Source organism: Bidens hawaiensis, unplaced genomic scaffold, assembly GCF_021521415.1.
Source record: "Bidens hawaiensis isolate Kalapana, Puna unplaced genomic scaffold, B.hawaiensis_p1.1 tig00007515_1, whole genome shotgun sequence".
NCBI classification, from domain to species: Eukaryota; Viridiplantae; Streptophyta; class Magnoliopsida; order Asterales; family Asteraceae; genus Bidens; species Bidens hawaiensis.
In genome coordinates, this window is record NW_027491526.1 from 15,409 (window position 1) to 83,018 (window position 67,610).

At 39.8% G+C, this 67,610-nt stretch overlaps 2 protein-coding genes and 1 long non-coding RNA gene across 3 annotated transcripts; 2 read left to right on the plus strand and 1 right to left on the minus strand.

The window, feature by feature from the left end:
• The first annotated feature begins 19,604 nt into the window (after positions 1-19,604).
• LOC143635422 (polyubiquitin-like) lies at positions 19,605-21,580 on the plus strand. The gene is made up of 2 exons (XM_077103264.1): positions 19,605-19,826; positions 20,470-21,580. Exons 1-2 carry the CDS (start codon positions 19,668-19,670, stop codon positions 21,367-21,369), a joined length of 1,059 nt encoding a protein of 352 aa, XP_076959379.1. The 5' UTR covers positions 19,605-19,667; the 3' UTR covers positions 21,370-21,580.
• Positions 21,581-21,645: 65 nt separating this feature from the next.
• Positions 21,646-22,387, minus strand: LOC143635423 (uncharacterized). The gene is made up of 3 exons (XR_013154054.1): positions 22,347-22,387; positions 22,076-22,207; positions 21,646-21,970 (listed from the first exon to the last, which is right to left on the minus strand). It is a non-coding gene; the product is annotated as an uncharacterized LOC143635423 (long non-coding RNA).
• A 34,925-nt stretch (positions 22,388-57,312) lies between these two features.
• On the plus strand, positions 57,313-58,699 carry LOC143635461 (transcription factor MYB102-like). The gene is made up of 3 exons (XM_077103290.1): positions 57,313-57,505; positions 57,625-57,754; positions 57,889-58,699. Exons 1-3 carry the CDS (start codon positions 57,373-57,375, stop codon positions 58,688-58,690), a joined length of 1,065 nt encoding a protein of 354 aa, XP_076959405.1. The 5' UTR covers positions 57,313-57,372; the 3' UTR covers positions 58,691-58,699.
• Positions 58,700-67,610: the final 8,911 nt, after the last annotated feature.

Here is a 67,610-nt window from a genome sequence, read left to right on the forward strand (position 1 = left end):
AAGCCAATGTTGAATCAAGTTCAAATTTCAACTTTTCATAAAACAACTCAAAATCGAAACACAAATAAAAACATAAAACATATGCCCATTGAAGAGGTAGGTCCCCGCAAAGCCCAGTTGGACCTGCAAGACTCACCTTGAAAAGGTACGTGTGCGCAAAGACCAACTGGATCCGCAGGACCCACCATGCTCAGAGAGATGAAGACCTTACACGCAATAAGCCAGCTGTCCCCGCAGGAAAGCCTCCCTTGGTACAGTACTCTGCCTGTTCCCGCAGCTGTGGGTACAAGCCAAGAAGGAAGGCTACCCGCACTAACAGTAAGGCTACACGCATAAGACACTAACTCTTATACTTCAGCAATGTCATCTGAAGAAGGAATGAGCAGGGCGGCAATATTCCCGCCCAAAAGAGCCAGTCCGTACGCTTCTAGAAGATCTTTTGTACTATACCTACCAAGGTATGGACAAATAGACAAGATCTGACAAAAGCAACCCATGAACCAATCACAGGATGACAGCTCACTGACAATTGTACGAGGAGGAGCACGCTCCAGTACAAAATGTCACTATCAGCCGCTGCCTACCCACCAACTCCCATCGTGGCACGAACGTAGCCCATAGTTGGTGGAAAAGGAATATTATATACAGCTGGCCGTACCTGCTTGGAAACCTACCTTCGGCTATAAATACTCCAACACCTTGGAACGGTATCATCTTCTCTCTAGCTATTTCTCTCTATATACATTTATATTCAGAGCAACCTAGTCTGATTCTCACGCCAGAGGGTGGTCACAAGGAGGAACCCCCCCTTCTCAGTGACGAGCTTACGGTGTCTGTTTTGCAGGTTGAGAAGAATAACCATCTTTGCCGGACCTAACCCTCGTAGGAAACATCTACTTAACCCTAAGATTATCCTTAATCTGTCGGGGTCACTTAGTGTTTCTTCACCCATAATCACTATATTCATATTATAGGACAATTTAAAATCCGTTAAAACCATTAATTCAATAAACCTTTGAATAAGCATTGAAACACAATACACACTTGAGAAAGTAAATTTTCACATCTTCATAAACACATACAAATCGTGGGAGGTTCTTGCATAAACAAACAGGGAGATGGAACCTAAGAAAAGAAGGATCTGAATGATGCAACATACATGTCAGACTCGATTTTACTAACTTATGCATAACCACATAAATAGGTTACATAAATTTCTATAAGAATGATACTTGCCCAACTGCTTGCCATCTAAACATTCAATAAAAACATGTGGTGAATTACATCTTACTAAATAATTATAACAAAAACAAACATAACTAATATACCCCCATTTGTATTAGTAATCATATAATATGTGTTCCTCTGAATTTTGAGGTTCACTCAACTCACTTTCAGCTTCAAGGTCGGGATTCTGAAGACAATATATAAACACAATAAAGCAGTGTGTTATAAGCTACTATATAAAAGCTACAAAGCTTAAGAAAATTAAGTGCAATCAAATTAGTTAAGTTTTGATAAAAACTTAATTTGTTTTTAAAAAGTTACCTCCTCGCTGTCTTTTAAACTCTTGGACCTTGTATCCACATTTGCAAGTAGTAATATTATTAGTTCTCGTTGATTTGCATGCTTCCTTTGCTCATTTGAAAACATAATTTCATGATTGGAAACATAATTATATGAAATAAAAAGGAATTATAAAGTTTACTTTTTTTTTTTTGAAAGTAAAAACTTTACCTTTTTGAGAAGATATCATTTAGCCCATCAACTCGTGCTCCTCCTATATTGTATTTTAATGAAAGCAATTAAAAATAAACCAAACTACATCTGGATAATGGGTAAGCGAGTAACAAGCTACGCCGCTATTCCCTTTTGGATCGCAAAGCCTATTCTACTAAATATAAATCCTTGGTTCCTCGGGCTCTGCAAGTCACTGTGGACCACCTTCTGCACACGTTCCAAGAAGCGAACCGCCTCGGGAGCTAGAGATCCAAATGTGTCGAAGGCAAATGGAATGAATACGTGCTGATTCTCCAAACACGCTGCCTCATGCTTAGCAACCTTCCTAGATTCCGCCCTCAAAACCGCCTGTCTCGGAACGAAACCACTGTCTCTCAGTCCCACCAATGATGACACCCCAGTGAGGTCGACACATGCATGCTTACCCCCTGCCCATCCAAACACAAGAACGTCCGCAGGACACGGTGTAGAACTTCCCTTTCTCGGATCAGTCAGAAAGTTAACAGGTGCTTCTTTTTTGGCTGAGATCCCGGCACGCCTAAGCACATCCCATATGACATCTCTAACCCAGTCGTGACGATACTTGAACCCTGGAAATTCCTTACAGTAGAGGGCATGCTCACCAAATTTATCCAAACAGACTTTTTTACAAATGGGGCATGATTCGTCTGGAGGGAAAATAGGAATCATGAGCCGGTATTTAAGGATGTCTCTGTATTCAACTGCCGACATCTGTTGCCCAAGACCTTCAATGGGCACAACAGTCAAAAAATCTTGGGCATGAGCCCCATTGAGACAAGCAAAAACTGCCTTTTGTCTCGGAGTCATATCGAATCGCTCCTCCAAATCATGTACGTGTTTACCATAAAGAGCACTCGCCAAGGTCCGGAAAGGTTGTTTCAATATTACCAAGTGCAAGGGAGTAGTCAGTATCTACCCCCATAACCCCAGCGCTTCGCAAGATGTGGTCCTGCAATTTTGTCACACCCCGACTAGGTAATTGCGGAAGTGTAATACAGGAATGTAACATATAATTCTGGTATCAACCACACTGCTTATAAATAAATTTAACAAACTAATTTACATCATATTACATGGGTTGGTACTATGTTTACAAACTAGATGAAAATCACATAACCGGTTCACGGGCTTCTTATTCATTACTATGTATTTACGTCTATTCACAGCTATTCAACTTCACTTCTAACTCCAAGCACGTAAGCAATTCATTCCAACTTCGGTTTACCTGAAAAGCATGTTAAAACGGGTCAACTACGTCTAGTTGGTGAGTTTCAAGTTTCACAAGTACGAACGAAAACCAGTATACGTAATCATAGTATTCATGTTTTGTAAATATGCGATGTAATTATACTAAGCCACAAGTGAAACCAAGACAGCTCGCACGCATGGCCACCCTTGCCCATGTACTCCTGTTGGCATTTAATAGCCACTTTACTCCAAGCATGTACCATGTCTAACACCACATAGCATAATGTAATAAATTTATATGACAATGTGCAACTGTGCTAACAAGTATATCCGGCATACCCCTCCGGCGCCTTCAGAGGGGTTTGTCAAACCGATAGTACTATCAACACGTCACTGGCACGAAGTTAATCACTTGTGTTTGTGGGGACTTTCAAGTGTTAGTACTTATATAATTCACATCATCACAAGTTTTCAAGTATACAAGTACACTAGCTTTAGAAACTCGTGTATTACACGGGATAAGTTAATGTATAAATTACAATGTATGTCTTACTACAAATAAAAAAAAGATAATTAAGTCTCTTTATATTATTTAATTTTTAAGACTTATTAAACATTAAATATTTGTAAAAAAAATAAAAAAATAATAATTATTATAGTTTTCTTAGATGTCTCAAAAATTAAATGTTAGTGTACATTTCAAACATAAACTCTTTTATATACATTTTCAAATATCTTTTATGACATGTAATTATTATATTAATATTTTTTTATATTTTGTTTACAATATAATTTATTATATTAATATTTTTTATATATTAAGTATGTTGACTTTATAATCAATCAATACTATATATTGAAAAATATTTTTTTTAATTTTTCATCAATAGAAGAGAAGTGATTTTAGAGAGAATTTGATAGTGAAACTTAATCTTAGAATGTCATGTGTCCAGAATTATTTTCTTTTATTAGAATAGGTAGATGATTTCCACCCCAAAAGTTCGTAAAACAGTTTAGAAAGTGGGGTCGTGAAACTCACCTTATCGTAGTTCAAGCTGGTAATACGTGTCAGTAAGTAATGTGTCTCGATTATAGCTTGAATCCTATAACCGGTATCGTACTGTTAATACTAGTACATTGTCTAAACTAATTCGGGCTGTATAACTAGTCTGGGTATAGCTGATAGGCCCAGAATATGACCGTAGTCTTAGATTGTGACGTTGTACACTATGAAATGTTCAAAATCAGATTTAGCTCAGTTTCACCATTTTCCGAGCCTAGCCAAGTTGCTCGTTTATGCATTTCGGGATTAGCTAAGATCACACAAACTTAAGTAAACATATTGATTGATAAAATGATTCGATTTATGAAAGCATTTTGAAGTTTCGGTATCTGGATTGATCGCAGGGTTCGTTTACGTTTTCATACGAGTTTGATTGTACAAAACGCGGAAATACACCCGAATTGGCCGGAAATCTCGTAAAAAGTTCGTTTTATCAAGTTCATCCAAAACTATGATATTTGACCACTTTTGATATTTTGACATACCAGTCAGTTCGTTAAACACAAAACTACCGGTTTTGTTAAAACAAATATAATTTAAAACTTTGATTAATCATAACTAATTATGCACTTATTGTAACAACCTCAAAAATGGGGTTAATTTTTTTTTCTATTATTTTAGAAGAGAAAACTTATTGTTAAATACGGAGTGAGATGTCGGTTGAATAGTCGAAGCGAATTGTACGTCAATAGGCTTTGCCCGAACCATTGAGATAACAAACAGGATCGGCCCAATGATTACATAGAACTTGATGAAGATACGGATAAGCTCGATAATAATAACCTAATTTATAACATGGGCTTGGCCCAAACCAATCAAACGAAACCGAGGCCTATTTAACCAAAATGAACCAAGACCTGATAACTTCAAAATTATATGAACCATTCAAGAATTATCCAACAGTTCTTTAACTATACCGAGTATCCAAAATACATAAACCGTTATCTATAAAACTACCCCGCCACCGAACCGAATTAAACGACAACCGATTAACAAGACGAATAACATGTTATATATATTATTTAAAATACATATACTTATGATCTATCTCTAAGCCGATCCCCATATTTATATGCATGACCTGATTGTTTAAATTTTATATATAAATAAATAAAATCTCCTAATATTTTTGCAAGATCTCAAATCCTTTTTGCCCAATCTCTTCTCATGTTCCTTGCGTATTTTGTTTTCCTTCAACCCCAATCACCTTCATGCAGAGCACTTAACCAATCTCATGGCATGCAAAGGAATCATATCAGAGCTTCCTATGTAAACTCAACTATAGAAACCAATGCTTGTACACCTTTGATTTCCCATTCAATCTCTTGAATTCTCTGCTTTGTTTCTTGAATAAAATCACCCCCCCTAACATTCGGTTTTGCTGCTTACGGATCAGCCCAAGAACAACAAGAGATTCGGGTAATCATATTGCTTCAATCTATACTCACCTTATTCTTTTGTTGTTCTGATAAACCGTTAACCACATCACAGTACCGAAGCTCTGTTATGCTCGCGAAATCAGTTTAAGAACCGTCGTTCAATCCAACTTGTGAAACCATAAAGAATTCGAGGTATGACGACCTGTATTTGCTGTGCTTTTGTGTTGATTCTGAGCTTTATAACCGCGTTAACCCGTGTCTAAACAGCCCAAACCTGTAATCTAACAACTACCTAACTAAATGAAGCTTAAACACCTAATATAATCATACTAAATCAGTTGGTAATCGAGTACAACCAAACAAATAACTTGTTAAACCTCACGGACCGACTCTTATAAGCTTGTTTTCTCCATGTAGCGATTCTTGAACCGTTTCTTTTCTCGCGATCGGTTTCTTGGCCTCTTATGTCTTTGATTGGAAATAACTACTGCAATCAAGACTTACCACCGATCGAAAACATGAGCCCGAATCGTTAGGCTCTGATACCACTTGTTAAACCTTAGACAAGTGAATCATGAACACCAAACACGATATTGCATAAAACGTTTATGCGACTCTTTTCATTAATAGAAAACAAAAACAAAATACTTTTTACTCTTCTCTACTCTTTCTAGTATTCTCTACTTTTCTCTATATAACAGTTATGATTTTTACCAAACCGATGGTTCTCCTTTCTTCCGACATACAAGGCTTCGCTCTCGGTTTTAATCGACACCCCGGCTAACTGTTTTGCTAATGCTTCTTGTCCGGCAAGAATATTCACGAACTCAGTTATACTCGGTTGGGTCTCCCACCCTTGAATAGCGGTAACGAAACTACGATACTCCAGCCTTAAACCATGGATGAGTATCCGCTTCATACGAGCATCGCTAACCCGAGATTGTGGATCGAGTTCTCCAATTTCGCGACATAAGTTCTTCACATCACGAAAATATTGTGCGATTGGAAGATCCCCTTGGGAAACCGTCATCAACTCACCTTCGACTAATTGCAATCGAGCATCGTTCTTCTTCGTAAGTAAGGTCTCTAGCGTATCCCACGCTTGCTTTGGGTATTCGAGATCTTGAATGTGATCAAGAACATCATCATCAATGTCTTGATGATAAACATCGCACGGCCAGCTTTCACCTGCCACTTTCCGATACTACCGTTAATATCGTTTGCAGGTTGTCTCGTCTCGGTACCGTTCGTTACCTGCCAAAGATCTTGACCTTGAAGATACGATTTGATGCATGTCGACCATTGTTTGTAGTTGCTCTGGTTCAACTTCTTGATTCCTCCTACAACTTGGAATTCTGCCATGGTTTCAGTTTCTTGACTAATCGAGAACGACACACCGATATTCCTTTGCGGTGGCGGAATTACTAGCGGCAACAGAAGGAGAATTACAATGATCAGCAGCTGCGTTTACTTCCTGTTCGAACAAATATCTATCGTGGCTAAACAATAATTGATGTTGACTTTTTGGTTGTTATCTCCAATTAAAAATAGATGATGGTGATCAATTTAACTTTTCTGAATATGCAAATAAATGTCGGCTGTCCAACTTTTGTTCACAATTGGAAAAACTTTTATTTGTTTAATTGATAAACAATATTATCAATAGTGGCAGTAGCTTTTCTCACAAACAAACCTATGCCTGATCGAACAAACAAATAACTATGGCGTTTGATTTCGCGCTAAAAACTAAAACCGGTTACATACTTGTAACCTAAACAGAACCATAAACTAACCGAGATGTATACAACCTATACACAGACATAGTCCGGAGTATTAACGTGTCCAGCTTGTATTATAGGCATCCTATTTTGTTTGTATAAAAGTATTTTGATGAACCTATAATAGTAATATAAAAACCGCGCCTTAAAACACCCGGAAGCGACATTTAAGTGACCCGTTTGATCAGTAAAAGAACCTTAAAGTAAGTGCTGTCATAATACCATCTTAACATCCCCACATATATTATTATAAAGACATAAACTAACCTGAACTTGTTTGATGTGAAAACATACATTTAAAACCAAATTATGTCCCTAACGGGCCAAAACCGGTATGTACGAGCAACAACAACCCAAAAGTAAAACAAGTTATTTATTTATTTTTTTTAAATAGAAGGTGTTAACATACTTGTTAACCACAAATGAGCTTCGTTAGAAATATATCATGACGGTGCTAACGGCCCAAACCGAATCAAAACCATATTTGGGTTCCGGGCATCCTAATATCATTATTAAATTTTTTAAAGTTATTACCATGTATTATAACAGGCCCCACCCTAGACATGTTTCGCAAGTTCTAAGCAAATATGAAAAGGGAAAGGGCATATTCGGTAAAGTGAGCTGCGTATAAATTTATAGATTTGAAACGAAAAAGTATGAATTTACAACAGAAAACTTTTACAATGAAACCCTAAAAGTTACACAAAGTTCAGCCATTAAAACCCTAGCCAATTTATAGTCATTCGGTAACTCGTTATAGTGAAAACTAACTTGAAACCAACCCGACGTGTGACCTTATTAACTTCTGGATATTTAAGAAATTTCCACAAGTTAAGTTTACATATCTGAGGCATTAAACTTGGTAAAGACCAGCCCAAAAATTAATAATAAACCGAGTACTAGAAATCAACCGAACCGGCATTTTGGTGACACGTTCAATAAGAAATAAGCCGTGCAGCCAAAGTAATAATGCGATATATTTTTGCAGCCCTAAATATAATATTTTAATTTTATATAATCTGACCCGGAACCATTTTGTATGAATCTTCGTTTTTAGAACCGAACTAAAACCCGAACGGGCCAAAACCTGGCCTGTTAGCGAAACTGCAGCTATGAACAATCTTTCAAAACCCATGAAAGATTAAAACAACTTATTTTTATGTATTGTAACAGGTCTTGAAAATTTTGATAACCAAAAGTGAGTTTTTGTTAAATATATAGCGGGAGGGCATTTTTGGAAACAAATTAATTCTCAAAAACTGAAAATATAAAAGTATGGTTTTGAAACGAGTTCTTATAAGCTAAAATGACTTAATATTATTTATAAAATACTAAAGGATAAGTGGATTTAGAAAAATGGCCCGTTTACAAGTTTAAAAGTGTTGTTTCGTTTAAAGCCGAACAGACCGGCTTTTAAAGATTAAAATGCTTCAAAAGTATAAAATAGACATCTTCCAGGAAAATATATTTATACACTTTATCTTAATAGTATAAAACATTTTTGGTAGATATAACACCTCTTTTGTCAAGAATGGTCGTTTAAACGCGAGTTACGGTTGAACCGACATAAACCAAACAAGCATTTTGAAAATTTCAAAAGTATGAAGTTTCTGTTTTTCAACAGCAAGTATAACTGAATAAAACCTTAATATGAGTATTTACTTCATTTACAAACACTAACCAAGTCTTTTAACTTGATTTTTGCTAAAATGAACGGTAAACGAACATACGGAGACTAAGACCGTACAGCCCCAAAAGTTCTGAAATATCAGACCTGCAAATAACTCATTTTTGTAACATATATGTTCCCGGAAAATGGGAGATTTTGATTAACAAAGTATTCGTTTATTTACAATTTTCTCTAAAGACATATTGTTGAAAATGGACAACACGGTGATAATCGGCATCATTATCTTTTGTAATCTCATGACATGTTTCAACCAATAATCAACAAACCTTTTATATGAATAAATTATATAACTTCTCTAGTCATATGGTAACCCGAAACCTAACCGAAAACTTCCGAAAATGGAAACTTTATCGAAACCCGACAAATGAACCAAGGTAACTAAAACTCCCGGAAGTTGAATTATATAGCTAAACACAAAACATCAATCTTATTAAGTTATTTAAGTACAAACTTCCCATAAAAGGAAACTTTACTCATCGAGAACCAAATGCGTTGGAAAACACTTAGAATTAACTAGTATGCAATACCAATAGTGAATTTGAATTTTACATTGTTCTTCGAAAACTTATTGTTGATTAATATATATTGTCACATCCCCAAATTTCCACTAACGGAGTTTTACCGTAAGGCGGGTGACAAACCAGGATCCGAACACATTAATCACACCAAACGACATCTACATGGTCTTAAAAGTTTTAATAAATCAAAATAAAATGTTCAGAGTACTTAAGTGCTAGTGCGGAAGCTAAACAAAGTGCGGGAGCCATCTCCCAAACAAGTTTAAATAATTCATGGCGCTACAAGCGCAAAACCAATATTAAATAAATGTTTTCAAACTTAAACCAATGCGAGTCCATGCATGCAATGTTATCCTAATCCAAGTGCTTGCTAGTGACCTGAGAAAAACATGCTAAAAAGAGTGAACACATATGGTTGGTGAGTTCACAGGTTTTCAAAGTAAGTTATGCTCCATCAGTTCATAAACATTTATAAATAAAAGTGGCCCATGGTTAACTACACTTAGTTAACTCGTTGCCGCATAGTGTTATGTTTCCATCACGACCGAAGCTGACTAGTTATTGCCTCAAGTCAAGTATTGCCAAAACTTAACAATGTTTGGTCAAAGTTACACCCCGTTCGACCTCCAGTCGAGAATAATGCAGGGTGGGGTTTGTCAAACCCAATAGTACTATTTAAATTTACCACGCCAGTTAACCTTAGTTAACGGTCCGATGTTCGTGAGGACTTTCCATGGCAAAGAAACACTACGTTATAAGCAACCAAACGGTTGTGTAAAGATTTAGAGCAAGTAAAGTAAAACAGTTTTGCATGTTTCCTCCCCCAAAGGAAATGTATAAAAGTAGGGCCGTAAACTCACCTTGTTGGTGCTTCGGGTATTACACAAATCTGACCGAAGTAAATGCGTCACGTGCTAAGATCCTAAAAATGCAAGTATGTAAGTAACTTGTGGGATGGTTCCTAGAATCACTAGTATCCAACAATCTCCCATTGTTTTTTTAAAAAGACTTTTGACCAAAGTTTGACTTTTGTTGACTTTGACTAAAGTTTTGACCTTTGACTAAAATATTGACCTTTGACTATAAGTTTTGACCTTTGACTAAAATATTGACCTTTGACTAAAAGGTTGGACTTAGAATGTTTACCTTATAATTCTAGTCACACTTAATCAATCATCAAGTATACACACTTACCCATTTTCCTTGCAATTCTATGATCAATACACTTTCACAACATCACAAGCAAGACTAACTATTTAGTCAACTAGTTCTAAGTTGACTTAAAAAGTCAAAGTTCTAATTTACCACAACTAACATATCACAATTTGCAATTATCTCAATTCAACTAACACCTTTATCACCTTTAACAATTTATACCACCTAAACCGATTTTTCTCATCAATCAAAACTCACAATTAAATTACCAAATAAATCACACATGTACACATTAGTATTAGGTTCAACATATATTTTTTTCACAATTTTTGGATTTACCAATTCGTCCAGAATATTCATTTACTACAACAACATGATTTATATTTCTACAACAACACAGCAGTAATCAAAAATTTGTCAAAAATTCCATATTTGTCCAATTGATGCAAGACCAATTGGACTAGATTCCTAATTCAATTTACAACATCCTAGAAGTAGAATTATATACATATCCATTTTTATCATCAAGTTATGAAATTTACAACTCAACTCAGAATTATTTTCTCTAATTTAGATTTGCATCCTGATTTTGTAAATTAATAAAAAGTATTCAAACAGTGTCAAAAAATTAAGATTTCGGACTTTCTGAAAACTAGATTCGAAGTATATGTTCATAGAATCAAAAATAGATCAAAAACTCAAACATATCATAAAGTTATCAATAATCCAAATCCGTAACATCTAATCTGCCAATAAATAGTTTTAACCACAATCAACTACAAATGACAACTTTTCTATCCTTTGATTCAACAATCATCAAGAAACATTCTTACCAAATCAAATTGCATGTCTTATTTTTATCCATTTGATTTCATAATAAGAACACAAGTATTTATAAAGGACTCAAAATATTAATCAAGACTCATACAAAAATCCTTTTTATTTGTCAAACTTTGATCATCCCCTTTCATGATCCAACCATTTGGATACAAGGTTCATATGAATTAAAAGAAAAAGAAACATATAAACATAATAATCTACTCACTTTGCTTGATCAAATGCTTAAACCCTTGTTTACCAAAATCACCAACTCTTGTGTTATGGAGAAAATACTAGAAGATGATGTTTACAAAAATAAAAAGTGAGAGTATGTGTGTGTGTGTGTGGGATCTACGGCCAAGGGAGAGAGGGAAAGGGAAAAGAAAAGGTGTTGGCATCCAATAGTTGTAACCTCCTTGTTATTAACAACCCTTTATGATTGATTTAATGAATACAATTACTTAGGTTAACTTTTATTAACTCATGTGTGACATGCTACATATTTTAATAAACATTTCCTATGTAACATAACCTAAGGTTCCATTTAAATAATAAACATGTTACATGACATACAATATAATCTATTTAATCATTTAGCTTACTTACAATCACATCATCATGTAATAACCATAATATAACATATTAATCACATAGCACATTATACTTATCATACATGTTACATAACCTATTTATTATAACATGCATGACTAGTTTGTTATTCTAGTTATGATTATCCACTTATTCTTGTTTAAGTCACCAATGACACGTTGACCTAAATATACGCATACATGACATCACATGTACAAGAGTTCATACTCTTAGTTAACAGAACTAACTGAGTTTATAGACATAGTCAACAGGATTTAACTGGGTTTAGTTAACAGAGTTAACCTAAAATTTGCAATTGTCACATATATACTAGGCGTACTTGGTGATTTTCAGCATATTGCAAGCTCATTGATTATCTTTCATATACACATTTCATACGGACTGAGGTGAGTTTCGTGCTGCCCTTTTTACTTAAACTTTTTGGGCTGGATACATGCTGGTTTTACTTATGATGTGATATTTATCAAGAGGTGTTTTACTGCTAAATTTTGTCCCAACTTTTACACAACCTTTAGCCCAAGGGAATGGGCCGGAGGCTTGTATGGGTAGTACTATTTGGGAGACCCCCACGCATAGTGACCCTATGTTGGGTAAACCACACTGAGATCTGCGGATCGTTGCGGCATATAATCTATGTGTTTGATTATTGCTTTTAGCAGGGCGATAGTCCGGGACGGTTTAACTTCTAGTATGAGTTGGGGATACTTATGCTAGTTGCATGTTTGATTGTGGACTTGATTGATGTGCACCATGCTTTATACTTACATACACGCAAACTTGCGCGCTTTTATAATTTAACTCTTTAATGTGTATGTGAGCTAAACTCACGAACTCACCAACTTTTTAGTTGACGCTTTTTAGCATGTATTCAGATACTATGGGGATTAACAATTTGGATTAGCTTTGTAATGAGAATGCTTAAGGATAGAGGCGTATGCCAAACATGAACTATGAAGATTAGATGCCAAGATGATTAGTAGAACCAACCTCGGGATTGTAGCAGTGTCAGAGAAGAGATAGATGTGTAGTTACATCTTGTCATAAATACTTAGTGCAAACGTTGTAACTTATTTTTATCAATAATATTCCGCTGCTTACACTTGGTACCAATTTGTCTTTGAAACATCCAAGCCCCTATTGGTAGTGTGTGACACTTATATATAAATTATGAAACTTTTTGTACAATTATATTAAAAAATGGAGAATTTTATAAAAATATTTTTAGAAATTTTATGATAAATTATTTATTTATAAAAATTCATTTAATGTGTTATAATTAAGTAATAAATAGCCCGTTTATACCAAACGACATCCGAAAAATCCGATATTTTTTTCCCAGTGGTCAAAATACCATGACATAGCTCCTGAAAAATCTTCAGAATCTAAATCTTTAGCCAAAATGCCTTTTTGCGTGTTTTTCGACTGTTAAAACTCGATTAAAACACAATTGCATAACAAATACTTAGACATCTCCAAATCATCCCAAAATTTGCCAGTGATTTTACTTTAACATTTATGGGTTCCAAGCCAATCTTCATAATTTTACAAGAGTTTTAACTATTTTTCTCAAATAAATGCCAATAAACAATAATAAATTCGCCAAATATTCAACGTTTATAGAAAAATTACCAAATTTTAACAGTGACTCACTTATGTGATCCTTAATGTCCCTGAAAAGTTTCATAACCTAAAAAAATGATGTCAAAATCGAAGCACAAACAGCCCCTAAACGAGTTAACCGGTAATACCTTGTCGGTTTTCGGTAGATTTTGATGGTTTTAACGACTCTCCAGGTCTTGGGTCATAAACTAAGTGTATCTACATATCATATAACACAAAACCAAACATAAATCATCCATAGAACAGCCTTGTTAATTAGGGTTTCGATTTTGGTTTCAAACCGAACTTTTAAACCGTAAAAACGTCATATTCATGTTCTAATCTGTGTTTTTGGTCAAAAATCTATATGTTTCTGCTTTGTAAACATGTTTAACATCAAAACACGATTTTAGTTGATTTTTAGGGTTTTTGGATGGTTAAACATGTTTAACACTAATCAAGACATGTTTATGTGATCATAGCTTGATTAAAACAAGATTAAAAATAGTTATTTGATCCACACCTTTATGGTTTCTTGTAGAAAACTTCAAGAACAAAATCTGGTTATGTTGTTGTTTGGTTTGGGATGTGGACACTTCAAGTAAAATGACATTTATATATATATATATACACACTAGACGAGTGCCCGCACGATGCAGCGGGAAACACTGACATTGGTAATCGCGTAGATTTATAGGTGCTTGTTGTTTCGTTTGTAACCGTGAAAGCATTTATTGCTATAAGTATATTCATAGTTCTTATTTTAAACTCAATTTAACATCGAAGTACAAACGAAAACGGAACCTAACCATTGTTAATGGTTTGGTTTTGTTGGTTGCAATTTTCAACGATCTAGTTTCAATTTTCGGTGACAAAAAACCGTTGGCTTGACTCATAGTTTAACCATCAAAATCGGACGACAAACGCGTATACGTAAAATTTTATTTGTTTAACTGAAAAGAAACTATGACAATATCATACTCAAATTAAAGAGAATTAAATGCTCGTTTTTATGGTGCAATTTAAAAAAAATATTAACGTACGTAAAAGTTATGACCGTTTAAAAATCGTGGGGTATTTGGATTAAAAATGAAAATATAAAGAGTAGATGGTTAAAAGACGAAGGACCAAATTTATAACTATTCTTTATATTTACAAAAGTTTATTAAAGTTGAGGGGGAAATGTTGTAACTATTTTGAAGAGAATTGGAAAACACATGAGTTTAATGATTGAATTACCACTTTACCCTCATTTTAGTTTGTACCTTGTGTTTAAAAAATTGTAAATCCCTTAAAATATACCGTCTTAATTTGCTCATCTTTCCCTCATTATATATAGTGTGTATATATATATATATAATATCAAAAGGGGGTTTCCCTTTATTTGCGTCCGCAAGAATCAAGGGTCCAATGGGCCTTTATTTTTGTCCATTACATCCTCTTTTTGCGTTCCAAGGTTCGGCCTTAGTCCAAAATTTAGTTCGGGTTTGGTTTTTTGCGAGAAAATTAATTCGGGTGCGAGAAATAGCGCGAAAACGGTAGTTTATCGACTCTTTTTTACAAAATAATAAAAACATTTTAAATGGTTATAAAAACCCAAAATATTTTCACGGATTTGCTTAGAACATGTCATATAAGTGTTTTATAAATCTTTTTCGGCTTGACGGATGCTACAATGCTCGTTTTGATGTTAACGATTGCGTTGAAACTCATAGCGTGTAGATAAACGAAACCTTTTTCGTTTAAATGGTTTAAAACGTACTGAGGCCTAAAATCAATATGTTAGCCTTTATAACATATATATAACTCATATATGACCCCTCAATATATATATACGGGTCTTAGTCAGTATCGGTTGGTTACTCGTTTAATCGCTGCGAATTAACCGATTTATCGTTTACTCACTACGTAGTGAATAAAGTATACCTCGCTTTGTCACGAATGTCACAAATTTCCACGACTGGGCCTGGAAGCCACAAAGGCATAAGCAGAGACATCCCCAGCCGAGAAAATTCCTAAGCCTCCGTAACGCATAGGGAAGGAAGCCAACCTTCACTTGAGGTCCCCAAAATACGGTCCTCCACACACAACAATATCTTCAATTGCCCCCCCCCCCCCCGCAGGCCCACATCAAATATGTCCACAGCCTCTTTGACATGTTCAGGTTGATAAGTCCGGAGCCCAAACACTAACTTAGCAACCCCCATGCACGAACGCAACAGAAGGAGCTCACTTTGAGGGTCCCTAAGGTCCGGCAGGCGTTTCATAAGTTCAACCGCCCTCAAAGCTCGTTTATTTGTCAAAGACCGAATAAACCCTGCATCCCGACTAACCGCTCCCCCCCAGGAGTTTAACTCCCCTCACATGCCTGTTAATCTCGCTAGGGAATAAACCCGACACATTCTTCGAACCATTGCATGATGGCCAAAAAATCCCCGTTTTCTGAATGTTAAGCCTAAGCCCCAGAGACACCCCCTCTGAACGAATAATGCCCAACGCCCTTGCAACCTCCTCAGCCTTACCAATGATAATGCCATCGTCTAAATACCAAGCATGGAAGGGCAAGGAACAGGTCCCTTGCACACTAAGGATGAGCGGATGGAGGATCAACGCAAAAAGAAAAGGGCCAAGGGGGTCCCCTTGCTGCACCCCAGTAAAAGCCCCAATATGAGTATCCCCCACATATAACCTGACGGGCTGAGCATATAAAAACTGGACCCATGGGAATATGGGTGGACATCTGCAGCTAACTTCTCTGAGAAGGGTCGTCCGGTCCACCTCGTTGAAGGCGTTAGAAAAATCAACAGTGAGTATAGCCAGGGACCCGCCTGAATGGAATGCGCTCAGAAACCTGTTAGCACTATACAGTACCGGTTATATCATTAACAGGTTTGTCACTATCCTTGGGCTTTTTATGTCACACCCTCAAAATCCACTAACGGAGTTTTACCGTCAGAGGGTGTGAACTAACAGGATCGGAATCATTAGTTATATCACACACCATAATTAAAGTTTTCAAAAACAACTAAGACATACATGTCTTAAGTAAAAATGCGGAAGCGTAACTGAAAAGTAAATAGTTGCGCCACAAAGGACGACTTAAAACACACTTATCATGATAAAATTTAAAAGAAGTTTTAAAACGATAGTGTTCAGAGAATGCATGTCATATACCGCTCACCCGCCTTGGCTACCTGAGATAAACATACTAAGTGTCAACACAGGCTTGGTGAGTTCACAGGTTTAAGTAAATTTAAGCGTTGCGTTTTAGCGTTACCGGATAGTGTTATGTCAATTATATATCAATAGGTAGCTAACCTATCAAGCATGTATTACTAAGTGTTCGACACCGAAGCTGACTGTTTATATGATGCCTTGCCACCATGTCAACCACGACCATGGTAATGTGTTAGCCAAAATTACACCCACTCGACCTACAGTCGAGTTTAGAGTTGGGTGGGGTTTGTCAAACCTAGTAGTACTACTCAAAGGTGACTCGCTATTATCCAAATATTAACCGGTTCGATGTTCAGAAGGACTTAGTTGGTTTGTTGCCACTTAGCCTTACAAGTGATATACAATGAGTAACAAAATCTAAATCGTTAGAGTATGTTATCTCCCCTTAATAAAAGCGTTAAAAGAGTAAAAGGGGCCGTGAAAGTCACTGTTTGCGAAGTTAACAAAAAGATCCGAGAAAAGCGTGCGTCACAGAAATCCTCACTAGTGCTCTAAAAACAAGAATGAGAATTCTAAGTGTTTGAACTATGAGTGAGTCTCTAAACTCGACACATAAAAGTTATGCATGAGATGCGTTCGTGTTTCGTTTGTGAAATAAGTGCGACTCGACAAACACGTTGGTGATAAGTTGCATGTGTGAACAAGTATAGTGTTAAGTGTTACTATGGTACATCATTAGTAAAATATCTCCCACAAGGGCAAATAAGTCAAACACATAGCAACCGTCGATCAAATCATCACTTTTCATGTTAAATCAAAGAATTCAGCAGCTAAGTTACCAAGACAGATCTTAACACGTCAAGATTACTCTACTTCACTAACCATACATGTAGATAAAATCACCAAAAATTTACCACAAAAGCACAACTGAGTTAGGTTTCTAAAGATACTTATATTATATTTTTAGGAGAAGGTTAACGTTCAAATGAAATTAACGTGCTAAACGTGAGAATCAAGTAGAGTAATTATATATACAAGTAGAGTAATTATGTAATTACTCTGATAATTACTCTATGATGTAATTACGTAATTACTCTACTTGTATATATAATTACTCTATTTGATTCTCACGTTTAGAATGTTAATTTCATTTGTATTTGATCCAAACCCTATATTTTTATTACATACAGTTTTCTCACAATAACCAAAACAACACAGTAAGTACACAGCAGTCATTATCATGCGCAACAACACGGTATTTATTGTTCCCGTTACATGGTTAATCCAATTAATGCAAGGTCAATTGGGTTAGATTCCTTACTCAAATAATTAACTTCTAGAAGTGGAATCAACTCAATTGGTCTTGTCGTTTGTGAGATATACTAATTACAAAACAGCCTACAAGAAGGCTTCCCGAAACAGACTCGCACAACAGATTTGTAAATTAATAAAAACCAACTTTCACACGTTCAAAAATGACAAACTCAGACTCTTTAGACACTAGACACGACCTACTACATCATAGAATCAATAATCACTTCAAAACACATCGTTAACATCAAGTTATAGTTGTTTTAACATGCAATTATGAATCTGTCCAGCATCAGTTTTCATCAAAAACTCAACAAACTATTAATCTATGAACTAATAATCATGCATACAACCCTAACTCAATAAATAATCAATATATTTAGCATTTAGGGTTTATGATTAATATGTTTAATGATGCAAATATTCATAGAATAGATTAGATATAGTGTTTAGTTTACGTAGTTAGCACCTTAAACCTTCAAGAAGCTTGGAAGATTGATTGTATGTATGTGTGTGTGGTGTGTTTCGGTCGAACCAAGGGGGGAAGATGCCGATCGCAAGAGGGAGAAGAGGACTAGGGTTTATGGTTAAGGTTATATATATATATATATATATATTAGTTAAATAAATTACAAGTTACAACTAGCACCCTCAACTTCTATTTTGTATAATTCTAGCATAACTAGTTTATTTTCTTCATGATATGAGGTTATACATGTAAGCACCAAATTACAAATAAGCGTAACACATAGTTATAAACAATTTGATGGCTCTAAAAGGATGGGGAAGCAACGTGAGAGCGACACGTAAGATTTTCTGGTAGACAATTAGATACTTAGATATTTAGATATAAGTTCTTTAAATGTTTTTATAACCTTGCTCTGCTTATAGGAGTATAAAGATTTAAAATTTCACACATGCATATTTTTAAGATTAGGGCCTATACGAGACGTCCTTCTAATATGGTGTAGTGGTAGAAAAACTAAGTTTTTTTTAATGGAAACCCAGTTTAAATCCCCACATATAACACCTCCTGTGTACGGGGTACCTAGACAATTTTATGTTTGTCGACCTCGTTAACATACGGGACGGAGTCAAACATATAATAAAGAGCTGTCCCATTTGGACGGAGTGTGAAATTGTTTTTGGGAGAACGCATAGGTTAAATTACTAAGGGCATGTTTGGGATTGAGTTTAGAAAATGCTTATTAGCTTTTTTAGAAAGTCATTTTAAGAAGCTAGGATTTCAAAAAGCTAAAATAAAAAAAGATTTTTATGATTGTCAAATATATTTTAACTTATTGATTTTTAAAAAAACACTCAACTAAAGTCAATCCCAAACATGCCCTTGCAATGAAAATAATAAATAAACTACTGTCACATCCAATTCATTTATCTCCTTCCAATTCCATCATCATCGTCATGGCAAAGGTAACGATTTATATTTCTTCTGCGTGTTATTTGCTTGATTTTGAAATCGTTTGATGAGATGTCGTTGTTTCGATTGATGGGGATTTATTTACGAAAATCACTAGACAGTACGTACGTCGGATTTATGTATAGGTTTTTATTTGATCTTTTCTTCCTTTATTATTACTATTATTAATTTTTTTTGTATAGATGAAGTTGTTCATCAGGACCACAACCACAGGTAAGGCCTTCCCTTTGAAGGTTAAAGGCTCGGACACGTTCGATATTGTTATGGCCAAGATCAAAGTAATGCCGCATGAATGCAGCAACATTGACAACTGTTCGTGCCTTCCTTCCGTCATCACAAAGGTACCGATTTATTACTTGTTTTGTTCGCATGGTGACTTTTCGAATAGTAGCATGTTTGTGTTTTGTACATTTGGATCAAGTATGTTACATTTGTTTTGTTTGTATGTTTTGTACATTTGGATGAGATTGAGACCGGCGTATTCATCAATGTGACTAATGAAAGCCTATAAACGAATCGAACAAACAAAAACAAGGGCATGTGTTCGTTCATGTAACTTTAAACAAATACGAACACTTAATCGGACAGATATTTATGTTCATTTTCGTTTATTTTAAAAAAGAACATTTGTGTTCGTTTATATTTCTTTGTTTGTAATCTAAGGGAACATAACTAAACAAAGATAAACGAACATAAATGAATATAGATGAACAAATGTAAGTAAACACAACAAACATAAATGAAAACACTTAAATGAACACAAACTAAAAAAATATAAAACATTTAATTAGATGATTCATCCAGATAATAATTAATTATTTTCAATTAATGCATAAACAAACATAAATAAACGAACGGAACATATGTTCATGTTCGTTCGTTTAATAAATAAACGAACTTCCCGCCGAACGGTTCACCGAACGTTCGGTTCGTTTACAGGCCTATGTAACATTTGGGTGATATGTTCTTTGATTCTTTATATAGATGCTGCTGGTCATCAGGCCCACCACAGGCAAAACCATCACTCATGACGTTAACGGCTCCGACACGCTTGATCTTGTTAAGGCGAAGACCAGACACACTTACAGCCTTGACAACCGTGACATTCGTTGGGAACTCATCCCCGAACCTGTGTACTGGGAAAAGTGGTGGTCGACGCTGATATTCGTGCGTGTTGTCAATAATGGAAATACCATCACCCTGGCAGTTAATAATTGCAGTGAAATTTTCGACTTGATGCACCTGATCCGCTGCGAGAAAGGTATTCTCCCCTTCAGGCAGACGCTATTCTTTGCTGGAACAAGACTCGTTAATAAAGCATGCACGATGGAAGACTACAACATTGATGAAGGGTCCACCCTGGATCTTGTGCTGATGGGGACTAAACGAAAACCCGATGTTTTTTTGGAGTCCACCGATGAAACGGATGAGAACCGTTGGTTGGTTCTTAACGACCGCAAGATCAAAAAGGTTAAAAAGTCAATTGAAAAAATGGCTGGCGTTTCCTTAGAGCGGAAGAAGCTGGTCCGTCCTGGAGAGGAGCTTGACGACAACTGCTTCCTGTCAAATTACGACATCCACGAGAAGGTCACCTTCTGGCTTGTGGATGATGCATTCATGATGAGAAGCGTGTCGATGATGATTTACATCCAGTTACCCGTCACTCAGAAGACCAATCGTCTAAATGTCGAAAGCACAGACACCATTCGCGCTGTGAAAGCCATGATTCAGTCCCGGAATGGCATTCCTAGGGGTCGGCAGGTTTTGTTTTTGCCGTATAAGCGCCTACACGAGGACACCTTCACCCTTGCAGACTACTTTATCCCAGATGGATCCACCCTCTATCTTGCTCAAGTACTTTTTGAGAACGTGTTTCGCACTTAGCAACATGAATTCACGCTCAAGTACTTGGTTAAACATAGTTTCTTTATCTTTATATAAATCAAGAACTGGATTGCTTGATGTACTTTATTTGATTCAAGGAGTTCAAGATTTGATGGATGTAAAACTGTTTTTGACTTTCTAAGTTTAGTTCATATGTCTGCTTCGAATATGTTTTTATACTCATTACAGATAAAAATATGTTTAACCACTGTGTACCCGGTTAGCTTTGTACCCTTCATACCCAGCCCGTTTATTATTTTAGAGGGTAGGGTCCTAGGTCCATGTTTCTTTCTTAAAGGGTAAAGTGTCCGGGCCGGGTCTTGAGTACACGGGGTCGGGTCCTACCTTTGATATTTTTGATAGATCACCTAGTCATGAAATAAGCCCGTAAGAGAACAATCTCATTTGACCCGTAGGACCTTTCGTATCAGGCAACGAGTGAAAGTTGAGAGTATTGAAACTAATATCCCTATAATCATTTACGCCAAACATAATGAGACATCTAAAACCTAAGCTCATGTAGTTTCAGTGTGACGATAATTAAGACAGAATGATTAAATACGTAAGACTCAATTAATAAAAGCTGAAAACGGATCATAATCTTAAGCATGAACATAAAAACCATTCTCCAACAATTTCAATGTACATTGTTTCTACAAAACTTGCAACATTCCAAAATATGGATTGCTAATACGAAAAGATTGACCTTTAGGTCAAGAGTCAACGAACGAGTTTTCTTGATCGAATTGACTTTTAGAGTCAACATGCTCGGTGTTTGCAGCATAATTCTCAGCTGAGTAAACAGAGAAACTCCAAACCGAAGCACAATTTTCGTCATCTGCACGAATTATAGGAATATACTATTGATATTAAGAACATTATTTAAAACTCTAAAAGTATATACAAGGTTTAATGAATCCAAATCATATTATAATTTTGTTAGTGGACATAATCAATAAAAGGGTTAGAAAATATACCTGATAAACTCGAACTCAAATCACCATCAGAGTCATCAAGATTGTGGGGTTAAAGTAATGTATATTATTGTTTTATTTTACTTATTAAAAAAAAGTCAAAACTAAGAAGTCTACATTGTGTAAAGTGTTTTTCTAAATACAAAACCATATTATGAGAAGCGATAATGAGAAGTTGAAAATAGAGGTGGGAAAACTGTGTTTTCTTTGGGAATCGAGAACCGGGTAGGAACCGGTTTCGGGTTTGGTTAATAAAGTTAAGAATCGGCTTCGGAAGAAACTGGTTCCAGGTATGGTTGGGTTTTGGCTGAGTCAGGTCTGGTTTGACCAGTAGAGGTAGAACTGGTTCCGGTAGGTACTAGGTCGGTTCGGTTCCGTGTCCGGGTACGATATATCTGAGAAACTCAAGCCACTCATAGATCAAGGATACCAAGTTCGGTTCCGGGTCGGGTCCAAAACCTGGTTGTATGCCCGCCTCTAATTGAGAACACTAATAAAACATAAAACCCGACTAGATCTTCACACGGGCTTACAGATCATAATCTAAAATAAAGTGATTAAAATTCTGTTAAAATAAGAGAGAGATTTTAAACATATGATTCACGTATTCAAGCCTCCTAAAATCTTAAGTCCAGTAACATACCAAATCAACAACTTTTAAGCCCACTGATTCTAATGAACCCAGTAACACTTGATAATTAAATTCTCATGACTATATATAAATAATAACTATTATATGAATCTATGATAAGATAATTGAATAATGTGTATTATGTTTGAAGAAACACGGATCCACTCTCAGGTATGGGTCCTGGATCGAATGAGTCCAGATGGTACAATACGATAATTACTATTCGATATGAGTACAACTTCCTAAAGTCCAATGACGAAAACCTGCAAAACAGACACCGTGAGTCTCGTTACAGGAAGGACAAGAGGGGGGGGGTCTCCCTGTAACCACCCTCCGGCGTGAGAATCAGTAACGTTCGTAATGAAGAAAGTACTGAAGTACAAAGTCTAAGTGTAGTCGGAATATAGGTGAGTGAATGAATACCTCATACCATTTGACAAGGTATTTATAGCCGAAGGATCAAGGAAGATGATTTGGGCAGCTGTCCTCTTCTAGAAGATCTTTTCTAACCGCCTGGACACGTGTCCTTTTGTGATAGGTCAAGCTATACGTTCCATGTGCATGGGCATAACAACCTGGACAGGCGTCTCTTAATGATAGGACGAATCACACCCTGTCCATGTGCACGGTTATAACAACCTGGCCAGGTGTCCTTTGTTCATTGGTTAATATGTCACGTATTCCCCAAGTAAGGGTCATGAACCTTCCTTTATAGGATACTTGAGTGGTGACAGCTGTTACGCTGGCATTGTCCTCCAATTGTTCTAGCGGACAAATGTCCTGCCTTGCGGACGACTTTTGAGGATGCCAGGATGCTTCCGCGTGTATTATCGGGACGTCCTTCCTCACTCGTGACATGCGGGTGACCCAAGTGTTCCGCGGGTGGTTTACAAGAGGATTCTCTATGACCCGTGGGTGGTACTTAAAGGTATTTGGGTCTTTTTGGTACCCTACCTCTACAAGTCCCCCAGTCCAGTGTTTCTTCCGCGTGACGTTTTTTTGTGCGGGTGAAATTTCTGGACTTAATGTATGTTGGGGATTTTCGTTACTTAGAGGTTAGGTAAAAAATATCTTTTGTTGTATGGATAATCATGAAAAAGGACAACTTGACCACTCGCAGGCGCGTGAACAAGTGATGTGACGTTTTTGACGGCTGTCAATGTACCCGACTGTACAGTTTTTTCGCTTTTTCGAATTTCCCGCGTGACGTGGCAGTCGCTGGTTGGGTGATAAATTTCTCTTTCTACTGTTTATATCTCATCGCATTAATTGCGATGAGTATAAATAGGGGGAAGCTTCATCTTTTTAAAGTTTTATCGCCTTTTTCGTCTGATAATCCTCTTGATTCCTTCTTATAAAGTATCAAATCTTTCTTGTATGTCTTCATTAAATCTTCCCAAGATGTCTAATGTTCAGACCGAAGTTGATGAGATAGAAATCACATGGGACTACTCAGAATATGAGAAGTTATTGGAAACGTATGGTATTCTACCCGAGTGGGAACCGGAGTTTCCCTCTATCGGTTCAATAGCCAGTTTTCCGTCGCCTGGGAAAATGGCTTTGTATGCCGATTATTTTATTCGTGGAAACTTTCGACTGCCCATAACGAGATTCCTTCAAAAGGTGTTAACCGCCTATGGAATTCATTTATCTCAATTGCATCCTCGTACTATGATGCGAATTCGCCATTATGAATTCATATGCATAGCACATGACATGGTGCCACATATTGACCGATTTCCAGTTTTTTACCGTCTTACCATGCGCAATGGCTGGTATACATGTCAGGGTTTTTCTGACCGAAGCATCGGATATGAAGTTGAAAAAGTATCTAAAGATTGGCGGAATAAATTCTTTTGGATTTCTGAAGACGTGGTGCTATTAAACATGGTTCGCCGTCCGGTGAATTCTGCTCTTCCTGACATTGTTATCGCTAATCATGATGGTCAAGAATGGTATCGTGTACTCACGATGGAACCAACACCCATGTGGGCGTTGCTGGAGGAAGCTTTAGTGTGGGCAGGCATGAGCCGTTTGTGGCCAACAGAGTACATGGAACCTATCTTTGTAGATTTAAATGAACGTAAGTTACCTTTCTGCTGTCTCTTTTGCTTTTTGTGAGTGTTTTCCTGATTAAGTTCCTATCCTTTTTCAGGTCGGAGTTCTATGATTAACGCTCTTTTTGAGGACAGGGGGTGTGTCCGGAAAAGTATCCGCGCGGCGGGGGATCAGCCTATTCTTGAGAAGACCAAAACTCAATTTCTTTTTCCCAAAAAAGTTAGAGCTGACCCCATCACCTATGATGCCACCTTTGAAACAGGTGCGTATGTTCTGAACCCTCCCCCTCTTATTGCCGTTACTCCCGACAGGATGATTGCCATTATATCATCAGATGATGATGATGGTGATTCTTCTGATTTTTCTGCTTCCGAGGAGGAGGAGGACTCTGAGGAAGATGTGCCTGAATTTTCTTTTGTCTCATCTTTATTAACAGAGTTGGAGAAAAAGTGATCACTCTTTGCTTCTCAGGCGAGTTCTGCGAGCGGGAGGACTGCAGATACTGAGGCAGGACCGTCAAAGAAAAAACGAAGAGTCCATCGTCCTAAGAAGCCACAGTACAGTCTCGCCGATCATTGGATACTGTTGAAGGTATGTGTCCATCTTTAAATGCTGCACTCTTTCATAAGTGTTTGACTAAGTATGACTTTGTTATGTAGATATGTCGATCTTCAGTGAAGATATATCGGAAAAGTTATCCACACCAACCCCTCCTACTGAGAAACCATCTTCTCCTCCGCCGGGGGAAAATGTTGAGATTGAACAGGCTGCTCCACCAAGTGGTCTTAATGCGGAAGGTCAATCAACCCTTCCTCAAACTGAGACTATTATGGAAGACAGGGAATTGACTCCGCCGACTGATATTGCAACAGGGGAAACCAATATCCTGCCTGAGACTGATACTCGTTTTGACTATCTTTTTCAGGCTGGGGGTGATACTGGTGGTCAGCAGGACAATCCTGCTGTGAATGAAGAAAATGTGAGGAACGTGGAATCTCCTCCTCCACAACAACCTTTCTCTTCCCCAGCCCGCCTTAAACCTCCGGGTTCTCGCTACTATGGGGACACGGGTTTAGGTGACAACCAAGAACTGTTTGTTCCCCTGTGGAATATTACCAATGGGTCTCGATTTTCTCAAGCTAGAACTTGTATGGATTTCATTGAGAATTGTACGCCACCCGCCGAGATGACGTATCAACGTGACCTCTCCCGTCATGACCTTCATACTAATGTTGCATATCATCTGGCGAATGCTTTAGCCGGTAGCCAGGAAATTTTAAGTGAATGGCGTACCCTAGCTGGGCAAGTAGGGGAAGCTCGTCGGGCCGCTGAGGCTGCCAAGAAAGAGGCTGAGGAGCATCGTCTCGCCGCCCAAACCGCTAAGTGGAAACATTCTGACGCGGACATCGCTCTTAAGGGTGAGCAAGACCGTAACCCTGAGGCCGCTTGCTGATGGAAAGAAGCCTGTGAAAGGCAAAATGCCAGTCGAGAGGCTGATCGAGCGAGGGCCCAAAAAGATAAAGACGAGTTAACTCGTGCTCAGGAGGCTAATTCAGTGTTGGAAAATCAAGTGGCTCTTCAAGGTGCCCGAATCAATGATCTGGAGGAGGAGCTAAAATTGCAGAAGGAGCGGGTCGAACTTAAAGACAAAAATGCTACTGAAATTCAAGCTGTCTATGACTCTATCCTTCAAGCTCATGAGGAAACCACCGCGGAAGCCAAGGAGTTCCGGGCGTGGGCGGAACGTTTGGAACAAGATCGTCAATGGTTTCTTACTCAGGGGATTAATGCTGTAAGTTATTCTTAACCACTTGTTGTTTCTCTCTCCATATTTGACATTGGGAGCTTATGTTTTCTTATTGACAGGTTGTCCGCCATAGCAAGGAGCTGACTGACAGTTTCGCCAAGGTGATGGCTGCTTCCTCCTCGCTTGGGCGTGTTGCTGGTTTTCATGAGGGAATGAGTTATGCACGAAGCAACCGCTCGTTCAAAGATCATCCGCTCTATGGTGTGAACGTCAAACAAGAACGTGTCAGCCGGGTTAAGGAGCATGACATGTTGGTCTTTCCTCTTCAGGATATGCTTCCGGAATTTGCCTCCGCATACGACGGTGTGCAACTTTTGAAGAACTATCTTGGGGAAGAATCCGAAGAGGATTCTTCGGAAGATACGTCTGTGAAGGCTCCGGAGGGCCCATCCGCTTCAAACCCATAGGATAGATTTATTGTTAATATCACTAGTAAATTTTTCCTTTTCTTCTTGTAATCTTTTTGGATCATTAATGAAGAATATATCTTTCCGTCCTTTCGTTACGCTCAACACTTCTTGATAGAGTTTTTCATTTTTTATTTTTATTTTTGAAATGTTTGAGAGTTTGGATAACTATGATGACATGGTGAAGAGAGAAACTTATTGAGGAACTGATAAGACGTTCCTGACGCCTTTGCCAGCCTGTTTTTAACATCTTGAATTTCCCGCCTGACGTGTCAGTCATCTGGCGGTCCGCAGTTTCTCTTTCCTCTGGCAGTTTGTGAACCGCATTAATTGCGATGGGTATAAATACAACCCTTGGGGTTTCCATTTAAACTTTATCGCTTTCATATCCTTTCAAGCACTTGAGACCCTTCAATCTTCTTCAGGATTTTGTTATCTTTCTGAGATTTCTTTACAAACCCCCTGATATTAAGATGGCTAAGGATAAGAAGGGTATCCCTACCATCGACGATGTTGAAGTTTGTCTTAAGGAAGAGGAATACAATGATGTTGTCAATGTGTACGGATTGGCGACAGAGTGGGAGCCAGGACGTCCTGCTAGTGGTTCTATTGCCACTAAACCTCCTCCGGATAAAATGGCTGTATATATAGACCATTTCACAACGGGGAATTTCCGAATTCCGGTTACTAAGTTCATCCGATCAATCCTGACAACTTATGGAATTAACCTTTCTCAGATCCATCCCTTTGGGATGTTAAGGATTCGACATTTCGAATTCTGCTGTCAGAATCGCAACCTTGACCCATCTGTTGGCATGTTTGCCGTTTTTTACAAGATGACCTTCCGCGATGGGTGGTATAGCTTTGCGACCGTGGAGAAAAGAGTTATAGGCACGGAATGGCTCTGAAGCCTTCATGGCTGGAAGCCAAAGTTTTTCTGGATCCGGGAAGACGTGATCCCCTTCCGGATGACTAAACGGAAGGCCAAAGAGACTATGCCTGTGGTTGTGGCTTCCGCCCATGAAGATCAGGCATGGTATAAAGCACTTATCTCTACTCCGACTCCCATGCGCCCAATCCATGAAGGGGCAATGGTGAATGCGAGGATGAGCCGATTGTGGCTGTTCCTGACATTGGATCCATATTATGTGAAGGCTGATAAGAGTAAGTCTGTTTATATCTTCCGTCCTTTTCTTACTAGTTTCTGACTTGGTATATTTGTGTAGGCGAAGGTTCTGCTTTTAGCACCTTGTTGGACAAGGAATGGGGCATGATGGTGCAACGTCCGGTTGATCCACATGATGGTTCCTTTCTGGATCGGACGAGCGACAACTTTTTTTCCCTACTGCCCTTCGTCCGAAGCCATTGGTTTCTAAACCAATGTATGCGCAAGGTGGGAAGTATGTTGAAGATTGCATCCAGAAAGGTAAGGGCATCTTGAAACCCAAACCTGTGACTGCTCTTACTTCTAGCGGAGTGATTGTGCTCTTCTCGTCTAGCGAGTAGTCATCACTTTGTGAGGAAGTTTGTTCAACTGATGTTAATATAACTGTGGGCTCAACTGCAGGTCTCACCCGTCAACGCGCTGCGTGCCACCAGGCGACGGAGCAAGATGATGCTACCACAGTAGCAGAGGGTAAGAGACCTGTTTCTGAGGATGTCACTGCTGAGGGTGAACGTCCGGTCGTTGATGCGGTTGCTTCCAAGGCAGCGGGCAAGCGTAAGGTTAATACTGTGAAGATTGCCCCAAAGAAGAAGAAATCTAATAAAACAACTTCTTCCGCCTTGGAAGCTCGTTTGGAACGGCTTGATGCGGAGGATTCTTCGTTAGGTATGTCAAGTTTTTCTTACTTTCAACTGTACTGAATTGAAATGTTTCTAACTGATTGCTGATACTTTTTCAGTGAACCTGGGTAACCCTTCTGAGGGTGTTTCGAATTTGAAGGACTCACCTGTCCGTCCGCCACCACCATCTCCTAACACTATTGAAGATCCAATAGTTGTGGCGGACGATTCCCCACAAAAGAAGAAAGGGGTTGAGGTTCTTAAACGTGTTGAGGAATCGTCTCCTTAACATCTTTACCACTTCAGAGATTAGGGAGGGAAAAGTACCTTTCCTTATGCTTCTCAAATTTCCCCCACCCCTGAGGAGGAAGACCCCACCCCCCATCAGCCTAACTGGTCCTTGCGTCGGGATTCAACATTCCGCGATGTGGACACGTGTTTTGAATTTCTGGGGGGGGGGGGTGTCTTCCTCATGGTGAAAAGGAGTGACGCCGTCTCAGTGTTCGCCAAGAATTACTGAATTCTCACTCTTATTACTTGGTGAACTCTCTTTCCACTACCCATGAGATAACCAGGGACTGGTTATCAATGAACGAACAATGGGACGAGCTGGCGGCCTCTGCTTCCGATGCTAAACAAGAAGCTCTTAAAGCTATGAATGAAGCTAGGGAGGCCCGCCAGGCCCTGGAAACAGAAAAAACTGCTCGGCCCGCTGCTGAGGAAGCCAGGATTATTCTACAAAAACAATTGGAAGAACAGGCTAAATTGGTTGAAGCACTCCAGGCTGAATCGGCGGCCAATGACAAACGCTTATCTGATCTTAACGCCAAGAACCGGAACCAATCCTTGGAATGTGCTCAGCACAAAATGGAACTTACCCGGGCCAAGGCGGACCAAAAATGGTTATTGGCGGAAGCTATACCCAAGGTATGTGCTTTTTACATGTTATAAACATTTTAAGTGTTTAGGAATACTTATTTATGATTGTTTTGGCAGGTCATTGCTGATGTTCGCGCCAGCGATGAGCTTGGGAATTGTGTTGTCATCCTCCTAAAAGCCTCTAAACAAGCTGGTCGTCAGCTGGGTTTTCAAGAAGGCTAACAGTTTGGTTTAGCCTCCAAACTTCCTAAAGAATATGTCTTAGCTGGACAAGACACTGTTGCTATCCTTAAGCAAAAATCAAAGGATTTCGATTCATTGAAATTCCCTTAGACTGATCAAATAGCTGACTTGCTGACAAGGAAAATAGTATCCAGCAGCTGAAGACTCTTCTTGAGCTTGATGGGGAAGAAGAGGTGGAAGAAGAAGATGCGGGAGGCAATACTTCGGAACACGAAGATGCCGCATAATAGATAGATTTTTTCTTTTTTCTTGTGACTTTGATCTTTTGTAATAACCCCACTTGTGTATATGAAGGAGTTTTGATTTGTCATCTGTTATACTTTGTTTATTTCGTCATAATATAAGTATATCGTAGGATCTTCTTTGTGTGCCAATAAAGGGTTACATATCAATACAAGTTGAAAATGAAAATTTTCATAACTAAAGCATAAGCCAAATTACAAGGAAAGAAATTACAAAGGTTCTTAATATCTAGTTAGGCACGCAGGCCAAAAGACAGACCTACTAAATGTAACATTTCCTCAGGTGGGCCCCATTCCAAGTTCTAGGGACTTCTGTCCCGTCCATCCTTTCCAGTTTATAGGCACCTTTAGATAGAACTTTCTGAACTATATAAGGTCCTTCCCATGTAGGAGCCAACTTTCCCGGAGGCTCTTGCCCTGAGGCTTCATTACTGTGGAAGACATAGTCTCCCGCGTCGAATTCACATCGTTGAACCCGCGAGTCATAATAGTTTTGTAACTGTCGTTTGTAATTATGCTCGCGGATCGATGCCATTTCCCTCCTTTCCTCGAGGAGGTTAAGGTTCATCCGGAGTTCCTGATCATTGTCTTCGATCATGAGGACTCTGGCGGATGGGATTCCGATTTCGGCTGGAATCATGGCCTCGGTGCCATAAGTTAAACTAAAGGGGGTTTCGGAATTACTAGAATTCTTCTGGGTGCGGAAAGCCCATAATACATGGGGCAACTCGTCAACCCAACCCGTCCTCTTAGTTCCCAATATGGCCTTAATTTCTTCTTTGATGGTCCGATTAGTTCATTCAACCTGGCCATTTGCCTGTGGGTGGGCTACTGAGGTGAAAGTTTGAGAAATATGTAACTCTTTTAACCATTCTTGTAACCCATTGTCCGCAAATTGTGTTTCGTTGTCACTAACGAGCTCTAGAGGGAGACCAAAACGACATATAATAAATTCCCACAAGAATTTTTTAACACCTGCTGCTGTTATAGAAGCAACTGGTTTGGCCTCCACCCATTTTGTAAAGTAGTCTATGGCTACTATCAGGAATTTGACACGTCCGGGGGCTTCAGGGAAAGGTCCCATTATATCGACTGCCTATTTCTGGAACGGCCAAGCGGAAGTGACTGGAACTAAGTCGTTCTTTGGTCGAAGTGTGTTGGGAGCATGGCGTTGACATGAATCACACTTTCTGATTTCATTCACAGCATTCATATGCATCCCCGGCCAGTAATATCCAGCGTTCATAACCTTTGCTACAACCATCCGCGGACCCGCATGAAGACCACAAATGCCCTCATGAACTTCTCTAATTAAGTAATTCGCGTCCTCAGCATCTACGCATCGAAGTAATGGGCCGAGGAAGGAACGTCGGTACAAAACCCCATCAAGTATCTGGTAGTTCAAGGCCTTGTGTTTTATCTTCAGGGCCGCTGCTTTTCCTTCCGGAAGTGTTCCAGATGACAAGTATGTGATGATAGGTGTCATCCAGGATTCTATTCACGTTTGGATTACTAAAAATTGATGTTGCGGAACAGACGGGCGATCTAATACCTCGATGCGGATGTCTTTGGCGAAATGTTCAAAGTTTGTTGAAGCCAATTTACTGAGAGCGTCCGCTGATCTGTTCTCACTTCTTTTTATATAAATGAATTTACAAGAAGAGAACTGGAGCATCAAATCCTTTGCCTGTGACACATATGAAGCCATGATATCATTTTTTGCTTCGTATGTGTCGTTGATCTGTCCCGCAATCAACATGGAATCCACTCGGGCTTCCAAATGCTTAACTCCAAGCTTTCTGGCTATCCGCAAGCCTGCTAAGAAAGCTTCATATTCTGCCTCGTTATTGGTACTTTTGAAGTCCAACTTTATGGCATATGTAAACTCATGGCCCTCGGGGTTGACTAGCCTGAGGCCTGCGCCACACCCCTCACTGCTTGAGGCTCCATCTGTGAATAAGGACCAATTTTGTCCTAATTTTGGAGGTACTTGGGGTTGTTTCTCAATTAAACATTCATTTTCTTTGTGATGCGGGACTTCTGTCACGAAGTCCGCCAACACCTGCCCTTTGATTGATGGCCTGGGTTTGTATTCTATTGCATGTTCGCCCAGCTTGATGGCCCATTTTGCCAGTCGGTCGGATAATTCAGGCTTACTGAGAACATTCTTGAGCTTGTAACCAGTTAGTACATTAATGGGATGTCCCTGAAAGTACCTGCGGAGACGTCGGGCAGCATAGACCAGTGCCAAAACAAGTTTTTCAAGCATGGAGTATCTTGTTTCCGGGTCCGATAGTGTTCTGCTGACGTAGTAGATCGGCGTTTGAATATTCTTTCGATCTGTCAGGAGGACGGCCCCGATGGCAATGTCTGATGCTGATAGGTATAATGTTAAAGGTTCTCCCGCGTGAGGTGCTGTTAACGTAGGAAGTTCCATTAACATTTTTTAACCTCCAAGAACGCTTGTTCTGCTTCCGCAGTCCATTTAAATTGTGCTTTCTTGAGGCAGTTCTTCGGAGTTGAAATGAAAGGATGAGACTTAGCTGCATGATTTTCCAGGAAACGATTTAGTGCAACCAATCGGCCATTGAGTGTCTGGACTTCTTTGAGGGAAGACGGGGAGGGCATGCGAGCTATAGCTTGAACTTTATCGGGATTAGCTTTGAAGCCCGCGTCCATAACAATCACTTCCAGAAATTTTCCCTCTTCCATTCCAAACGAACACTTGGCTGGATTCAACTTCATGTTGATGCTCTTCAAAGTTTCAAAGGTCTCTTCAATATCTCTTAACATCTGATCTTCCTCAACACTTTTGATTACGAGATCATCCATATATACCTCTAGATTTCGACCAATCTGACCCTTAAACGCTATGTCCATCAATCGTTGATACGTGGCCCCCGCATTCTTTAGTTCGAAAGGCATCATTTTGTAACAAAAGGTGCCTTGATCGGTGCGGAACACTGTTTTGTCCTCATCACCCGCTGCCATGCGGATCTGATGGTAGCCTTTGTAGGCATCCAGGAAACATTTAAATTTAAATGGTGCCACAGCATCAACCTTGAGGTCTATCTCGGGTAAAGGATAACAATCCTTAGGACATGCTTTATTCAGGTCCTTGAAATCTATACACATCCGCCATGCCCCGTTGCTTTTGGGTACGATAACTGGGTTAGCGACCCAAGTTTGGTAACAGATTGGACGAATGATCCCTGCCTGCAAGAGGTCCTGAACTTGTTCATTCATTGCTTTCGTTTGCTCTGGACCCATCTTGCGTTGTTTTTGAACAATTGGCGTGAATAACGGGTTTACCCTTAATTTGTGTTCTGCAATGTTCCGCGGAACACCCGTCATGTCCGCAGGTTGCCATGCGAAAACATCGACATTCTTTGATAATAATTGTTTCAAAAAGGTCCGTACTATCCCAGAGATAGCAGGTCCGATTGTTACAGTTTGATCGGGGAAATATTTGTTCAAAACCCACTTTTCTGGTTCAGTTCTCAAAGTTTATTTTGGAATCTTGCTAGGCTTTGAACTCTCGGTTGCAAAGCAGTGTCTGTTAACGTGAATTATTGCGATACCAGTACAAGTTGGGACTCCTACTGCACCATGTGCTGTGGACGGATGGGCATTGAAGTCACCAATCGCTTCTCGTCCGAGAATAATATCATGTCTTGATGTTGCTGGTAAAACTAGGAATTCGACTTCTTCGGTTCTTGAGTGAACTCCGTCACTTAAGGTAACTGGAAATGAGATTACCCCTCGCGGATGCATTATTTCTTCTCCGAATCCTGATTTCGGAGCATGGATGGGTTTCAATCTTTCTTTGTCTTCTTCGTCAAGCTGATCAAAACATTGTTCATACATGATGTCCGACGTACTGCCAGTGTCGAAAAAGACGTAATGAGAACGATAATGCCTGAAGAGAGCAGTGATGACCAATGGATTCTTATTATTCGGGCCTCCTTTGATTCACGGGAAGATTACTGGTTCATTTTTCCATTCTTCATCAGCGGACTCTTTCCTCTTTTTCTCTATGTGATATCCGCCTTGTATCATATGGACATTTAGATCTTTGATTTGCTTTTTATTTGGACCTTGGATGTCCCGAATAGGTGCTTTTCCATTGTCTGGTTTTCCAGTTTTTACCAAATGTTTGAGCTTTCCAGATTTCACAGCCGTCTCAATTTCGCTCTTCAATGTTCTACACTCATTCGTATTGTGACCAATGTCGTCATGATACGAACAGTGTTTGGTCGTGTCTAAGAATGATCTTCTTGTTAGCGGTTGTGGTTTTCTGAACTTTATATTCTCTGTAGTGAGAATTTCAGCGGGAGTCTTTGAAAGATGAGTCAAATTGTTGGGACTTCGGTTCATGGGTCCCGTTTTGTTCTTGTTGCCTATGAGGGATCTTGCATCAAATGGTTTTGACACCTCCGCACTTGGCTGAAGACTTGACCAGATAGGGCCTTTCGTCTGTTTATTAGGTCTTGGATTTTGAAATTCCACTTTGAATTTTTGCTTCGGGTTACCATTCCTCAATGTTTTCTCAGTGTTAGCATACACTTTTGCTGCAGTCATAAGATCGTCCCACTCTTTTGGCATTCCATCCCTACCAGTGAATGTGCAGACTAAATCATCACATTTGACGTTTTTGCGGAAGGCACCGCGGAGCATGTCTTTACTTATCCCACCAATGTTCAAACTTTCATCGTTGAACCTGGTGATAAAATCTTCTATGGATTCATTGTCGCGGCGGACAACATCCAAAATTTCTGATTGATCTCGGGTATGTTTCTTCTGTTGGCTGAAGTGCTGGGAGAATTTTTTCACCATATCGTCCCAACTGGAAACTTCCCCATCAGGTAATTTTTCAAACCATTCTCTTGATGCCCCTGTTAGTGTCAATGCGAACATGTGACACCAATAGGGGAGCGTCCAACCGCTAACACCCCCTACCGCGATAAAGTTCTGGAGATGATCACTTGGATCAGTCATACCATTATACTTACCCACCGATGTAGGTATCTTGGCATTAACAGGGAAGGGTGCTGTGGCAATACTTTCTATAAACTTTGACTTTTCGGCGAAGGCTGCGGGGCGATATGGTTTAGTAAAGTCTTGTTCCGCATTGCTATGGCATTCAGTATGGCGGACCATATTATGCGGACGGCTGCTTTTCGCCTGGGAACTCATCCTACTGTCACCCGTATACATACTGTAATCTCCCGGGTGGTAGGATGAATCATAATCATCAAACTCGTTTAAGTAAGATGGCATCCACATATTTATGCGGGGACGAGGACGTAGCCTCGGAAGTTCGCCAAACTCTGGTTCTGTTAGTTGACTGTAACGGGTTTGACTTCCGCGCACTGTTGGTGGAGGAGAAGGAGATCCTCTTGGGGATTCTTCATAATCTAAAGTACGAGCATGAAATCGTTCGTTACGTTTTCTGCGCTAATATTCGGCCACCAAACTCTGTTGTTGTGCATGGAGCCACTCCTCAGGAGTTAACATTCTTCTAGCTCTAGAGTTACGTTGTTGAGATCTCGCCCTGCCGGAATCGCCTGAATCATTTTCTAGATCGAATATCGATCGTTTTCGGTGAGTCTCTTCCGTACTTCGCCTGAGGTTACCCAAATTAGAACTTTCCGGTACCGGGGCCCGTCCCATATCTGGGGAGGTGGTACCAGTTGGTGCTGTGACGTTCTCTAGGGTAAAACCCCCAGGTGTTACGTCAATGTTCCGTGACCCTGGGGCTGTGACTCGCTCAAGAGTACGGCCATTTGGAGTCGTGATGCGTGCAAAAACACTAAGACCCGGAGGTGCTTCTGTGTTAGTTACACGTGACTCAGTTGTAGGGGTTTCCCGTCAGCCCTTCAGGAAGTTTACTCATATCGCATTAACCAAAAAACTAACGAAAACTATTGTTGTTCTAACGAAAACACGGATGACGCCAATGAAGAAACACGGATCCACTCCCAGGTATGGGTCCTGGATCCAATGAGTCCACAGGGTACAATACGATAATTACTATACGATATGAGTACAACTTCCTAAAGTCCAATGACGAAAACCTGCAAAACAGACACCGTGAGTCTCGTTACAGGAAGGACAAGAGGGGGGTCTCCCTGTAACCACCCTCCGGCGTGAGAATCAGTAACGTTCGTAATGAAGAAAGTACTGAAGTACAAAGACTAAGTGTAGTCGGAATATAGGTGAGTGAATGAATACCTCATACCATTTGACAAGGTATTTATAGCCGAAGGATCAAAGAAGATGACTGGGGCAGCTGTCCTCTTCTAGAAGATCTTTGCTAACCGCCTGGACATGTGTCCTTTTGTGATAGGTCGAGCTATATGTTCCATGTGCATGGGCATAACAACCTGGACACGCGTCTCTTAATGATAGGACGAATCACACCATGTCCATGTGCACGGTTATAACAACCTGGCCATGTGCCCTTTGTTCATTGGTTAATATGTCACGTATTCCCCAAGTAAGGGTCATGAACCTTCCTTTACATGATACTTGAGTGATGACAGCTGTTACGCTGGCATTGTCCTCCAATTGTTCGAGCGGACAAATGTCCTGCCTTGCGGACGACTTTTGAGGATGCCAGGATGCTTCCGCGTGTATTATGGGGACGACCCAAGTGTTCCGCGGGTGGTTTATAAGAGGATTCTCTATGACCCACGGGTGGTACTTATAGGTATTTGGGTCTTTTTGGTACCCTACCTCTACAATGTTATCTACAATGTTATATATAAAAGTTGTAATTATAAATACATATAAAAAAAGGTTATGTGTATAAATTAATAAATTGATATGAATTGATATAAAAAACCGTGTTCCATCATTGACAATTATTCACGTGTTGTGTTCGGCTTTAAAAATAGAGCTTGAGATGTGGAGTACATTCCTAGAGTTAAATAATGTAACAAAATATTTAACTGATGCCAATAACTGATAATTTTGCTTGAATGAGCTATAATTTGAAATATATTCTAAAAAATAAATTTGAACTATCAAATATTTTCTTATTATATGATATACTAACTGGCTTTTACAAAACTTAACTTTTAGCCCTTAACTATCCAAAACGTTTTCACTTTAATATTATAGGTTACAGTTGTTATATTTATAGACTTATATAATATAAATATCAAAAGACCGCAACCCCTCTCTCCTAGTCACTCTGCAGTTTCTCTTCTCTCTCTCTTTCACGTCAGTTGGTTATGCCCCTAAAAACTCCCAAAAATGGTCCAAAGATACCCTATTGCAGGATAAAATGACTATTTTTCCCTCGTCAAAGATAGTTCAGTTCACTCCCCAAGAGCTCAAATACATGGCGGTCTTAAAAGATTCTTCTGTTTGATTCAAGTTCTTCAAACCGGACGATGTAGAATCAACTCCATGATCAGAATGCACCATTGATGACTGCTTTGAGTGAGTTGCAATTAAGTGCCTTAACTTCTTGATAACCATACTCTCACACATTGAAGTAATTTGATCTTTTTGAGCCATCCGCAATAACCTCTCTTAATGTGTGCTAGTGTATTATAAGTTTGTAAGCTCTTACTATTGGTTTAGAAATTTTAAGATATCATGAAGATGTTTGGAATCATATATATATATAGGGTCTTAACTTACACTTCAACAACTTGTAGTTTTACTATTCACATTTTAGTCTTTAATTTCCTATTTTAAACATTAAGGTCCTTACACTTTGTCAATAGAGTAAATAATAACAATACTAGTGCTATACAATATGGGAGTTGAGGTAACATGATACACTATAATAAGCACGCACTAGTCAATCAGATGTAACTCAACATAGAAATTATTCTTTTCATGAAAATTGATATATTTTAAATATATTCATTTTCTTTCTTAATCAGTTATTTGCGTGTTAGTGGTGTGAGTTATCTCTATCTAGTTGTGCCCAACATTTTTTTAGATTTTTCAACAATCAAAACATTGTGATGTACTTCTAAAGGTTATGTATATTATAACTCAATTAGTTTAGAGCCAATTTACACCACTAGTGGAATAGTTGTTTAGTTGGCGGTCAAATGCTCGGGCATTGATGTTAAGCTTGGAGTTTATTTATTCTTTTAACGTTCTTTGAGTAGTTGATACATAACTTCTAATTTATTATTGTAAGTAGATGCGTAAACGAACCGAACGTTCGGTGGGAAGTTCGTTTATGTTTGTTTATTTAATAAATGAACGAACATGAACACATGTTTCGTTCGTTCAGTTAGGTTCGTGAACGCTCTTATATGTTCGTTTACATTCATTCATATATGTTCATTTATGTTTGTTTATGAATCTTTGTGTTCATTTACGTTTGTTTGTGTATATTTAACTCGGTTCATATATGTTCAATTATGTATGTTTATCTTTGTTTAATTATGCTTGTTTATGTTCGTGAAATGTTCGTTTTGATTTTTAATAAACGAACACGAACACGTTCGTATTTTAAACAAACGAAAATGAACACCAAATATTTGTTCGATTAAGTGTCCGTGTTCATATAAAGCTAAATGAACGAAAAAGAACATACCCTTGTACGTATTCGTTCGGTTCTTTTACAGACCTAATTGTGAGTATTATAGTACTAGCTCGTAAATTTCTAACAATGCTAAATTGCTAACATATGAATCATAGACCCATATGAAAAATATAGTAAATGCATGGACCCTTTTGTATGAAATTAATACTCTAGGGGTTTAAAGTGATGTTAACTGGCCACTAAAAACTGTGGACTGTAGACGAGGATTTGGAGAAACAACCGGCTGTGGAAAACGGTTACCGGTTGAGTGAGCAAATAAAAAGCAGAAAACCGGGGTTGTAACCGTCATCTGTCGGTTTCATTTTTGGAATCATAGATAAAATAAATGTGAATTTTTCAGTTACAACATCATTTAAGAACATACTAATGTAATAAAAACTATGTTTTAAAATATTATTTCAATAGAAATGTAGTGTTTATATCGATAAAGATAAAGAAAGCAAAGATTAATATATTATTAGGGGTGCAAACGAGCCGAGCTACTCGGGATCAGCTCGTTAAAAGCTCGAACGAGCCGAGCTGCTCGCGAGCTACTCGGGATCGGCTCGTTAAAAAACTTGAACGAGCCGAGCTTAATCGATCCCGAGCTCTAGCTCAAGCCTAAAAGTAAGTTCATTTAATAAACGAGCCCGAGCCCGAGCTTCACCTATCGAGCTCGAGCCGGCTCGCGAGCCTAAACGAGCCTGTCATTTATATAACTTTTTTAAAATATATATTTAATAATTATTAATATATATATATATATATTATTTTATACAGAAAATTATAATAGAAAATAATATATAAAAATAATTATATTATTTAAAAAATAATTAATAAATGGTAAACGAGCCGAGCTCGAGCTTGAAAATCTACTCATGAGCCGAGCTCGAGCTTTGGAAATAGAGCTCGAAACGAGCCGAGCTCGAGCTCGAGCTCAAGCTCTGTGTAAGTTAAACGAACAGGCTCGAGTTCGGGCTCGGCTTGGCTCGTTTGCATCCCTACTTATACTATGCTGCTAGTTATTTTTTTGATAAAAAGATTAAGCCGTTTAAAAATAACATTTACAATTAAACAATATATTTCTTATTTTTTTTATTATTGGTAAAATGTATGAAGAATAAATATAACAAATCCTTATATTTAAAGAATTCATGTGACTTTCCCTCAAACTTTACGAATGAGTTATAGGTATCGTACTGAATTGACACCGAAAATACTGTTACAGATCAAATCACCCACATATCAATTTGCAATTTGACACACACTGTCCCAAATTTATTCAATGTATAATATACGGTCTATGTATAACTAATTCAAGTGGGTTTAAGGAATACATGTTGTCGACAATGTATTCTCTAAGTTGATATAGTATTATAAGTTATGCGATGGTTACTACTTAGACTATCCTTTATGGTGGGGGGCTTCGAAGCCCCTCCACCGTGCCACGTCAGCGTCACGTAAGTATCGGGGGCTTCGAAGCCCTATCCAATAATGTCCCGCTATAGTAAAGACACCCATTATATACATATATACATATGTATGTATGTGTGTTTGAGAGATAGAGAGAGAGGGCCCCACCATCCAAGCCTCATTCGCGCCCTGCTTCACAACCACCTTGACCACCGGCGTCCCACCACCAAGGGCGTCCCTTGGTGGTGTTGAGCGCCCATCGGAGCCCGCCACATCATCCGTTAGAGCCCCATAATGGGTGATCTTAGTAGTATACATAAACACGAATACACGATTATGCTAGCTTAAGCCCAATAATAAACTTCAAAGTCCGGTCTTATTGTTAACCTCTACCTAGGCCCAAACGCTAGGCTTTCCCTATAAAGGATTTTGGTCTTTTTCTTATCAACTATCATGTAACATAATTTTAATATTTTTCAATTTTTTTATATCTTTTCCGTAAAGTATTGATTATAAGAAAACATTTTTTTAATAAAAAGTAGAAGGTCCCTAATTTTACTTTTTATTTTTTTATATATGAAACAAAACGTTTATAGTTATATACATGTCTTTCGTGTTATGTATAAAACTTCAGTCGTAAAATTCGTTTAGTATCTCTATAAATTTAAATAAATTTAGAAATATATATTTTTCAGTATTTGTTATATATAAAATTTGCACAGAGAAATAACCATTTGTGTAATAAGCAGTTATGATTAATTTGTTGTTCGGTGTGAAAAGTTCGTAACGTATTTTACGAGAATACTGATCATGCTTACGCTAGATATTTGTTAGCAAGTCTAACTGTGCTGTGGCTTGGTCTTCCATTGGTGACGGGTTCTAGTCCGAGTGAAATGATGGATTAGTTGGAAGCGCTGAAAGTTCAAAATCACAATAAAGTCTTTATCGGGTTATGTAGAGGTAGGGTACCAAAAAGACCCAAATACCCTTAAGTACCACCCGCGGGTCATAGAGAACCCTCTTGTAGGCCACCTGCGGGACACATGGATCACACGCATGTCACAATCGAGGAGGAACATCCTCATAACACACGCGGAAGCATCCTGGCATCCTCAAAAGTCATCCGCAGGATAGGACATCTGTCCGCCTAAAACAACCGGAAGACAGTGCCAGCGGGACAGCTGTCATCACTCAAGTACTCTCTGGAAGAAGGTTTACGATTCTAACTTGGGGAATACGTGACATACTAACCAATGAATAAAGGACACCTGGCCAGGTTGTTATAATCGTGCACATGGCCAAGGTGCGATCCGTCCTATCATTTGGTGACGCGTGTCCAGGTTGTTATACTCATGCACATGAGGCGTATAGCTCAACCTATCACAAGAGGACACGTGTCCGGACGGTTATCAGAGATCTTCTAGAAGAGGACAGCTGCCCCAATCACTTTCCTTCATCCTTCGGCTATAAATACCTTGTTAAACGATATGAGGTATTCATTCACTCACCTACATTCTGACTACACTTAGTCTTTATACTTCAGTACTTTCTTCATTACGAACGTTACTGATTCTCACGCCGAAGGGTGGTTACAGGAAGACCCCCCTCTGGTCCTTCCTGTAACGAGACTCACGGTGTCTGTTTTGCAGGTTCCGGTCATTGGACTTTAGGAGGTCATACTCATATCGTGGTGGTAGTTATCATATTGTACCATGTGGACTCATTGGATCCAAGACCCTTACCCAGGGAGTGGATCCGTGTTTCTTCATTGGCGTCATCCGTGATTTGTGGTAGAACAGCAAAAGTTTTCGTTGGTTTTTTGGTTCGTTTGATATGAGTAAACTTCCTGAATGGCCGACGGGAACCCCTGCAACTGAGTCACGTGTAACTAACACAGAAGCACCTCAGGGTCTTAGTGTTTTTGCACGTATCACGACTCCAAGTGGCCGTACTCTTGTGCGTGTCACTGCTCCGGGGTCACGGAAAATTGACCTAACACCTGGGGGTTTTACCCTAGAAAACGTCACAGTACCAACCGGTCCCACCCCCCGGATATGGGACGGGCCTCGGCACCGGAAGATTCTAATTTGGGCAACCTCAGACGGATTACGGAAGAAACTCGCCGAAAGCGGTCAGTGTTGGATCTGGAAGATGATTCAGGTGACTCTGACGTGGCGAGATCTCATCAACGTAATTCCAGATCTATGGGACATTTAACTCCTGAGGAGTGGCTTCATGTACAACAACAAAGTTTGGTGGCCGAATATGAGCGCAGAAAACGTACCGAACGATTTCATGCTCGCACGTTGAATTATGAAGAATTTCCCGGGAGATCTCTTTCTCATCCTCTAACAGTGAGAGAAAGTCAGGTCCGCTACAGTCAACAGACGGAACCAGAGTTTAGCGAACTTCCGAGGCTACGTCCTCATCCTCGCATAGATATGCGGGTGCCATCTTACTTGGAAGAATTTGATAGTTATGATCCATCTTACCAACCGGGAGAATACGGTATGTACACTGGCGATCCTAGATGACACCCATTATGGCATACTTGTCATCAGGAGCACTTCCGGAGGGTAAAACAGCGACCCAAAAGATAAAACACAAAACCTTGAATTATCAGATTTTTGCTGGTGTTTTGTACCGACGTTCCTCCCTCGGACCACTACTTTGATGTGTGGATGCCGAGGACGCGAACTATTTAATCAGAGAGGTTCACGAAGGCATTTCTGGTCTTCACGCTGGCTCGCGCATGGTCGTGACGAAATTAATGAATGTTGGATACTATTGGCCAGGGATGCACTTGGACGCTGTAAACGAAATCAGACAATGCGATTCCTGCCAACGCCACGCTCCTAACACACTACGACCAAAGAACGAGTTAGTTCCAGTCACTTCAGCTTGGCCGTTCCAAAAATGGGCAATTGACATAATGGGACCTTTCCATGAAGCCCCCGGACACGTCAAATTCTTGATAGTAGCCATCGACTACTTTATAAAGTGGGTGGAGGCTAAACCGATGGCTTCCATAACAGCAGCAAATGTTAAGAAATTCCTATGGGAATTCATAATATGCCGGTTTGGCCTTCCTCTGGAACTCATTAGTGATAATGGAACTCAGTTCGCGGACAGTGGGCTACAAGAATGGTTAAAAGAATTACACGTTTCTCAAATCTTCACCTCAGTAGCCCACCCGCAGGCGAATGGTCAGGTTGAACGAACCAATCGGACCATCAAAGAAGGAATTAAGGCCAGACTAGGAACTAAAAGGACGGGTTGGGTCAATGAATTACCCCACGTGCTATAGGCTTTCCGCACTCAAAAGAATTCTAGTAATTCTGAAACCCCCTTTATTTAACTTATGGCACGGAGGCCATGATTCCGGCCGAAATTAGAATCCCATCCGCCAGAGTCCTCATGATCGAGGATAACGATCATGAACTCCGGATGAACCTTAACCTCCTTGAGGAGATAAGGGGATTGACATCGATCCGCGAGCATAATTATAAACGACAGTTGCAAAAATATTACAACTCACGGATCCAAAGATGTGAATTCGACGCGGGAGACTACGTCTTCCGCAGCAACGAAGCCTCCGGGCAAGAGCCTCCGGGCAAGTTGGCCCCTACATGGGAAGGACCTTATAGAATCCAGAAAGTTCTATCTAAAGGTGCCTACAAACTAGAAAGGTTGGACGGGACAGAGGTCCCTAGAACTTGGAATGGGGCCCAACTAAGGAAATGCTACATTTAGTATGTTTGTCTTTTGGCCCGCGTGCCTAACTAGATGTTAAAAACCTTTGTAATTTCGTTTCTTGTAATTCGGCTTATGCCTCAGTTATGAAAATTTTCTTTTCAGTCATTTGAGACTTGTATTATTACATAATCCTTTATTCGTACACAAAGAAGATCCTCTGAAAACACTTATATTATAAAAAAAATATATAAACAAAGTGTGCCGGATGCAATAAAAAGCCTTCTTTATTCATACAAAAAGGGATTACAAAATATGGAGGAGCCTAGTTAAAAAGAAGAAAGAAAAATCTATCTATGGCGCGGCATCTTCATGTTCCGCATCGTTACCTCCCACATCTTCCTCTTCTTCTTCTCCATCAAGCTCAAGAAGAGTCTTTAGCTGCTGGATACTGTCTTCCTTATCAGCAAGTTCGGATATCTGATCAGTCAAAGAGAATTTCAATGAGTCGAAATCTTTTGATTTCTGCTTAAGGATGGCAACAGTGTCTTGACCAGCTAAGACATACTCTTTAGGAAGCCTGGAAGTTGAGCCAAACTGGTAGCCTTCTTAGAAACCCAGTTGACGGCCATCTTGTTTAGAAGCTTTCAAGAGGATGGCAACACAATTCCCAAGTTCATCACTAGCTCGAATATCAGCGATGACCTGTTGAAATAATCATGCATAAATAACTCTAAACACTTAGATTATTTGTAGCAAGTAAAAGGTACATACCTTGGGAATAGTTTCCGCCAATAGCCATTTTTGGTCCGCCTTAGCCCGGACAAGCTCCATCTTATGACAGGCGCATTCCAAGGCCTGCGCACATTTCTTAGCATTAAGGTCAAGTAGACGCTTCTCCTTGACCGCCGATTCAGCTTGCAGGACCTCCATCACCTTGGCTTATTCATCCAATTGTTTCTAGAGAACATTCCTCGCTTCCTCAGCAGCGGATCGAGCAACCTCCATCACCTCCATCACCTAGGGCCTGGCTGGTCTCCCTAGCTTCGTTGATAGCCTTAAGGGCTTCATCTTGGCATCGGAAGCAAAGGCCGCCAGTTCGTCCCATTGCTCATTCATCGCCAACCAGTCTCTGGTTATCTCATGGGTAGTGGACATAGTATTCGCCATGTAATAAGAATGGGAGTTCAGCAATTCTTGGCGGATACTAAGGCGACGTCTCTCCTTTTCACCATGCGGAAGACTCTCCCGCAGAAATTCAAAACATGTGTCCACGTCACGGAATGTCGAATCCCAACGTAAAGACCAATTAGGTTGATGCGGGGTAGGGTCTTCCTCCTCAGGAGTGGGAGAAGTTTGAGAAGCGTAAGGAAATGTGCTCACACCCCCTTGATCCCTGAAATGGTAAATGTTATGAGAAGGCGACATCTTGGCAGGATCAGTGGTGTCGACCCCATTGTTCTTCAATGGAGAATCATCCGTCACAATGACCGGATTCTCAACAGTATTAGGAAATGGTGGTGGCGGACGAACAGGTGAATCTTTCTAACCGGAAACACCTTCAGAAAGGTTATCCAGACCCACTGAAATGCATTAACAATGGGTTAGAAACATTCCAATTCAAAACAGATAAAAAAATAAGGTAGACTTTGCGTACCTAACGATGAGCCTTATGCATCAAGTTGTTCCAACCGGGCTTCCAAGGCGGAAGGATTTGTCTTCTTAGATTTTTTCTTCTTGGAGATAACCTTTACCGGATTAACCTTGCGCTTCCCCGCCACTTTGGAGGCGCCCGCGTCAACGACCGGACGATCACCCTCAGCAGTGACATCCTCAGAAACAGGCCTTTTACCTTATGCTACAGTGGTAGCATCGTCTTGATCTACTGTCTGGTGGGACGCAGCTCGTTGACGGGTGAGACCTGCATTTGAGCCCACAACTTTGTTAACATCAATCGAACATATTTCTCCAGAAAGTGATGACTCCTCGCTAGACGAGAAGAGCACAATCACTCTGCTGGAAGTAATAGCAGTCACAGGTTTGGGTTTCAAAATGCCCTCACCTTTCTGGATGCAATCTTTAACACATGCCTCACCTTTGGCATACATCGCCTCGGAAACTTTGGGTTCCGGGCGGAATGCAGTGGGAAACACAAAGTTAGGACGGGTGCGCTCAAGAAAGGGCGCTCCCCTTTTATCGATTGGGCGGCGTACCATCATCCCGCCCTCGCGATCCAACAAAGTGCTAAAGGCGGAACCTTCACCTACACAAAGCAAGAAACCAAGTTAGAGAATACTTGATGACAAAACAGAGATAACAACAAACTTACTCTTATTGGTCTCCTCATAGTACGGTTCCAGATTTGGAAACGGCCACAGACGGCTCATCTTTGCACATACCATCGCTCCTTCGTGGATTGGGTGCATGGGAGTCGGTGTGGAGATCAGTGTTTGGTACCATGCCTGATCTTCATGAGCGATAGCCACAACCACCAGCATAGTCTCTTTCGCCTTTCGTTTATGCATCGCGTAAGGAATCACATCCTCCCGAATCCAGAAAAATTTTGGTTTCCAGCCATGGAGGCTACGAAGCCAATCCATGCCTATAACCCTCTTTTCCACAGACGCAAAGCTGTACCATCCATCACGGAATGTCATCTTATAAAAAATGGCAAACATGCCAACAGTTGGTTCAAGGTTGCGAGTCTAGCAACAGAATTCGAAGTGTCGAATCCTCAACATCCCGAAGGGATGGATCTAGGACAGATGAATCCCATAAGTTGTTAAGACCGATTGGACAAATTTGGTAATCGGAATTCGGAAGTTCCTCGTGGTAAAATGATCCACATAGATAGCCATCTTCTTTGGAGGAGGACTAGTGGCGATAGAACCACTAACAGGCCACTCCGGTTCCTACTCCGTCGTTAGTCCGTACACGTTAACAACGTCATTATAATCCTCTTCTTTAAGGCAGACTTCAACCTCGTTGATAGTAGGGGTACTTTTCTTTTCTTTAGCCATTTCAATTTTAAAAAGATTAAGAAAGCCTCAGAGGGGGAAGAAATCTCAGAGAAGAGTGAAAAGTCTCGAATGTTTAGAAGAAATCTGAAAGTGATAAAGTTTAAATGGAGATCGCAAGGGTTGTATTTATACTCATCGCAATTAATGTGATCCATAAAATGACAGAGGAGAGAGAAACCGCGGACCACCGGATGGCTGACACGTCAGGCGGGAAATTCAAGATAGTGCAAAAAGGCTGTCAACGACGTCATACACGTCCTGTCAGTTGCCCTCAAGAAATTTCTCTCTCCGCCACGTCAACATAGTTATCCAAAACTTTCAAACACTCAAAAGAGAGATGTAAAATATCAAAAGTATTTTCTAAAGATATTTCCATCAGACAGGTAAAATATCCACAAATGACAAAAGAAACCGTCCTCATTAATTATCCAAAAAATAATTACAAGAAGGAAAAGAAAAAATTACAAGATACAAAACATCTAAGCTTATCCTAAGGGTTTGAAGCCGATGGGCCTTCCGGAGCCTTCAATGACGTGTCTTCCGAAGAGTCATCCTCAGAGTCTTCCCCAATATAGGTCTTCAAAAGTTGTACGCCGTCATATGCGGAAGCAAATTCCGGAAGCACATCTTGTAGAGGGAAGACTAAAGTGTCATGCTCCTTAACCCGGTTAACACGGTCTTGTTTGACGTTTACGCCATAGAGCGGATGATCTTTAAAAGTGCGGTTACCTCGCGCGTAGTTCACTCCTTCATGGAAACCCGTAACACGCCCAAGTGATGAAGAAGCAGCCATCACATTGGCAAAACTGTCATTTAGCTCCTTACTTCCTTTGATATGGCGGACAACCTATTGAGACAAAAACATGAGTTCCCAGTATCAAATGGTGAGAGTAAAACAACAAGTGATAAAGCATAACTTACAGCGTCAACTCCCCGAGTAAGGAACATTGACGATCTTGTTCCGCACGTTCCGCCCGCGCTCGGAACTCCTTGGTTTCCGCAGTAGCTTCCTCATGAGCTTGAAGGAGAGAGTCATAGGCAGCCTGGATTTCAGTAGCACTTTGATCCTTAAGTTTGGCCCGCTCCTTCTGCAACTTTAGCTCCGCTTCAAGATCGTGAATCCGTGCACCTTGAAGGGCTACTTGATTCTCTAATGAAGAGTTAACTTCTTGAGCACGAGTCAACTCGTCTCTTTCCCTCTGAGCCTTAGCTTGAGCAGCTTCAAGAACGGAATTTTGCTTTTCACACGCTTCCTTCCATCGGCGAGCAGCCTCAGCATTGCGATCTTGCTCACTCTTAAGAGCAATTTCCGCGTCGGATTGTCTCCATTTAGCGGTCTGGGCAGTAATACGATGCTCCTCAGCTTCTTTCTTGGCAACCTCGGCTGCCCGGCGAGCTTCCCCCACCTTCCCGCTTAGAGTACACCACTCACTTAAGACATCCTGGCTACCGGCTAAGGCATTAGCCAGATGATAAGCAACATTCGTATGAAGGTCATGGCGGGAAAGGTCACGTTGATACGTCATCTCGGCAGGTGGCGTACAATGCTCAACAAAGTCCATACAGATCCTAGGATGAGAAAATCGGGACACATTGGTAATATTCCATGGAGGAACAAACAGTTCATGATTGTCACCTAGGCCCGTATCCCCGTAGTACCGAGAACCCGAAGGTTTAAGGCGAGCTGGGGTAGAAAACGGTTGTTGTGGAGGAGGAGACTCCACATTCCTAACATTTTCTTCATTCACAGCAGGATTGTTCTGCTGATCAGCAGTACCACCTCCAGCCTGAAAAAGATAGTCAAAACGAGTATCAGTTTCAGACTGGATATTAGCTCCCTCTGTTGAAGTATCAGCTAGCGGGGTCGACACCCTATCTTCCACAATAGTCTCAGTTGGAGAAAGGGTCGACTGACCCTCTATATTAAGGTCACTTGGCGGAATAGACAACTTAGTCTCAACATCTTCCCTTGGAGAAGGAGATGATGGTTTTTCAGTATGAGGAGTTGGTGTTGATAACTTCTCAGATATATCTACACTAAATATCAACGGATCTACATAAAAAGTTACACTCAGTTAAACACTTATAAAAGAACACAATCTTTAAAGGTTGACACATACCTTCAACAGTGTCAATGCGGTCAGCAAGGCTATATTGCGGCTTCTTGGGACGGTGCACTTTCCGTTTTTCTTCGACGGCCCCGCCTTAGTGTTCGCAGCCTTCACATTTGTGTGATCCGTCTGAGAAGCTACAAAAGCTTTCTTTCTCTCCAATTCTGCTAACAAAGACGAGACAGAGGAAAATTCAGAAGTACCCTCATCAGAGTCTTCTTCTTCTTCCGAAGCGGAAAACTGAGAAACATCTCCATCACCATCATCACTTGATGATAAGATGACAATCGTTCCGTCGGAAGTAACGGCAGTAAAGGGAGGAGGGTTTAGAACATACGCACCTGTTTCAAAGGTGGCATTTGAAGTTACATGTTCAGCCCGAACCTTCTTCGGAAACAAAAATTGAGATTTAGTTTTGTCAAGTATAGGTTGGTCCCCCGCCTCGCGAATACTCTTGCGGACGCAACCCCTGTCCCCAAAAAGAACATTAAACATTGAACTCCGACCTGAAAAGTAAAATCTTAATCATTAAACTTTTCAAGAAAGAGAAGAGACAACATAAGGGAACTTACGTTCATGCAGATCTATAAAAATGGGCTCCATGAATTCCGTTGGCCACAGACGACTCATGCCTGCCCACACTAATGCTTCTTCCGGTAAGGCAAGCATAGGCGAGGGCTCCATGGTAAGCACACGATACCACTCACGACCCTCATGAGCGACTGTAACAACCTCCGGAAGAGCATATTTCACCGGGCGGCGAACCATGGTCAGAGGCACCACATCCTCAAATATCCAAAAAAAACTTGTTGCGCCACTCTGTGGATAATTTCTCAATTTCATAACCGATACTCCGGTCAGAAAACCCTTGACATGTATACCAACCGTTGAGGTTAGCACGGCGATAAAAAACTGGAAATCGGTCAATATGGGGTATCATGTCACGTGCTATACATACAAATTCGTAGTGACGAATTCACATCATAGCACGCGGATGCAATTGGGATAAATGGATTCCATAAGCGGTTAAAACTCTCTCGAGAAATTTTGTAATGGGAAAACGGAAATTCTCATAAACAAAATAATTAGCATACACAGCCATTTTCCCAGGTGGTGGGAAACTGGCTATGAAACCAGGGGAAGGAAACGATGGGATATAAACAGTAGAGAGAACATCATCACCCAACCAGTGATTGCCACGTCACGTGGGAAATTCGAAAAAGAGAAAAAAGTTGTACAATCGGGTACAGTGACAGCCGTCAAAAATGTTCCATCATCTGTTCACGCGCCTGCGAGTGGTCAACTTGTCCTTTTTTCATGATTATCTATACCAACAGAAGATCTTTTCTACCTAACCTCCGACCAACAAAAATCCCCAACATACATTAAGTCCAAAATTTCACCCGCACAAAGACTTCATGCGGAAGAAACACTGGACTGGGGGGACTTGTAGAGGTAGGGTACCAAAAAGACTCAAATACCCTTAAGTACCACCCCGAGGGTCATAGAGAACCCTCTTGTAGGCCACCCGCGGGACACATGGATCACCCGCATGTCACAATCGAGGAGGAACATCCTCATAACACACGCGGAAGCATCCTAGCATCCTCAAAAGTCATCCGCAGGATAGGACATCTGTCCGCCTAAAACAACCGGAAGACAGTGCTAGCGGGACAGCTGTCATCACTCAAGTACTCTCTGGAAGAAGGTTTACGATTCTAACTTGGGGAATACGTGACATACTAACCAATGAATAAAGGACACCTGGCCAGGTTGTTATAACCGTGCACATGGCCAAGGTGCGATCCGTCCTATCATTTGGTGACGCGTGTCCAGGTTGTTATACTCATGTACATGAGGCGTATAGCTCAACCTATCACAAGAGGACACGTGTCCGGACGGTTATCAGATATCTTCTAGAAGATGACAGCTGCCCCAATCACCTTCCTTCATCCTTCGGCTATAAATACCTTGTTAAATGGTATGAGGTATTCATTCACTCACCTACATTCTGACTACACTTAGTCTTTATACTTCAGTACTTTCTTCATTACGAACGCTACTGATTCTCACGCCGGAGGGTGGTTACAGGAAGACCCCCCTCTGGTCCTTCCTGTAACGAGACTCACGGTGTCTGTTTTGCAGATTCCGGTCATTGGACTTTAGGAGGTCATACTTAGAGGTGAGCAAAAAACGGTTTGGAACCGTCAGAACCGAGGAACCGGAACCGAACCGATGCCTCAGAACCGCTAATATGTGTACCGGTTCGGTTCTTGGTTCTCAGAATTTGCATTAAACGGTTTCCTGTTCGGTTCCGGGTAAAACCGGCGGTTCTAGACTTGGAACCGAAGAACCGGAATATTCAAAATGTTTTAAATAAATTTACCAATCCCCATTTTTATAAAGTAACTTATTAACCGACATTCATTCAATCATTTTTTAATTCAGATCTTCTTTCTTTACGTTCAAGACCTAGTAACCATGATCAATTTTTATTTACGCTATCAAGGTAATTTAGTATAAAATGATATAATCTTCCATTAATCTATCGTTGCCAATGATTTATTTAACTTTAACACTTAGATTTAAATAAAAAATATAACGGATGTTCATGTTGTAATCTAAATTAGTTTTACCGTGAAAGAAGACGTATAATTGTATAAACTTGTTTTGCAATTTGCAAAGTTTGCATAACTCATTTGATAAATAAACGATCGAACCGGTTCTAGCTAGAACCGATTAGCGAGAACCGGTTTTAGCGGTTCTAGAACCGAACCGGTTTACTATATTAGGTTCCGGTTCCGGTTCTCTCTTTCACTCATTTTCGGTTCCGGTTCGGTTCCGGTTCCTGTTCGGTTCTCGCGGTTCTGAACCGTTGCACAGCCCTAGTCATACTCATATCGTGGTGGTAGTTATCATATTGTACCATGTGGACTTATTGGATCCAGGACCCATACCCGGGGAGTGGATCCGTGTTTCTTCAGGTTACTTATACATATATGCACTAGGTTAATGCTACTGAGATTCAAGAATAATACACTTTACAAATAACAATCGACACAATAAGATTATGTTATTTGATGATATTTTACGTTTCACATAACTTTGCTAGCTAGTATTGTACAAGAAATAAAAAATGTAAAATTACTAGGGCCGAGCGGTGTTGCTAGTTGTTCGAGATAATATATTATTTGGAATTCGTTTAGTAATTTGGTATAATATATATTCTACTAAATGTGTTGTTAATTATATATTTAGTTATGTTTCTGAACTTTCCAGAAACAGTTTAGGCTATTATTAAAGATTATCCGAATCTTGAATCTGTTAATATACGTGAAATCATGCACAAATAATATATAACACCAGCTTTTGATTGGTGCAGGTGGTCTTAAAACTGGGATAATATGGAAGTACGTAAACGAGACAGCTAAGATATCAAGGTTATCTTGAATCTTAGTGGTTCATCTACCCATGCAGTAGTTTAAAATGAATATTACGTTACATATATATAAATAATGTATATGTATATCTATATTATATTTCTTTGAATCACATTATGCCACGCTCTCACTTTTTTCATTCCAGGTGTATTTAGGGCATAAACAAACGAGAGGCACCACTTTCACACACATTATTATATGTGTTAGCTTACATGTCACATATCTTTGATTAACATGCATACAAATAATATTAGTTATGCATGAAGTTGCATTTGTATATTAAGTGTTAATGATTAATTAAGATTATATATAGAGAGAGGCGAGCTTTATTAAATAAGGCTATATTGTTAGAAGAATATAAAAGACAACTTTGAATTGTTTAATTTGTTATTGATGATTATTTTTCTATAAAAAAAAAATCATTGTAGCTCTTACACGCATATAAACAATAAACAATAAACAATAAACAATAAACAATAAACAATAAACAATAAACAAACAGCTTATTTGTATTTTGAAAATTTTAATCATTTATCTATGTATGTGCATGTAACTTATAATTACTTTATTTATTATTTTTAAGTATTGTATAAATTCGAGCTCTTTGTATCTTCTAACTTTATACATTTACATTATATTGTGTGCTATTATATTATAACTATAATAGTGGTGTGTAATTATAGATATAAATGTGTTATTATTTTAATGCGTGTGATTTTGTACATTTTACATAAACAAAATATATGTCAACTCTCAAGACTACACATATGCATGCATGTGTGTTAGACACAATGCTATTAGTAGATGCTAGAGTTAGTATTATATAAATATATGTTAATTATATTATAACCTTCTCTCTAATATGTAAAAATGTAATTACAACTATCAATACAATACTGAATACTTGCAATTATACCCTTGGATACACACACTTAAGAATAATTATGTGTTACGGAATCCTGCCTCCAGTCAACTTGGCACCTCATACAATAGCAAATGATCATATCCACCATACACATAGCACACAATTAGGTTAATTAAACCAATAATATAAGTATAGCTTACATCACATGGTCAGGATCTCACATCAAGATTATACACATATATATTTTCTTAAATCAAATTCAATGGTTGTTGGATTAATACTATATAAAGTAATTAACAAATCTTTCGTCGATATCCTCAACCAACTCGACTAGTTGTTGCTGGCCTTACCCAATTCGAGTATGAAAGTTTGATGCATTCTTAAATTAATAGAGATTAATAGTGACTAATGTGCTTACTCATGCTATTTTGGGATGATAAACAAACTTGATTATAAATGAATTATGCTCTTGATGAATAAACTAATATTTGACCAAATACGGAGAGCTAATGACTGGTCAAGACTTTTGAGTTGTGGAAGTTAATTTTCAATGGTTTCACATGACACTTCACACTTGCTCAAATATATAAATGTTTAAAGTCTTGAAAAACTGCTAATTTACTTTTGTATTTATTGCCATTTCAAAATTTCGAAAGTTTTATTTAAGTGTGTAGTAATTTATAATAAGTACGTGGTCCTTTTGTAGGTATATATGTATTTTAAATTTGTTGACCATATTAAGGTTTGAATTTATGATTAGTGACTAATATTAGTTCAAAAGATATATAATATAAAATAAAACATATATGGTTATGGTTTGCCTAACAGAATATGCTAGAAAGCTTCGAAACAACGTGGAGAATGAAGATGGTGGCCAGAGACTCAAAATCCACAATGAAAATGTTTGGAGTATAAAAAAGTCAACTTTCGTATACATTTTTTCACCTTAAGTAGCTAATAAACTAATACATGTAACAATAGTGTTGTTAAATAGGCTTCTAATATAATACAACCTTTTCTGTTATCATTAATTTAACAATATGTGATGGCATACATGACGTCACATGAATGTTGACCTTGATGTTAACCGGTGAATCCTATGTTAATTAGTCCTACCCTGGATAGATTAAGATAAATGATAAAAAACATTATATGAATCTTAACTAGGATTACAAAGTGGTCTCACGGTTAATACTCGGGAGTCGGGACATGATGTTTTTTCCATCCGTCCCGAGCAAGAACTTCACCTGTCACCATTGATACTGAAGGTTTTTCGGCATAGCTGGTGAATTGATGCTGACTATTACGAATGTTGAGGTTAATAATTAAATTCAAAAAATCAGGAAAAAACATTATAATCTTAACTAAATCATTTGCTCTTGTATGCGTTCCAATCTTGTATTTTGATGTTCCTCGATGGAAAGTCGGCATTAAGTAGTGATTTTATAGGTCTTTGAGAGTCGTTTTAGAGCCGCTTAAACTGAAGTTAGAAACTGAATTTCGAGATCTCCTAAAACCAACATTGATTTGATGTTTAAATAATGAACAATCTCTGATTCATGACGATAACCACTGTGTTTTGCAAACATTTTTTTGTTTAGAACCTAATGTTTTCTAGACGAACCAAAATGAAAATTTAACAACGTTCATCTTCTATGTAGTTCGTCAATTTCGATTTTTTATTCTGCTTGCAAAAACTTTTAAATTAAAAACAAAGTATTTATGAATGCACTTTATATTTTATATACTTTGTTGGATTATTTAATACAAGTTTATTATTTATAATACCCTTTTCTTAAGCTTACCTTTTAGCTTAGTCTACTATAAAGTTTGAAGTATAGTTAGAATAAACAACTCTATATATGCATAAAGTTAAAACACCATGCAATCATGCATGCAATTTTTGTTTAAATTAATTGATATTTTGTTTTGTAATAATAATATTTCTTGCGTTTTAAAATACAACTTTTAGTGAAAAAAGAGTTGTGAATGTGATGGCCGATGGATAACATACGTACGTGGCTCTTTTGTGTTGGCAAACACAGCTAATATGAATCTAATCGATTAGAAAGCTATTGGTAAACCATTGACCATTGACCACCAGCACCGTACCACGACACCACACCATTCACCACCCCACTCCGCCGGAAACGTGTGTTTTTTTTATTTTGTTTGTATTATCATTATTATTATTCTTATATCATTTCAAATAGTTTACGTAATTTGTAAACAGTAAATTAATGGAGGTGTAAATATGCCAATTCAAGCCCCAGCTCGACTAAGCTTTCAAGCTCGTTTTTACTTAAATTAAAGAGCTTAAGCTAAAGCTCAGATTGTGAGTTGTATTTTCAAACTCGGGCTTGGCTAATTCATAATTTAGTTAATTTATATACGTCTTTAATTATTATTATATATTTTGGAAAAAAAAACAACTTTAATGAGCCTGAGCTCGGCTTGAGCTCGTGTAATACCTTAAACTACAGTCAGGTTTGGCTCGATCTCGGTTGTGCAATATAAAATTAATATATTATATAGGAGTCCAAAATAGGAAATACTTTAAAATACATAGGACTCGCTAAGACTCGATGAGTCTAAACAAGCTTCTCATACAAGACACGAGCTTGATCCCGATAATTAAACGAGTTTTATTTCATAGTGAGGTTCGGTTCAAGCTTAAAAAAACTCTACTCGTTTAGAGCTTTGTTCATTGATCCGAGTTCGAGTATCTCCTAAGCAGCTTGACTCATTTTCAAAAACTACTCAAAGCAAATAGTATAAATATGAAGTTTTTACTAAATTTTTATGGAACCACGAATATTATTTAGCAAAACCAGACTATTACATATTATATCAAAATCTAACAACCATACTTTTATGCTACTTTGTTATGGCTTTTAATTACATGACATTAATTAATTTACTATATCTTAACACTAAGTACCTAGCTACCTTTTGAAGTGTGATATATACTTTTAGGGAAAAAAAGGTCATCAACATGGCATACACAACATATATATCGATGTATAATCAATTTATGAACTTTATAAGAAAAACGCAACACATCAAGTAATCGTATATCATCATTCACTCGAGTGTCATTAGATACATCACAAAAATATGTAGGTAATATATAGGCATCACAAACTCGCATTAAGGGTTAGTGACAGTTGAAGAGGGTGCATAACGGTCAGGATTGCTCATTGTGAGTTCACGAGGGTTAATTTTACTCAAATAGGGTCGATTAGTATTGCTCGTTGCCTTTTAGTACAAACAGCCTCGGCTCACCTAGCTTTTTCTCTCAGTAGTACAATTTATCTAAAAAATCAAAAAAATGCATATGTATTGAGTTCGACCCATTTAGATTATTTGTTCAAAATTTTCTAACTCAACCAGATTATTTGTTCAAGATACGTCAATATTACATCCGTTAACATCGTTGTGGGTATATGAGTATGTATTCGAACCGTGATCCCATTATCACTCTATTGTCATACATTTTCCTTAAGCACCACCTTGACATATATGTAAAGTTACTAGAAGCTCAAAAGGTATTTGACTTTGTAAAACATTTATTGCCATAGATACACACACAGATACACACACAAGTGTGTGTTTTACGTGTGCTTTTGTGTATGGCTTTAAAAGAGGGGACACGTCGCCATATTGATCAACAGCGGACGGCCACCGAACCCCCTTTGACTTCCACTTTTGTTTCTTGTCTCTTTCTCCTACCACATGTGTCTATATATATATATATATATATATAACACATTAACACATTAACACATTAGTACATACACACTCAACATACATAACAATAACACTTTTTGGAAACAACAAACATACAATCAATTACATTACACAACTTGATCAACATTATGGGAAGATCACCTTGTTGTGAAAAGAATGGTTTAAAGAAAGGTCCATGGACAGCGGAAGAAGATCAAAAACTTATTGATTACATTCAAAAGAATGGTTATGGAAATTGGAGAACTCTACCTGCGAATGCTGGTAAGTTCTTGAACTTATCGACTAGCGAAATCATTTTCTTCTTTTACTGTTTTAAGGTTTTAAGGTTCTACCTATATGTGATTATTGATCATGTTGTGGTTCAATTTGATGGTGTGTAGGGTTACAAAGGTGCGGAAAGAGTTGCAGGTTAAGATGGACGAATTATCTTAGACCAGATATTAAAAGAGGAAGGTTCTCGTTTGAAGAAGAGGAAACAATTATTCAACTACACCGTGTTTTAGGGAACAAGTATGTTACATAATCTACATTAGTTAGGTCATGAAAGCAACATTATATTATTTTATAGAAAGAGTTTTATTGAAGATTTGAATTTTGATATATGTCAAGAATTTTCTAATCATTGATGTTTCGTGATTCGACAGGTGGTCTTCTATTGCTGCTCGATTACCAGGAAGAACAGATAACGAGATCAAGAATTATTGGAACACTCATATTAGAAAGAAACTTCTTCGTATGGGAATTGATCCAGTCACACACAGTCCACGGCTTGATCTACTAGACGTCTCATCTATTTTGAGCTCGTCCTTTTATAACTCGTCTCATGCAAACATGTTTGGGGTTCAACCTCTTGTGAACCCTGACTTGTTCGTGAGGTTAGCAGCTACACTCCTCTCGTCTCAACAAACCCAAAACCGCAACTTGGTTCAACAAAATGGTCAAGAAAACCAATTCGGGCATCCGTATCAAGTTCAAGAAAACAATCTACCCCAACTTCAAAACCAAGATCACCAAACACTAATTCAAGATATCCCTAGTGCCCCTTTGGATAACACTAATTGTGCACCATATGCTAATGAATCTACCCAACTTATGGAACCAAATGTTGACCAACTTCCTTCAAGTTTTTCCCATTTTGACCAACAAACTTCTAGTTTAAACGATTGGATAAACAATCTTGATAGCATTATTAATGCCAACGAAGGTTACCAACAACATATTATTGATCCTCAGTCAAATATGACCTCGAGCGACCTTGACGTCCCCATGCATTTACCGAACCTATCGACACCTTCATCAAGTCCGGCTTCTCTAAATTACTCAAACTCGAATTCGACTAGCTATGTTAACGGAAGCAGCACAGAAGATGATAGAGAAATTAGCAACTATAGCAACTTGTTCAAATATGAGTATCAAGAAATCTTGGATCCTAATGTTTTTATGTAATTTTATGACTATATACGTGATCATAATCTAGAAGTTCTTTTCTTTTTTATATATTCCTGCTTTCTATTATTTTTGCTTCATTATATCAACATATATATTAAGTTCTTGTATTTATGTAGGTTTCCATTATTGATGATGTCTTTTATTTTAAGTATTTTTGATTGATGCTTTGTCAAATGTGGAAAGGTATAGATTATTAATTCAACATAAAAAAGTTATTCAAAAGTATCATACAATATTTAAACCAATTTGTATAGTGAGAGTTGACTATGCAATGGTGGATCACTCTCACACTACTCATCCTTTCGAGTCCTCTCTCCTTTACTTAAGAAGGGAAACACAAAAACCGTCTAAACTAACGACACACGATTACCTCTTTTTCTAATAACGGCTTCTAATCTACTTACATAAATAAACCATGTGTATTTATACCTTACAGGATTTTTAAACTCTCCACGTCACGAATAAAAAGCGAACGTCCAATCTTCATGATGTCCTTGAGGACACGATTACGTTCAATAGCGTTTATTGTTACACATAAGTACATAACAGTTAAATAACTTAGTGTATATGCTTCTATCTTCAAAAAAAAAAATGAAATGCAATTGAGCTTATTGGCAAACAAAATATTACATTATTTTTATTTCTATTAAATATCATTTATAAAACCGTGAATCAATTAAAAACTGTCAATAATTGGTCTCCCGTGAGCGAATAAATAATCTTTTATTTATGGTCATCATTTGCTCCGACTTTTCCCTCTCAAATATAGAAAGTATTACTTAAACAATTACACAATAAAATAAAAACATAAAATAAAGTGTAAAAAACGAAGACGTGTGTTTGGCACGAAGGAAGAAAGTCTTGGTGAAGCATTCAATCACAACACTCAAAATCATTTATGTTACAAGTGAACTATGGTTTTCATACGGAATCATACCTATGGTTTGTTCAAATTTATCAGTTCAACGCAAAAGTTTAAAATTTGTTATTTTCGTTCCGAAGTTATCCTTTTTATTGCAAACTTTTTTTCTTTTCGTTAACATAACTTGGACTGAAATAACATATTTTAACAAACAACAGGGACGAAAATCACAATGAAAACAAAACCACGTGGACAAAAATTGCAACATAAATAAATTCCTAGGGATGAAAAAAACAAATTTTAAATTTTTAACTAATGAAATAGCAAATTTGAACAATTAAAAATGTTTATCTCATTGGGCTTTCACACTATAAATATTAAAATTTTAAAAAATAATATTAATCAACAACTTGGTTTCTGAAGAGGTATGTACCCGCCTCAACACCGAGCAAGGCGGGTCAACCCACAAGATAAACACATTATGAAGACACAAAGCCAAAACCTATGCGCATGGCGCATACAAAACATGCTCAGGCACACATATGCTCGCGCGTCACATATGCGCGCGGCGCATATCACATGCTCGTGCATATCACATCTGCCCAGGCACACATATGCTCGCGCATCACATATGCGCGCGGCGCACCAGCGCGCGGCGCATATCACATGCTCGTGCATATCACATCTGCGCATGAAATATCTGCGCGTGAGAATAAAGAGAAGACCTCGCGCATCCTCAGGATTGGCGCATATCACACATGCACATAATCGACCTCGTCCTTATCCAAATCAGGATTAGGGCAACCTTGATTGTGCACGTCAGACAACCTTCCAGAAGGCATCTTTTTAAGGAGTAAGAATATGCTGATGTTGACAGCTGCCAAATGAAAGGTCGACAACTCAGCATGACACATGTGCTACCACGTAATTACAACCAACGAGAAAGCGCCAAGTGTCCCAGAGGACACGTGGCGCAGTGCGATTGGAGGAGGCCAACGAGGTTGAGCCCAACCAGTGGAAACCCTAGCACTATAAATACAGCATCAACTCCACTTTGATGGACACATTCATACTCAATCATTGACAGTTACAGGCAGTGATATCACATTCAATCATATTGAATTACATTCACTCACAGTCAGTTACATACAAACACACAGTCACACAATCATACAGTATTCAGCTATTAAGCAATACTCTTGAGATTCCCTTACTCTCACATTATTATCTTCTCCTACACATACTTATTCTCACGCCGGAGGGTTACCCCAAGGAGGACCCCTCTGTCCCTTTCTGAGGGGTAAGTTAACGGCGTTGTTCATTTTGTAGGTGGAAGAACACAGATCCAGAAGAACCATCGGTGAAATAGTACAATCAAAACCCGAGGAAAGTAGATCTGCTACCAGTGAGTAGATCCACGTTTCTTCATTGGCGCCATCCACTGTTACAAACGGCAATCAGATCTCATCAGATCTACATAAAAAAAAAAAAAAATCAATCACCATGGTTTCTGGCATTCGTAACGCTGATCAAGCTCTGGAGGATATTGAACGTGAGGGTGTCAATGAGGGACAACAGTTTCTGAGGGTGCCGCGTGATTCTACGCGCACCACCAGTAACCGTCCCTTCATCACAACCCCTCACGGCCAGACTGAAACTCCTCCAGACGATCTCACGTTACAAAATCTTGCCGGCGCGAAACTGAAAGGACCAATGGGTCCAGAAGAAGAAACGAATGATCCGAATGAATGGCTCATAAACGAGCAGCGGCGTCTACTGGAAAAGTACAATGAAATGGTCAAACAGAAAAAGCTAGCAGACCAAACACAAAGGCAAGCGTTTGATAAGCAGACTACAAAAAGGCCGCGCGCGCCGGAAGAAGGACATTCTGTTCACACTGCACACACTGCACACACTGAGTTCAGTGATGAAGAAGTGCATAGCATGAGGAAGACGCGAGATACTCATGCAGGAGGCTCACAACTCCGCGCGCCTGTGAACATGGCGCCTGGAGCCAGAGCAGATCTGGATCTGCACATGCCGTACAGCCCGCCAGTGAGGGGGCAAGTGGACGTAACCACGCCGTACAGGCCGGCCATCTTAGTGAAGCACTCAAAATTTACTGAGCGCATCGCTAAGGCCCCCATCCAGCACAAGACCAAGATGCCAAGTGGTCTGGGCAAATATGATGGTACAACAGATCCAGATGACTTTTTGCAAGGTTTCTATAACACGGGAAACCTAGAGAGCTGGACGATGCCAACATGGTGTCACATGTTTGCCCGCTGCCTTACGGGCGCGGCGCGGGTCTGGTTCGAGAGCTTGCCGACTGGGCAAATTGATGGGTTCGAGGAACTATTGGAAAAGTTCCAAGCCCACTTCGTACAGCAGCGCAGACACACGCGCGATCCTGATGACATCATGCACTGCGTGCGCAGGAATGATGAAACGATTGAGGACTACATCACTCGTTTCAATCAGGAGTCTCTGGCAATCGGGGGTATAACTGAGCAACTCATGCGCGTGGCTTTTATACAAGGCGCGCGCAGTGATCAACTCCGCCGAGCTCTCGTAAGCAGAGATGGTATGCCCACCACTTGGGCAAAACTAATGGAAGCATCGCGAGTCTTCGCGAGAAATGAAAAGCAGATTGCCCAAGATAGGGCAAGAGAAAGAGCGCATCAGGCAGAATCACCGCGCAGCAAAGAGAAGAAGGCCAAACAGAACTCTGTATGGTCCAGGTTGCAACCAACAAGTTTTTCTTCCGCAGAAAAGCAAACGCAACCAAGCTCACCCCAGCCCCAAAAAGATGTTCGTAATCGCGGGGAGGGTGACAAGAGGGAGGGCGGCAGAGATCCTAGCACACCTCTGCCAAGAATATGGACTCCCATCACTAAAACACCTTCACAGGTGTTAAGTACTGAGAATGTCCAATTCAAGCCCCCCAAGCAACTACACTACAAGGGACCGCAAAACAGTGGCAAATATTGTGAATTTCACAGGTCCCCGGGCCACAACACCGACGCATGCCATCATTTAAAGGATGCGATCGAGAAGGATGTAAAATCAGGCAGGCTGGCTCACTTGGTGAAAAACCCAAGAATAGAGGATGAGCAACCGGAAGGAGCCTCTGCCAGCAAGAAATACAAAAGAATCTGTGTGGCTGAGGGGGGACGACAAGGGCAGACGTCAAAAAAGAGAAGCGCGCAAATCCACGGAGATTGGCGCGAGCAGCAAGTTATCTTCCCAAGAATCAGGGGAGGCCCTTCAATCAGCAGCCCTCTCGTCATCACCACACACATTGCTCATTACGAAGTGTCAAAGGTCCTGGTGGACACTGGAAGCGAATCTGACATTATGTATGAGCAATGTTTCAGAAAGTTAGACCCGGCAGACCAAGCGCGGCTCGAGATGGTGAACGCACCAATTTGTGGTGTTTCAAATGAAATCATCCATCCCCTAGGTCAAATTCAGTTTGAACTAACTATGGGGGATGATGAGCACAAGCGAGCCGAAGTTGTCAACTTCTTGGTCTTGCCCACCACGTCATGCCACAATATGATCCTGGGTTGGGAAACGATTGCCCAATTTAATGCTGTACCGTCGCCAGCGCACGGCGCATTGGGGTTCCCTACACCAACAGGTGTAACATTTGTTTATCGCAATCATTTGTGCGCAGTGACAAGTACGCCGCGGGAAGGGAGAATGAAACTTCCAATGGCGGATAATGCGCCAGAGAAGTGGATTTTAAACCCAAAATTCCCAGAGCAAACGGTCACAATTGGCGCTACCATTTCAGACGAAACGAGATTGAGAATGAAAAGGTTGCTCGCAAAATACACGTCGGTCTTCGCGTGGCAACACTCCGATATGACTGGGGTCCCGCGAGACTTGGCGCAACATTCTCTTAACACGTTCAAGTCGGTGGAGCCAATTGCTCAGAAAAAGAGACTCATGGGGGATGAAAAGGCGAAGGCCATGAATGAGCAAGTTGAGGACCTGTTGCGCGCAAACATCATCCGCCCGATTCGATACCAGACGTGGGTAGCCAATCCTGTGATGGTAAAGAAAAGCAACGGGTCATGGAGGATGTGTATTGACTTCAAGGACCTCAACAAAGCATGTCCGAAAGACTGTTACCCCCTCCCAAACATCGACACAAAGGAGGACTCCGTGGCGCCATTCAAGCTCAAATGTTTCCTGGATGCCTACAAAGGCTATCACCAGATTCAAATGGCACCACAAGACGAAGACAAGACGGCCTTCAGAACCGACAAGGGTGTTTTTTGTTACACAAAAATGCCCTTTGGTTTAAAGAATGCGGGCGCCACTTATCAGAGACTTATGGATTCGGTTTTCAGTGAACAAATCGGAAGAAATCTAGAAGTCTACGTTGATGATTTGGTTATCAAGAGCAGGGAGGAGAGACAAATGCTCAAAGACATCGAGGAAACTCTTCAGCGCTTAACGGAAGTTAACATGAAGCTCAACCCGAGCAAATGTACTTTCGGCGCGGAAGAGGGGAAATTTCTTGGTGTAATGGTCACTAAGGATGGTTTCAAGGTGAACCCTGAAAAGGTGGAAGCCATCCTTGACATGCCTTCACCATCCACCATGAAAGAGGTTCAGAAGCTGAATGGTAGATTGGTGTCAATCAACAGGTTCCTAGCGAACCACGCCAGCAAATCTACTCCATTCGTTAACACTTTGAGGAACTGCTTGAAGAAGAGCCAATTCAAGTGGACGCCTGAGGCTGAGCAAGCTTTCAGTGAGATAAAAGAATGTCTCATAAAGCTGCCCGCGCTCACAGCTCCACTTCCTGGCGAAACCCTTACATTGTACTTGTCAGCTGGAGACCGCGCCATCGGCGCAGTATTATTGGTGGATCGCAAGGGGATCCAAACGCCAATATACTTTGTGAGTCGGGTGCTGACAGACCCTGAGACGCGCTATTCCATCATGGAAAAGTTAGTTTTGTCACTAACACACGCGTCGCGCAAGCTTCACAGATACTTCAATGGTCATCCGATTGAAGTTCTGACAGGTTACAACATCCAGCAAGTCTTGCGACGCCCCGCGCTTTCCGGAAGGCTGACAAAGTGGGCGCTGGAATTGGGTGAACACACGATCACTTATAAGCCCCGTCCAGCAATAAAGGGTCAAGTTTTAGCGGATTTCATCACGGAAATCCCAGAGGGAAAGATTGAAGAAGCTCAGCGCGAGGTAGACCCTCCGCGAGCAAATAATGAAGAAGATGTTTGGAGGCTATTCACTGATGGAGCCTCCAACAGCGAAGGGTCCGGCGCAGGCCTCAAACTGGTGGACCCTGATAATCATGAATATACTTATGCTATTAGGTTGGACTTCAAGAGTACCAACAATGAGGCTGAGTATGAAGCCCTGCTGGCTGGTCTGCGCATTGCGCGCAAGTTTGGAGTTAAAAGGCTAGAGGCCCATGTTGATTCTTACTTGGTAGCTGCACAGGTCAATGGCCTTTATGATGCCAAGGAGAACACCATGCCTCTATATCTAGAGCAGGCAAAAAAGCTCGTTGAGCAGTTTGACTTCTTCAAAATCATACACATCTCGCGCAGCGAAAACAAGTCCGCTGACGCGTTGAGTAAGATGGCATCAACTAATTTTGATCACTTTGGCAAAGATGTCAGGGTGGAAGTGATGAGCAACCCGTCAGTGCAAACGCAATCTGTCCTTGTAATTCATACAACCCCTTCATCCTGGATAACTCTAATAATGGAATTCCTGAAGGAGGGGAAGTTACCGGACGATCGCGCACAGGCGAGAAAGATAAGACACAAGGCGCAGAACTATGAACTACTTGATGGTACATTATATCGACGCTCTTATCTTGGACCGCTCATGAAATGCCTGGATGCTGAAGAAGCAAGCTACGTGATTAGGGAGATTCACGAAGGAATCTGCGGAATACACGCTGGCCCGCGCATGGTGGTTGCCAAGGCAATGAGCTCAGGCTACTATTGGCCAGGCATGTACTTGGATGCGCTAAAAGAAATACAAAAATGCAAGGCATGTCAGAGCTACGCGCCAAACACCATGCGGCCAAAGAACAACTTGATTCCAGTAACCTCCGCATGGCCTTTCCACAAATGGGCCATTGATATTGTGGGGCCCCTGCCGCAAGCGCAAGGGCGAGTGAAATTTTTGGTAGTGGCGGTAGACTATTTCACAAAATGGGTTGAGGCCAAGCCACTAGCAAAAATCACAGCAGAGGCGATGAAGCAATTTATCTGGAGCCACATCATTTGCCGTTTTGGCCTTCCTATGGAAATTGTGAGCGACAATGGCAAACAATTCACTGACAGGAAGATATCCAGCTGGCTCAAAGAATTGCACATCAACCAAATCTTCACTTCGGTCTACCACCCTCAGGGGAATGGCCAAGTGGAGCGCGCGAATCAAAGTTTGTTAAATGGGCTGAAGAAAAGGTTGGAGGGAGAATCCCATTCTTGGGTCGAAGAGTTACCTAATGTCCTGTGGGCGCACAAGACATTAAGCAAAACTAGCAATGACGAATCCTCGTTCAGCCTAACCTATGGGACAGAGGCTATGATCCCAGCAGAAATTGGATGCCCATCCCATAGGGTACTCATGATGAGCAAGACTGATAACGAGCGCGAAAGAAGATTGGACCTTAACTTGCTTGAAGGGCGCAGAGAAGCGGCTATCATCAATGAAGCCAAATACAAGAAAAAGCTGGAAAAATATTATAATCAGCGCGTTAAAGAGTGCCACTTCAAGAAAAATGATTTTGTCCTTCGAAACAATGAAGCTAGCCGCGCAATACCCCCAGGAAAAATGTCCCCCAATTGGGAAGGACCTTATCAAATCTCAGAAGAATTGGGGAAAGGCGCGTACACTTTAAAAGATTTGAATGGAAAAAAGATACCGCGCGCGTGGAACGCAGCACAGCTTAGAAAATGCTTCATGTAAAAATTCAAATATGTAATCAAGGCTTTTAAGCCATCATGAATGATGATTCGCGCTATCTTTCAATATTTGTTCTATTACCTTTGCATACATGTCTCACACTTCCTTTATTAATTTGGAGCAATATGACAACATTATATTGACTTCAAAACAAAATAAAACGAAGTAAAACATACATGCGCGAGCCTTAGCTCAAACGCGTTAACGAGTCTTAACTCTAAAACGTCAGGGCCTTAGCCCAAACCTACGAGCCTTAGCTCAAACACGTTAACGAGTCTTAACTCTAAAAACGTCAGGGCCTTAGCCCAAAACAAAGAGCCTTAGCTCAAAACACTCACAAACATCCATCTTACATCCCGCGCAGCCTGATCATAAAAATCCCTAAACACAACTAAGGCAAAGTACATGCCAAATCATAGTTGTTAGGGTCTCAGGTCGAGGTCGCGCGCGGAATAAAAGTGGATATCTGAGTAACACATGCTGACATGTAATGGCTAAAACTCATATAAAAAACGCGCGACAACGACGCGCAAAAAAGGAGTAGTGAAAAGTCATCGCGCATGTCAGCATAAACAAGATACTGCGAAACCACTTACAAAATAGGACTATGGTTAAGTAAATAATTTCCTTACAACCTTGTTCTTATTTTAACTTGCAAGCATATCTTATATCTATACAAGCAAACATGAAGAGATGAATGGAAATGCGCAAGATGTGAAAAAGGGAAAACAAATTTCATTCCATAGCATTGAAATTTACAAGTGTGATGAGTTACAAATTACAAGTATAACAAAAAACAAAAAAAAAATTTAGAAAGATGAAGGGCTTCTCAAGTCTCCACGTCGACGTCAGCCACTTCATCACCCTCATCATCTCCCGCAGCATCTGGCGCGGCCCGCTCCTCATCTCCGAACTGACCATAGTCAAGTTCTTCCTCCTCAATGGAGTCTTCTATCACGACGGTGTCAGGAGCAGATTCTTTCGCCGCGCCAGAGCCGCTGGCAGGGGCAACATCCCCCGCGCCACCATCATCGCCACCAGCCCCCTCGCATTCATCGAGCAACTTCTTTAGCGCGCCGAGGTCGGGCT

Bases quoted from the DNA above. Each gene is read 5' to 3' on its own strand.
- LOC143635422 (XM_077103264.1), top strand. From the start codon at position 19,668: ATGAAGTTGTTCATCAGGACCACAACCACAGGTAAGGCCTTCCCTTTG. The intron at 19,827-20,469 runs GTACCGATTTAT...TTCTTTATATAG, and splicing joins TTCCTTCCGTCATCACAAAG to ATGCTGCTGGTCATCAGGCC.
- LOC143635461 (XM_077103290.1), top strand. From the start codon at position 57,373: ATGGGAAGATCACCTTGTTGTGAAAAGAATGGTTTAAAGAAAGGTCCA. The intron at 57,506-57,624 runs GTAAGTTCTTGA...GATGGTGTGTAG, and splicing joins AACTCTACCTGCGAATGCTG to GGTTACAAAGGTGCGGAAAG. The intron at 57,755-57,888 runs GTATGTTACATA...GTGATTCGACAG, and splicing joins CACCGTGTTTTAGGGAACAA to GTGGTCTTCTATTGCTGCTC.